Source organism: Rhinichthys klamathensis, unplaced genomic scaffold, assembly GCF_029890125.1.
Source record: "Rhinichthys klamathensis goyatoka isolate OS25496 unplaced genomic scaffold, OSU_Roscu_1.1 h1tg000069l_1, whole genome shotgun sequence".
Lineage (NCBI taxonomy): Eukaryota > Metazoa > Chordata > Actinopteri > Cypriniformes > Leuciscidae > Rhinichthys > Rhinichthys klamathensis.
The window spans coordinates 296,745-357,692 of NW_026606612.1; the positions used below are offsets into that span (position 1 = coordinate 296,745).

At 38.8% G+C, this 60,948-nt stretch overlaps 1 protein-coding gene and 1 long non-coding RNA gene across 3 annotated transcripts; one reads left to right on the forward strand and one right to left on the reverse strand.

Annotated features, from left to right (window-relative positions):
• Positions 1–25,303: 25,303 nt before the first annotated feature.
• On the reverse strand, positions 25,304–60,576 carry arhgef7b (Rho guanine nucleotide exchange factor (GEF) 7b). 2 transcript variants are annotated; one of them, XM_056250454.1, is made up of 22 exons: positions 60,082–60,576; positions 58,473–58,553; positions 42,289–42,373; positions 41,875–42,008; positions 41,431–41,632; positions 37,953–38,041; positions 32,951–33,045; positions 32,783–32,878; positions 32,554–32,676; positions 32,223–32,361; positions 31,333–31,392; positions 31,037–31,183; positions 30,648–30,734; positions 30,089–30,167; positions 29,881–30,014; positions 29,073–29,294; positions 27,925–28,018; positions 27,464–27,553; positions 26,244–26,411; positions 25,766–25,865; positions 25,536–25,590; positions 25,304–25,434 (listed from the first exon to the last, which is right to left on the reverse strand). In XM_056250454.1, exons 1-22 carry the CDS (start codon positions 60,244–60,246, stop codon positions 25,312–25,314), a joined length of 2,568 nt encoding a protein of 855 aa, XP_056106429.1. In that variant the 5' UTR covers positions 60,247–60,576; the 3' UTR covers positions 25,304–25,311. The 2 variants fall into 2 exon arrangements, with proteins under 2 accessions (XP_056106429.1, XP_056106430.1); XM_056250455.1 differs by lacking the exon at positions 26,244–26,411 and having other exon boundaries at positions 60,082–60,573.
• LOC130084921 (uncharacterized) lies at positions 55,037–56,615 on the forward strand. Its single transcript, XR_008807075.1, has 3 exons — positions 55,037–55,173; positions 55,382–55,740; positions 56,492–56,615. It is a non-coding gene; the product is annotated as an uncharacterized LOC130084921 (long non-coding RNA).
• Positions 60,577–60,948: the final 372 nt, after the last annotated feature.

The window sequence follows — 60,948 nt, forward strand, 5'->3', positions numbered from 1 at the left end:
AGAGAGAGAGAGGCCTTCAAATGCTGATTATTTACCTCCTAATTGAAACGCTGATGGAGGGATGCCGATCTTCTCCTTCCCTGGAGCGTCTGCCCTAGTGATAGCTGGATAATTGATTTCAGCGAACGCAGGTTAAATGTGACACACGAGGGTTTTAATGAAAATCTGCAGACCGCAAGTCATTTATCATCTGCTTGTGAGGGGGGAAAAGAGTGGGGAAAAGGAGGTGGAGGCTGTTGACAGTTTGGAGAGGATGAATGAAACAGTTTTAGGTTCTAGGGAAGGAAAAGAAAAGAGGGAAGTAAACTGCACAATTTTCTTAAAGTTATACACATATGTACTTTGGTCCAAGACGTGACTATATTTATTTTTTCTATTAAAAAATATTACATTGACTATGATGAAAGTGTTTTTAATTTCTGAATTAAAATTCATTTTGATACTTTGCGGGGCTTAACAATGTTAATTAACAATATATTTAAATCATTCTAAAAAAAATTTTTTTAAATGAAATTTATATATATATAAAATTTTACTTTGGAATAAGTAGTTTGTTTTTATTTTATTTAAAAAAAAAACATGCAGTGAAGTGATTTATTAAAATATTATTACTATTTTGTCCGCCAAATCAAAGTTGGTGTAACCAACATGCATGCAACCATATTGTTGTTGAAAACCATGAGACAAAAAATGAACAGAAAATAAATGTTTTTTATTAATAATAATGATTATGATGATGATAATGGTTTAATAAAAATATAAAAAAATGCAAGGTCAAATGAAGTATCCCCAAAAAAACATGATATTCTTTTTTATGTGTTATATTTAACAAAAACGCTTTTTACTTAGAAAAATAATGTATGTTTGAAAACTTTTTTATTACTTGATGGTTACACCACCTGACATTTTTACAAGCATTAAATCAAAATATTTAAAAAATGTATGAAACTAGCAAAGATTAAATTTCTAGGAACTTTAGTGTATTTGTAACTATGCAATCATCATTAACATGTCAGCATCTTCTTGTGTTTATTAGAGGTTTAGAGCCAGTCACAGAAACTGCTTCACTCCCTTTAAAAACATGCAATTACTATGCATACATTTACACTCCTTTAAACTACATTGACAGAGATAACAATGGTGATAACCAATAAACGCATCTCTGTCCAGTCAATGTGTGATGGCGTCACATTTACACCAAACATGCACTGGCTCAGCTATCATGCTTTGCATGTGAAAAGCACACAAATAATCATTGCCTTTATCATGTGCATGCATTTTTCTGTTCATTGTTTCGAATGTGAAGAAAAGGCACACAGAAAAAATAATGTATTTAACAGTGTCCTTGTTACATGTAGTTACTGTAGTAATAACTAATTTATGCATAATAACATGCAACTAATCCTAAACCAAACGAAAATAGCTACCTGTTTATTACTCAGCACTTAAATGTATAATCACACTGTATAGGGCACCTTAAAATAAAGTGCAACTAAAAATAGACAAAATCTTGAAGACCTTGAATAAATAAAAAGGTCATTTACCTTTCCCTTCATTGTCCTATCCTCCTCTCTCTTTCCCAGTTTTATTTCGCAATATATAATGCTGTTTAAATTAAAACTTTAAGTCTAGGTTATTAATGCGCCAACAACATCAAAAATTCAGATTTGACCAGAGGAATTAATGTCTTTCACATTAAATTGTTTTTCATTCTTCTCCCCTCAATGTTGTAGGAAGAGAAATGGCGGTCCTTAAAAATGCATTGATGGGCAGTTACATATTTTCTGATTTTCATTAGGAAAATATGTAACCAGTGCTTTTTATCTCAACTCTTATATACTGAATATCTAATAGATCTGCTTGTTGAACTGTAAATGAATAAAACTCTTAAGCAGTATGGATATTAATCCAAATTTTTCTAAATTAGTCAACTGAATGTCAGTGCATTTAATGCAATGCAACAGGGTCCATGAAGAGACTGAAATTCGTGAACCATGCATTTTACAATCCTAGTGAAGAGATAAAAAGAGTGAGTGTGTGTGAGAGAGAGAGAGAGAGAGAGAGAGAGAGAGAGAGAGAGAGAGAGAGAGAGAGAGAGAGAGAGAGAGAGAGAGAGAGAGAGAGAGAGAGAGAGAGAGAGAGAGTCTCACAGATGGAAACTGGATTGCCTGTGAATCCATCAGGACACCTTAATTGGCGTGCAGCTTGCAGGGTTGCACTTGAAGTCTTTAAATTGTCCATTTTTTTCTATTGGGGTCATGTTAAAGTGCACCCCCAGGCAAATGGGCAGGATGTCAATAGCACAAGCCTGATGTCTCGTTGCCTCTTGATAGACTTGCAATTACACACTGCATCGCTCACTGTCATTTTCTGCCCTTTTACTCATTACTACTCCATCTTTCACCATATCATCATTAGTTAGTATGACTACTGAGTGTATTTCACCTCACTTCTCCAGTGACTGCTTCAGCAACCTGTGTGAGAGGCTGCTGTAACACTACTGTGAGAAACAGAAATCTTAAAGGTGGAACAAATTATATAAACACAACATTCTGTGTGTTCAAGTCATTACGTGGCCTTGTATGCGTGTTCTGAACAATGACCCCCCGGCCCAATGAATGACCACACAGCATTACCCATGATTCAGTTGCCTGCTGCCCCTGTGAAATCTGCATAATGTCTGGTCGTATGTCAAAGGAAGTGTTGACCCCTCTCCATGGTTGCCACCCCTTTTGACCAATGAATTTCCATGGCTTTTCCAGTTGCTTATTCAGTAAGAATATACAAAATATTTTTCTGACCAATAGATTAACAGAAATGTCTATGTGAATTCAGACTTTGTGACTTTTTCAGTAGTTTATTTAATAAGGATATAAAAAAAATATATTAAGTATATTTTATAGCTGAACATAACTAAAAGAATGTGTGAATTCCTATATAAAAATGTCATTATTTGTAAGATTTTAATTTCCATGATTTTTCAAATGACTTATTAAATAAAGATTAAATATTAAGGATTTCTAGTTGAGGGGAATTTTTTTTTAGAGCTGATACAAACTACAGACAAATTGGGTGTACTATAGTTTTCTAAAGAAAATTAAAAAGCTATTGTGTTAACATCTGAAAATCACAATTTAATAATATTTAATACAAAATTCACAGACATATCCAGGCTTTCCACCTCTTGCTCTCTAAAGCTATATGACATTTGCCAATATTTATATTCATATTTTTTTCATCGGCCTATTTCCCCGTTTCCTTCCTCATTTTTAAGCATTTTATAAAATGTTTCAACTTGATCAGCATTGATTAACAAATCATTAGATTATTTATAATTCTAAATGTTTGACTTTATGTGTGTGGCAGTCAGTGACCAGACCTGTCTTTATGGGAAATGAGTCGAAATTTTCTCCTATCAAACATCAGCAGGTGACAAACGCCGCCTTGCCGTATCCCTCTCCGTGATGCTGTGCGCAACAGTAATAAACACGGAATATTTAGCCAGTACTCAGTGTTTGTACAACTGCCCCAGGTTGCCAGATCCCCATTAGCATATTTGGGCTTTGGTCTTTGTTTTACTTTGACCTGTATAATAAATGTCACATCCACAACACAACAAATCAAACGTTTGTTAATTTCCCTGGCTTTCCTATGCAGCTGCGGGCTCCCATTGTGCCACCAGTTTTTAATTAATGTGATAAGTAATACTTGCAAGGCAGCAATGTGCTTTTTTTCTCCTCTTTTGCTTTTTAATTGGGTGGGCTGAGAGGAAGGAGGGGACACAAGGAGGGCTGAGGAGGGGGGCTACGAGCAGTTTTTAGAAAGTAAACGAGAGTAAATCTAAGCCATCGAATGTTGTCCTTTTACCTGAGGAGGTAGAGATATGCACACAATGAGGCTGACATGATTTCCTGTGGTATTGTGTAAACTGATACGCTCAGAATTATGTCTCATAATCTAGAGGCGTTTAAACAAGGGCTCAAAATGCTTACAAAGAGCACAGAAGCTCAGTCTCACACACACACACACACGCACTCACAGTCTTGAAGAGACAGCTGACATTTTCCCTCCCCTAAGAGCTTCTCTCCACAACACTCGTCCTCATTTGATTTTACACACGGCCAACCATATTTATTTATATATTGCACTCAGCTTTATGAAAATTTAAAGGTCCTACAATGATTCTCATGGGCCGAAAATGCATGTATATAACAATTCACCTACATTTGTCAGAGTAAAATAGAAATAATATCAATAAAATCCATCAAAAAACGAAAAGAGTTTAATGAATGTTTAAATAAAGGGTTCTCAACCTATAAGACTCGAAGGCCCCCCAGTTTCTAATATATAATATAATATCTAATATGTACATAAGGTAATGTATTTTTGACAAAGCTGCTTGTTTTCCAACTTTTTAACAGAAACTGGGAGTATTGATGTAATAACTAAAAACAATTCATTTTGTGATTTTTAGAAATTTCAAGAACTGCATGTTAAAAAAACAAAACACTATTAACCTTAGTTATTGAGGGAGAAAAAAATAAACATCTTGATTGTCTGTTTTAGAAATTTAAATAATTCTAAATCATCCAGCGGCCCTCTTAAAAGTTTGCTGAGGCCCCCTAGTGGGCCCCAGGTCCTTGTGGAGAACCAATGGTTAAATATGATGAAAATGGTGCCGCCCTCTGGATGCAAGTAAGAGAAGTTCACTCAGAAAAACCTCATGTTCTTTCAGACTAATAAAACCCAAAATAATAAAAAGAAAAGAAAAATAAGCTGTGCCCACATATTATATTATAGCCCACATATATTTGGTGGTAAGTTAAATAAACTGGTCTATTGGTTCAATCCTGTCGAGAGCTCCTCTGTAATAACAGAAAAATGCCTCACTAAGAGTCACTCTATGGTTGGAATCACCACTTCTGACTAACAACGGCAATTATCAAACTCTACACAAACTACCACCGATCTCTCTTCAGGTAGGGTTAGAAACAAGTATAACCCACTTATCAGGAGGGCTGTTGATCACAACCACAAATCATTGAAGAGGAAGAGGAGGACTCACCCAAACAACAGACCAGTGCTGCAGAACTACTGATGCTTTGGCAGGCCCTGACAATACTGAGGGGAAATCAGTGCAATGGATTTAAATGTGGTGATGTGTTAAATAGAGCCTGCACTCATAATGGAAGATAAAAACATAATCCAATTTGCCTAAATATTTAACAGATAAACATGCAAAAATAGGACAGGGAATGTGTAGACTTTTTGAATGACAGGTCTTTCGATTCTGCACAAACCAATTTCTGCCGACATTTTAACCAGCTAAAGGATATAGGCTACTATAGGAAAGAGACTATTTTGCCACTGTTCATCTGATTCAGTGGCCCAAGGTCTTCCAGCATTTTTCTGCTAGCAACCAGTCATTAAAAAAAGTCCTGTAACCCTTATAATATTAATAAATAAATGAGAATGATAATAATAATATGTGAACCCACTTTTCTAATCTCAACAACGAGTGAATATCAGTAGCCTCACTGAAATAAACATCAAAGATGGCGACGATCATAACTTAAACAAAGTAGGCCTTAAGACTGAACTGAACACACTTACAGACTGTTTCCAACGACTGCAGCAGATTTTAAACACCGACTGAACGCAACTGTCTCTGACTCATTGCGTTTGGCCATGGCATGATCAGTAGTAAGTATCAAATTACATTGATAATCGACCTTACAGTCGTTAAAGTCCGTTTACGCAAATTCATCCGTTGAAACTTAATTAACGGACAGCGACTTCAAAATTATTTTATTGTTACCTGAGTGTAGAGTGCCGTGTTTGGTGGAGCACCTGAGGCTGAAGACGGCGACTGTCTACAGGGACAAAATAATCTCCGTCTCTGGGTAATTTACCAGTGTTGAAGAAACGCCTGCCCTGCATATATGATACAGTTTACGCGTGCATGATACGCATTTTATGGCATGGCGTGTAATACGCACGCACTTCACACCCCTAATCCTACCCAAGGGGTTTACCGTGCGTATCATTTGCACGCAAAAAACTATTTTTGGTGTATAAATGGCACAAGAAATAAAATTCGTGGTATAGATAACTTTCATGAGATCGTGTTGGTCGTAGGGCTATAACGTGTATGTGCTCAGTATCAAACCTCAATATACATTTTTCTAGAATAGCAGAAAAATGTGAAATGTGCTGAGGGAAGACATGCTTAATTTGCTGCAAAATAAGTTGTACTTGATGTTTGTCTAGCCCTCTATCTGTCTGTCTATCTATCCATCCATCCATCCATCCATCTATCTATCTATCTATCTATCTATCTATCTATCTATCTATCTATCTATCTATCTATCTATCTATCTATCTATCTTTCATTCTATCTTCTGCCTTAGCCTGCATGATGTTTTATTTTTTTACTTTCATTGTGTTATTGTTTTTATTATTAGTATTATTAGGCCCATTTTTTTGTTAGTTTTTATTACTGCTTCTGTTTTGTGTATTAATACTTTGGCATTAAGAACTGTGATGCTGAAAATTGCTTGACATTACAACTATAGTTGTTCAATAGGCAGTCGAGTCCTGAAAATGTAATGGTGTCAGTTCTGTTATAAAAAGCGATTATGTGTGCAGAACAACCTCGTTTTGCACTCTAACACAGGACTGACAACCCATATTCTGCTGCTGTGTGAATGTGGCCTCAGAGCGATCTTATTGACGGCTCTCATGCGCAAAATGCCTCATTCGTACAATTACACCCGGCCCTGAAACACTATCACACAGCATCTTTCAGCAGTCAGCAGATTGTCCCGTCGACCCACCAATAATCAGCTCAGTCTATTCCATCTCTCCTCTTCAGACCCCATTGCCCAGGTTGGGCCACATCAATGGCAGGATCAGACTGCCATGCTAATCACCACTGTCAGGATGAAAGAGGCAGGGTTAATGTCCTCTGACAGAGGCATGTACACCAGCCATCTTGATAAGAAAGAGGCCAGTATTATTGCCCCAAGGCTGCCCATTTCCTAGTCACGGACGGGGTATTGTGGAAGGCAATCGATGTCACAGAGCCCTGATCATGTGTCTTGTCCGTAACATGTATATCTCGCCCTTCAGATCAGCCATTGAGGATACAGCGAGATATATGTGTTGGGTTTGGGTCAAAGAAAGACAGAAATAAAAGCGCTTTGTATCGCTGCCAAGGCCTCTTCAGATTTATGATGCCCAATTACAAAGGAGTGTGCGACCACCTTTTTTCCATTAGCCTATCAAAATCTTTAGTGCTTGTTTGTGAATAGGTTATCAAGCCTTTCAGAGGAGACAATGAATTTATAACCCCCTCACATTCCTCAAAGAGGGACGTTTAATACTGGGTCTTTGAACTACACATCTCTCTCTCTTTCTCTCTGCTATGTTGCACACAAATACACACTCACAGGTATATGTGCATTAGATGGCAATCGTTTTTGTTTTGTTTTTATATCTTTGCTTTTCAATTCTCACTACAGATTGGCTTTAGAGACACAATCAACAGTTATTGTGTATCAAATCTAAACCTTTTAAACAAAGACTATCGGCCACTTAATCTGTTTTTCATTTCCTCTACGCCGACTCAAGAGTAAGAATTGTCCATGGTGATTTCAGTAGCAGATCTAGTCCGTCCTGTTCAAAGAAGTCGAGCTGATCTTATTCTGTCATGTTTGCTGGCAAGTTGCCCTCGGTCTATGACAGCTAAATAACACGGCAGAGGAAAATAACCCAGAGAAGAGGCACCTGCTCCAGAGGGAGGAGAGCTTTACCAGACACATGCATAAAGCAGCATGAACACTATTTTTCAGGTTTCTTTGCATCATATGCCTTACTTTAAGATGTTCATTTTGCTTTTATGCAAAAAACAATATTAGCTTTCAAACGAGAAGTGTTTAAAAGACTTTAAAAGACTAATTTAATGGGGGTTTTTTCATAGATACACACATGTAATACAATACGGTGTCCACAAAAAATATTAATCTGCTTTCAACCTTGACAATAATAAGAAATGTTTCTTGAGCAGCAAATCAGCATATTAGAATGATTTCTGAAGGATCATGAGACACTGAAGACTGAAAATTCAGTTTTGCCATCACAAGTATAAATTACATTGTAAAATAGTTATTTAAATACAAAAAAAGCTATTTTAATTTTTAAACACATTTCATAGTATAACTAGTTTTACTTTACACTGTATAAATGTATATGATCAACAAGTTATGACAACATGTTTTTACATTGCTTTAACTCATATTTGTTAATTCAGGATAATGTAATTTGTTGAAATGACTTAATCATTCAAGCTGATTGTACTTCATTTAAGGCAGCGACTTTTTTTTATTTTTTAACAAATAAATGCAGCCTTGCTGAGCAGAAGAGACTTCTTTCACACAAAAAAACGTAATTATTCCAAACTTTTGACCGGTAGTGTAGACCTAAACTAAACTAAATAGATATAATATATTTTATTCACTGAATATTATTTAATATATTCAGTAGATGGAATTTTGGAGACCTTATAAAATCAGAGAAAACAAAAGGACATGTTGTGTTTGAATAACAGTGACGAGGCGTTTGGCATTTAGATAGCCTACCTGTTTCTCGCGCATTCACAAAAAAATTGGAGTGTGTAGCCTTTTTTTATTATTATTTTTTTTTATGGTGGTGGGGGTGAAAAGGCAGAGCGGGTGCCTGCGGCTGTCATGGCAACCGATGGCAGAGTTTTGGGCATGCTTTGTCACGGCCATTTCTCCGACATGGTTTAAGAGGCTCAGTGGTTGGTCACATCTCAGTTTTAGGAGTTTCTTTCATTCTCCTCCCCATTGTCCCTTTCTAACTGCCACGTGTTGTCAGGCAATCAAAACCCGAACAGGGAAAAGTGCCGAGACGGTGCAGGAATTCACAGGCAGCTCAGAGACGGCACTTAAACTTCAGTAGGCCTGTCCATTCCTGCCCGGTTTTTAACCCTTCCGGTGGAAAACCCACACGGATCAGCTAATTGTGCTAGATCTATAGATCAGGCAGGCGGCTGTCCGCGGGGATAATTGAGCTAAAAGTAGGCTACTGTGTTGTTTGCTCCCGCTGCGGTCCACTATGAAATCACCTTTTTTGCACATGCAATTCAAGCCAGAGAGTCTGTCGAAAACAAATGCGCTAGGCTAGGGTCACATTGTGTCAGGCATGGTGTTTCACCCGCAGAAATAAAAACGTCTGATTCTGCTGGACGGTACCGGTGGCATCAGACCAGTTGGAGACTTGTTTACAGTAATCTGTTTACAGCTCTTGCATTTGCGCACAATGTATAAAATAGTAGGTCGTCTGATGGCGGCCAATTCTGAGGCATTCAATGGAACGCTGCACGCGCTTCCCGCGCCTGTACTTTTCCTGTTCCAAGTCACAATAGACGTCATGTAGCGCGTGCTGCAGTAAGTCGTGGTATTATTAGCATGGCATTTGAAATCTGCGCAGTGAGGTTATATCTTATTTATTTCAGTTTAATGTCTGCATGAGCCCATAGTAGAGCCCATAGCCCATAGAGGTGTGTGCTGCCCAATAGATAATAATTGTATTATTGATGGTGTAGCGGTAGCCTACATGTTCTCCTTCAAACAGACAATGTCACCAAAAAAGGAATTATAGGCTACGAGTGACAACGAGGAGACCATGATCTCTATTTAAAGTTGCAGAATTAATGAAAAACCACACAGTTATGTCAGATTGTAGGCCAACCCGGAATTCTAATCTATATGAGTTCCCTCTGTAATTTTTAAAATAGTATTTTTTTTTATTGAAGTCTTAAGTCATTCCTTTGTAGACCCTTCCACGTTTGTTATAATTAGTCCAGCATTTAGACTGACATCCATGTGATAGTTTAGTCCTTATTTATCCATCTTGTTAGTGATTAAAAAAAAACTTTCAAAACATTCAAAATTCATATTTGAAGTTGATTAGGCCTATGTTGAACAGCAGTGTTCGACATAAAGACGTTGTTTTACTCAGAATAAACTGCCATTTTAAAAAAAATCCACAGGAAATTTGTGAGGTAACACATGCCTGAAAATGTTAATCCTCGACAGGTATGGGAGTAAGTGCAATGACTGCACAATTATCTTGCTTGGTACCTACATTTACAATGTAATGAAAAGTTCTGCGCTAACATCACCAAAGTAATATATAATCTCATCTGTTTAAAAAGGGATTGTTTGTTGTTTTAAATATTAGACATTGATGAGCGTTCAGAGACAGTTCTGCTGCCGGTGTTCTGACGATTTGTGCTGCCTTGTCGAAAAATGCTACCGTAGTGCGAATCGATCACAGAATGTCGATTAATATTATATGAAATACAATTATAATACAATTCTAAGTTATGAGTAGCTACTGTAGACTACTGTTTTTATTTTTTAAACGGTGTGAAAAGTAGAAATTATCATCAAATATTGACTTGTCAAAGCACACCTTTCCTTAGTAACTGAAACTTTCAATTATTCTTGTTCAGCTGGCTGACCGTACAAATATTCATATGGTAGTTATCATTTTTTAAAGGGAAATTACTTTATAACACATGAAAATTTACCTTTTGTTAAAAAAAAAACTGAGTCTGCACATGCGCATAACCAGTAAGTAGCAAATCTCGATGGGTAGCATGAATCGTCAGAACACCTGCTTTCAGCTGTAATATCTGACACAGAGCTATGGCGCCCTCTTCTGGTTCGGTGACATTATTGATTCACAACAGGACAAACATTTAGCCCTGGCTAGTGCTAGTGGTTAATGAAGTCAGCCATTGAACTTTTGAAACATTTTGGCAACATACCAAAACCTTAATATGACCGTACGTCTTAATATGACATGCAGTTCTGATATTTTAAGGTCATTCTTATTAGAGAATAGTCAGAAAGAGAGAAATTATCCAGGTCTGTGGGCGACAACGCCTTGTTGATGCCAGAGGTCAGGTGAGAATGGCCAGACTGATTCAAGCTGACAGAAAGGCAACAGAAACTTAAACAACCAGCCGTTACAACCAAGGTCTGCAGATGAGCATCTCTGAATGCACAACACGTTGAAACCTTGAAGCAGACGGACTAGCAGCAGAAGAACACACACACCTGTGACACTCCTGTCAGATAAGAACAGAAAACTGAGGCTACAATTCACACTGGCTCACTAAAATTGGACAATAGAAGATTGGAAAAACGTTGCCTGGTCTGATGAGTCTCAATATCTGCTGCGACATTCAGATGGTTGGGTCAGAATGTGGCATAAACAACATGAAAGCATGGATCCATCCTGCCTTGTATCAATGGTTCAGGCTGCTGCTGGTGCGGTGTGGCAGATATTTTCTTGGCAGACTTTGGGATCCTTAGTACCAAATGAGCATTGCCACAGCTTACCTCAGTATTGTTGCTGACCATGTCCTTCCCTTTATGACCACAGTGTTCCCATCTTCTGATGGCTAAGGATCATGCACCATGTCACAAGGTTCAAATCATCTCAAACATGACAATGAGTTCACTAAACTCAAATGGCCTCCGCAGTCACCAGATCTCAATCCAATAGAGCAGCTTTGGGATGTGGTGGAATGGGAGATTCGCATCATGGATGAGCAGCTGACAAATTTGCAGTGACTGCATGATGGAATCATGGACCAAAATCTCAGAGGAATGTTTCCAGCACCTTGTTGAATCTATCCCACTAACAATTAAGGCAGTTCTGCAGCCAAAAGGGGGTACTTGCAAGGTGTACCTAATATAGTGGTCAGTGAGTGTGTATATATATGTATATATATATATATATTTTTTTTTTGTTTGTTTGTTTGATTACCTTTTTTTTTTTTTTTTTTTTTTTTACATATTTAACATTTCCCCTTAAAATATAAAAAGAAGGACTCAAGTAGATCCAGTCTCTTTTAAAAATTTCTCCTAACTCCATCCTGACACTGGAGCAAGGCATGGAGGATACTGCCATCTTCTGGACTTTCACTTGAGTTAAATGCTTACAGTCCAAGAGGGTTTGAAACATTTCAACCTTATCTTTACATTTAATACATTAACAACAAATCTCACATCATTTTTTTTTTACTTGTCAAGCTCAATTTAGAAGCTAAATTAATTACTTTAAATTATATATATATAATTCTGGTGTGGTTGCATCATTTGATGCATCAAATCCACCTGATCTTCTGATATTTTAAATATTTTCATTATCTCAAATAAAAATGGATTTTTTTTTAAAGTAAGCATCAGTCAAATGTTTTAATGCCTCTTTCAGAGTTCACTTTTGAAAACTTGGCAAGTTCCATTTAGAAGTTTAAGTTAATGACATGAAATTAATTCTGGTGATTCTTCTCTATTAGTTTCGTCTTGATGTTTTGACATGACTAGAAACTACATTTCCTTGCATACTTAACATACTGTACAGAACTCCTAAAATAGTGCCATATTCCTTAACAATTTGTTCCCCACGAAGAGCAAGTGTCTGCATGACGAGCGCGAATGCTCTACGTTAAAGAGCACGACAGTGAATCTATTGAAAGATTAAACAACCCATCAACCATCTGATTACTTCCCTGGAATGCAGTAGGTGACATCAGATGAATGATTGATACAGTATCTTTCGTGTATAGGAGATCCACTGAAGAATGTGATGCTCTGTTTATTGCTAACATTACTCTAAAATACAAAAACAAATGTACATTTTCTTCTTACAGCCTGCACCCTCTCTCTAACAGTTTCACAAATGCATTTTCTCAGTTCTCTCTGGGACAAGTGAAAAGATTACTTCTCAAGTCACAGTCTAATTTCACACTTTATACTCTTTCATTCCGCACTCTCGCTGTTTCTCTTTCTCTCTCTCTAATTCTGTTTTCCTCAGGCAGTCATCCCTTCAACTTCCTGAGTCCTGACACTGATCCTATAATAAAAAGAAAACATATGATCAGACAGACCAGTCTAGAAACCAACACTTTTTTTTCTATTAGAAGAGTCTATTACCAAAGCTATGATGGAAACTCAGCTGCATATATTTCCATTGACAGAAGAAGCAATATTCATCATAAAGCAGATTGATGCATTGCCATTGGAGGGAGGAGAACGTCACACTTGTTTATAGGGGTGGTTTTCTCTCAATCTGACTCCCAAAACACTCACTTTGAGTCATTTACCCCCCAAAAAGAAAGCTGATTATTGCCATTATGTAAACAGGCCACTTACCTCTATATACAGACATGTGCCTTTGCTCATTGAGGACTGTTATGATGCAGAGGACTGTAGACAAGAAAGCTTATTTTAGAGATCAAGTGCAGGATTCTTTCCAACATTCAGGTGCGATATTTTACCATTTTTTGTCAGTGATGTGCAATCAGTCTAACCCAACTAAAAAAAAATTATTTTACAGATTAAAAAATATATATATATAATAATAAAACATTTAGATCTTAGCGTTAAAATTAAATCTGGGGAAAATTAAATAAGAAAAAAAAAACAGAAATAGAAAAAGGGAATGCTATTGAAACAGTCATTAATACAGCAATGACATCCAATCTGACAATATTAAGCCATCAATATCACCAGAGCATGTAATTAGAATCAGGCGTATCATTTCATACAAATAAGATATGCATGCAAAACTGATACTGCTAGGTGTCATACCTAAAATGCAAATAGAATATGAACGTGTAAGGACTTAAATGTAAATCACAGAGCTGTCCATGCAAGTATGTCAATGAGCCATCAGGAGGAACAGTGCAGGGAAGTGAATCAGACAGATTGAACTGCTAAACTAGCCACTGAACTTCCTCAGCATGACTTTTTCAAGCACAGGGTTAAGCCAAGAACAAGCCAAAGCAGTTTTAGACATTATATCACGGCAGCATAAAGAAAGATGCAATTGAAGTGAATTGCTTCCGCAGTGAATTTTGATTGTGTTGTCAGACAGAATTTCTCATAAAGTTTATAGACACGTGAACAGCTGTCAAAATCAGTTCCTACTCACCATTGATCTCAACAGAGATAAAACAGTAGAATATGTTTTCACATCTGAGAAGTAAAGTGTCCAGTTTGGAAACATTATCCCACAAAAATCCCCCTTCATTCCAGCGAAAAACATCCGATGTCCATATTCCCTCAAAAAGTCATCCTGTTTGTTTGTATGAAAACCACTTTCTTTTCAAGCTTCTGCTGCGAGTTGTGTGTCCAGTCCATCACTGAGCTCCTCTGCAGGTAATTCATCTGAAGCACCTGCTCCCCGTTCAACTCACTACTTCTGAAGACCCACTTCTCTGGTATTCCTGTCAAACACCACAAGCCAGTGACGAGGGAGTTATGGAGAGAAAGACTGTGACCGAGAGAAAATAACAGTGAGAGGCAGAACAAGAGAGAGAGGAAACGAGAGGTGACACAGAGTAACATCAGTTATTGCTCTGGCAGTTGAGACGCACAAGCCAAACCCCTGTAGCCCTTTATTCACTGCCACACTGCCTCTCGTTCTCTCTCTCTCTCTCATGTTCCCTTCCTTTCTCTGAGAGCATGAATATGTTATTATGCTCACAAAAGCCTTATGTATTGTTTATGAATTACCAGCTTTCCAGTCAACAAAGGCTATTTTCATAAGAAACCTCCATTTCATTTCAGCTTCAATTTGATTACCAGCTAAAGAATAGAAGCCCTTCGGCCAAACCCCCAGCGGCTCCCCTCTGTTCTCCCTGGTTTTATTCATACCCATTGAAAGACCTTTATTGCTTTCCTTTCATACTGACAGAGGGAAAAGCTTTTAGAGTAAACCATTGACAAAAAAAAATATTGCACAGCTATTTTGCACAATAACCATATGAAAGAGCAGCCGGTGTATGCGATGCGCCCTAGCTGCTCTTCTTTCTTTCTCTGTTTTATTTATATATTTCAATATTCTAAAGCACAAGTACAGAGAATGAATGGCAGTTTGTTCAGAGTGACGAGATAAGGTGTCTCGCAGTCCCACAGAACATGTCATTTTGAAATGATTGCTATCCAGGTCCGGGGCAGAGAGCAAGAGTTTGGCGTAGGGCAAAAGGTTTATAATGGAGCTGGTGAATTAAGCTGTCTGGATATGGAGAGTGTAGAAGGTCCACTGACAAATAAACCTTGGTGGTTTTGGAAAGACTGAACCAATGGCGTAGAAGAATCATGGGGGGTTCCCCGAATAACCATTTAGTGAACAGTTTTTTCAGTAAATAACGTTTTGTGCAATGGAAGGATTCCATGTTAAAGGTTCGATAACACTTTAGAATAAGATCCTATTACTTATAATTCGTTAATCCATTAAGGTAGGGTAGGTAATTTCGGAGAGGCTAGCAATAGCAAGCTAGCTTCGAAAGCATTAGATCCTACCCTCCCTTCAGTGTTTCCAAAGCCACGCCTCCTTCAAAACACTTGAACACAGGTCGTGCACAGCCTGAGCAGAGTCTGCAAAGCTTCCCTATAGATGGCGTTAAACTACTGGTGTCTCAAAGCACATAACATTACAATAATAATGAACATAAACAACTGACAGAGCTCTGACTTGTACCACTCTGCGTCCGAAATCGCGTATTGTAGGTTCTACATTTGAATTTGATTTTACTTTGCGATCGTTAAAAAAGTTTTCTATATATAGTATGAACATAGTATGAATGAAATTTGGACGTACTACTTCCGCCATGTTGTTACTGTCACATGACCTACTAGCGTCAGTTGCGTCGCTTCACTGCCATTCATAAATCCTCTCCTGTGGCCTCATGGGAGAGTAAAGTGTCCATCGAATGCACACTTAAGAATCTCGGCGGAGGTCAATCGGGGACTTTTCGCCATAGGCGTCGATTTCGGTGGGGACGGTGGGTACGCGTCCCCACCAGATTTCGCCATGAGTCATTTTGTACCCACTACTCTTGGAAACATTGAGGATGTACCTAATACAAATAAAACATCTCCAGTTAACTAGCAGAGCATTCATTTAGTTCGCTCTTAAATAAGAGATATAGCGCTAAAATGTTTTGTTTTTTAACTCAAGCTGAGCGCTCGTGTCTGCTGCTATCAGTGTCGTGGATACAGTGTTCTCTGTGGCTCGCACACAGTCTTCACTCGGACGCGCGCTTCAATCGCCGTTGCGGACTCTGTGCAGTTGCATATGGGGTGTTTTATGGAGCGCTGCATTTAAAAATCTGTTCTTCCAAAGCGAGGTGTGTATTGATTGTTCATTGATGGTATGAAGTTAAGCCCCCTTAACAATTTCACATGCCCCCTCAGTCATTTCATCCTGCAGCCGGGCCTGGGAGAGACTCTCTATATATTCATTCCGGTGAAATTACAAAATAAAATGCACACAAACGTGTCTCTGGCTGCTTGATATAGACTGTAACCACTGATGAACATATTCAGTTTTGAGAGAAAAAAAAAACTATACCGAGGGCGGATTAGTATCCGTAAACTCTGACACGCTTGGCCAACGATCTACCACTGGACCATTTAAAGGTGCTCTATGTAACTTTTCTACTAAAATGAATCCTTTTTTTATTGCCTGTGTGCATAGGCGTCATTTACGGGGGGGACGGGTGGGACATGTCCCCACCACTTTTTGCCAGGGTCGATATTGTCCCCACCACTTTTGAAACATCTCGCGTCACGGATGTACCAATACAAATAAAACATCTCCAGTTAACTAGCAGCATTCGTTTCATTCATTTGTTAAATAAGACGCGATCTAGCGCTGAAATGTGTTGTCTTCACTCGGACGCGCGCTTCAATCCGTTGCAGAGATTCTATTCGTTCCAGAGAAATCACAATTCAAAATGCACACAAACGTGTCCCTGCTTCTATGGGTTCTAATCCGCACTCGTATAGTTTTTTTTTCCTTCATCAAAACCGATAATGTTTATCAGTGATAAAGTATATCAAGATTCTTGATATACAACCACTGATAAACATTATCGGTTTTGATGAGGGAAAAAAACTATACCGAGTGCGGACTAGAACCCTCAACCTCCGACACGCTTGGCAAAAATTCTGCCACTGGACTATCACAATACATATGCAACGCAAGCGGATCTATGGATACTAACAACATTATATTAGATCTCATTTTACGACCAATTAAACCCAAAGTACCATCACATTTTTGGTCGGACATCATACATTTTTATTTATTTCAATCAGTAAGCTACAGGACATCGTCTTTCAAACCATGACCTGCGCGAAAGAGAAAAAAGAATGAATGCGTCATTGTACCCAGCACTTTTGAAAATGCCCTTCCGAATGCGTCTCTGTCCCCACCACATTTCAAACCAAACTGACGCCCATGCCTGTGTGTGAAGGGGATGTAATCACACATTAAAATGATCCACTTGTCGAGTTTTGCTATTACCTCTGAAGGCCAGTATTCCTATTTCTATGTGAAGTCTCCGGGTCAGATTTACCGCGAAATCCAACGGATGTGACGTGCATGCGCGCTCCCAAGCCTCTCTCCTTATATACAGTCTATTGTAGACGGTCAGGGAGTTACGTCCGGTTAAAGGCACACGTTTTTCGGCTTATATCTCAGTCAATCTTTGATCAATATTCCCAAGACTCTAATCGTTCGTAGTGCTGGATGGGGCCTTTCGAACGAGCCCTCCCCCGAGGTCCAACTTGCCCGGCTCCCACGAGTTATAGCCATTCGAAATCGGGGGTCCCAGCGAACGGCGATCCGGTAGGGGGCATCCCCGAGGCCCGCCACTCTAGCGTTCGGGCAAGGGTTCCCCTGGTACCTCCTCCCCCAAATTGGAGCTCTCTGGGTCTTTGCGTTCCAGAGATACGAGCGATTTTCTTCCGAGATCGTGACGTCACCGGCGTCCGCAATTTTGCAGCGCGCCCGATGGTTTTCTGCTAATATCTCTGCGAAAACACCACCAAAAACTATGGAACTTATATGGTTCTTTTCAGCTCGACTAGATGGTCCCAACGAGCTCGGTGCTCGCCGAATCCGTCTAGTATTCGCCGAGATATTTGCGTAATAGACGGTATTGTCTGTGAGTTCGAGCACGAGCACTCTTGTAAAATTTGGTTGCAATCTGAAACATCACCACTAGAGGCCGCTAAAAGCACCTTTAAGAACTCAAAAAAAAATTTGCGGATCGATGCATGTATTTACGGGTTAAACAGGCTGCAGAGTTTGTACCCAGCACTTTTGAAAATGCACTTCCGAATGCGTCTCTGTCCCCACCACATTTCAAACCAAACTGACGCCCGTGCTTTTCGCCCACTGTTTTTCGAAAACTATGTATTCGGACATACTACTCCTTTGATGTAGGGTAACATGGGGTAAAATTCCCCCTTAAGATCATTGTGCATTTACCTGTAAATTGTAACACATTTAGATATAAGTTTGGCGTGTGCAGGATGATAATACATCAGCCAATGTGTTATTATAAGGAAATAAATAGAAACATTTGCTAATTTATTTGTTATAGGACAAAATATAAAATTATTCAGAGGCCATCTTACCCCAGTATTGGGGTAAGTTAGCCCCCTACTTGGGGTTTTTGGTCATATTTTGTAGATTGACTACATCTACATCCATTCACTTTTATTGCAGAAAAAGAGTAGCGTGAATATTCCATAGCATTTTGTATTCCATGAAAATTTTGCAACTCATTTGACTTTCCATCCAGAAAGTCAAATGGGTTTGGAACAACATGAGGCTGACCAAATTTAAAATCTCCTTAAAATCACAGAGGTCTTTACCCCAAACCCCATGTGTGCGCATATATCGGACTCTCTTTAGCCTTTCGCTTCTGTGGAAGGGTTAACAAAAACCAGGCGAAACACGAAAGACAGCAGTTTGGGGTAAATCAGACTTTTGTTCCAGACACAAGAGATAGTAGCGAGCACAAAGGTGTTCTTCATTCACCTGTCTGTCGTTAAGAAAAGCGGACTCTGTGCTGAGTTATCACAGCGTTTGATCTGGGAGTTAAAAGATGAATTAGATGCTCTTTTATGCGTTTTATGAGTCTTTGTATTTATGTAAGAATATTCAGCAGTAGACAAAGGTGACTGATCCATTATTCATCCCTGGGCTAAGGCAGGTCTGGCAGTTTGAAAAGAGGCTGACATTTGAGCTTTTTCACCAACATCTGCAAAATTATATCCTTTCCATTGTGAGTCAATGAGGGGCAGTCAGCGTCCATAAAAGAATGAAATTTGGCCTGTCACTTGCATAAGGTTGAAAGTACAACCTTAACCCTTTTGTGGGATAAATGGAAAGGAGACCGAGCTTTTGTCTTTCATCTAGCGTTGCTCAGTCTAATAGGGTTTAGGATCTGAACTTAAGAATTGCTTAAACGCAGCGTTCTTAGTCAAGCAGAAATACAAAGTAGGCCACCATGGGATATAATCAACTTTTTAACCTGTGCATGATGTATTTAAACATGACTGAGATCAAATGATGGACTTAAATTGTTTTAATATAAGAACTAAGCTACTTTAACTCTCGGTGAATGTACATCTTTGTTGATCATGCAACATGCCATTCAACCAGTTGGATTTGAGGGACAAGTTTACAGTTTATGTCAAGTTTTAGCTTACAACCTTAGGTGCTTCTACATCAGTCTTATTTCCCTCTGATTTTAGGGAGATGTTTTGGGAAGGGTTAGGTTTAGGGGTAGGGATAGGGATAGGACTAAAAAAATTTAGACAGGAATGTTGTTCCAGAATCAACAAATTGTGTTGATACAGGAACATGTCTTACTTGGTAAAATCATAGTCATGACCTATAATTCACAATGCCAGGAGTGGGTGGGTGGTTGCCAAGGCATTGCTATGCAGTTGCTAAGGTGTTCTGACTGGCTTATGGGGTGTTGCTAAGTTGTTGCTATGGTGCTCTGGGTGGTTGCTTACTATCCCAAGTCTATACTGATACCTATGGCTTAGAGCTGCGTGATTAATCGCTAAAAGATCTCAATCTCGATTCATGTAATCACGCAATCTCACTCCTAAATGACCACGATTTTTTCAAATAATTAATTCAAATTAATTAAACATTTTAAATAGACTGCAGCAGTTAACATTTTGTCAGAACCTCTAGTAAATTGTTATTTTGTTAAGTTGTCTCTTGTCTGTTCAGAATCATGGGAGTATCGTGATCTTTATTTGAAACAAGAAAATCGTGATTCTCAATTTATCCAAAATCGTGCAGCTCTACTGGTACGCATCCACATGTACCAGATGTGGCCCGGATCTGGGCCGACACTATGTTGCTGTCTGGGACAGTCTTAACAGCTTCGGTCAGGCCTAAGTTTTACAGACAAAGGGCCAGATTTACTAAACAGGGGAAATTAGCATGAGAGCTAAATTCCAAAACAGCGCTGATGGGAGTGGAAAGTTCTGCACGTGATCCACTGACGACACACAAATTAAAGAACACAGACGCAGCCGGATCATTTCCATAATGACCAACACAATCTACCAAGAGCAGCGCAAATTAGCGTCTGGTTTAAGACATGATTTTTGGGGCGGTAAATAATGGTGCAAATACCAGTAAATTGACTTGTGCAAACCTTAGTAAATCACCTTGCGTGATTCATTTAAATACTCTCCATAGCCTACATTTTGCGTCTGGAAAGGGAAACTCCTACAAATACATATGCAATAAGGTCAGCCACAAAAATAACGGTGTCCAAGCCTTTTCAGCGCTCATTTTTCACTGCGTGTCTTTAGTGAATCCTGACAGTAGTTTTTTAACGCCAAAAGAGGATTTGCGCTGGCGCAAGCTACTAGTAAATCTGGCCCACAATCATTTAGACAGACACATTTTCAATGTTCTGAAACAATGCAATCAAATATTTTTGTAATGTCCATTTATAATATTTTATTAACCATGCAGAATAGCTGAACATACTTTTTAAGTTTAAAAATACCACAGTAAGACAAAATACACTTTACGTTTTAAAGATACATTTCAAACAAGTCTCAATATCTTATGCAGTGTTTTAAAGATTTTTTTTATATTTGTAGATAATTATTAAGCAGCACAACTGTTTTCAACATTGATAATAATAAAAGTTTTTGAGCAGGAAATCTGCATATTACAATGATTTCTGAAGGATCATGTGACACTGAAGACTGCAGTAGCTAATGATGCTGAACGTCGGCTTTGCCATCACAGGAATAAATTAAATTTTAAAGTGTATTAAAACAGTTTAATATTTAATTTACAATATTACTATTAAATACAGCCCCAATAACCTAGTAAGAAACTTCATTTAAAAAACATAAAAAACTTTGTGTACATCCCACAAAGCTTTGTATTCATTCACACAAAATTAAATCAATGTTGTCTATCTATCCTGACTAAGGCCGTGACTAGCATAATTTTGAATAGCATAATGTGAATAGAAATGGAAGTGACACTTGCCCTTGTGTAAAGACATTATATATGTGGAATATTTTTTCTGCCATTCATCACAGTCTGACAGTCCATGTACAGTCAGTGTAGCAGGGAATTTGATTTGGTTAACACAATTAAAACTTTTGAAACACACAGAGCGGCTCAATTAAGTGACATTTAACATTTTCTGTCTATCTCTGTACCATTCTCTTCCGTTCTCTGGGCTTTGTCCTTATGTAAATGTGTCCTAAACGTCAGTCTTTCTCAAAATGTCAAAGTTGCCTCAGTTCTGACACAAAAGAACAACCTGCCTCCTTCTGCATAAGCCTCAGCCAGTGATTAAATCTCCCACAATGCCTTGCTGTCCCTGAGGATTGTGAGTCTTTGGAAGCGTTTGGTGCGAGTCATTGTTTGCCATAATAGGGTGGAGGTGGAGGTAGCGATGTTGGAAAAACAGATATGAGACAGACAGACACACACACACAAGAGTTTTTCCACACCTGCACCGCAGCCCTGTGGGTTGAAATATTGATGTGCCAACATCTCAAACAATGCTAAAGCCATGAACAAACCAGTGACATTTTCATCATAATCCAGATATTCTTTCTTACAATACACAGAAATGAAAGAAACAGCACAGGAGACGTCAAGCCAGGAATTTAGATTGCAAATGAATATTGAGTTTGGTCGGAGCGACGGCACAGAAATAACTTGATGTGGAGAGAAAGAAAGAGAAACATTTGAACATCCATCACATTACCGGTGTACACAAAAAGAGAATCCAAAATCCACAAACTTCTTTTGAGTTTCAGCCTTTTCTGTTCGGCGGCTTCCATGTGCATCTGTTGCCATCTCAGCCCTGGATTATCATAGACAATGGGAATGAAACAAAAGAGGAAATAACAGAAAGAAGGTTTGTGCCATGTCTGTACTGTGAGCAGTGCATATGTGCTAGGGCTATATTTAATAAATGAACAACTGAAGTTTGTCATGGCAATTGACTGGCTAGCTAACAGGGAACGTTCTCAGAACTTTGGCTGACATTCTAGCAAGTTATGAACAAACATTTGTTCAACGTTTTGTTAACATGTTCAAATGCAGATTAAAATCCTCATTGTAAAATAACATTGTCTGAAAATACACACTACCGTAAGTAAGATAAGATTCAGTAAGACAAGATTCATACAATAAAAGGGGTCATGACATGGATTTTTTATTATTATTTGAATGTTCCTTGAGGTTCACTTATGTTAAAGGGATAGTTCACCCCAAAATGAAAATTCTGTCAGTAATTACTCACCCTCATGTTCCAACCCCGTAAGACTTTCGTTCATCTTCGGAACACAAATTAAGATATTTTTTTGGATTAAATCTGAGAGCTGGATCACTAGGCTTCTAAGGGATTGAAACTTGCTGGCCGAGAAAAGTTAAAGACATCGTTCAAATAGTCCAAGTGACTACAGTGGCTCAATCTTAAGTTTAAGCGACGAGAATACTTTTTGTGCGCAAAAAACAAACAAAAATAACGACTTTATTCAACTATTCATTTACTTCTGTGGGCCTTGAGATTTCACGTAGTGAAACTGCGCAGCGCTTCTGTGTTGGACGTCACACACATCACACACATGACCAGTGTCGGCCAATAGTGAGCCTACGTGTGACGTACAACACAGAAGCTTTGCGCAGTTACACTATGTGAAATCTCAAGGCCTATGGACATCACTGGTCACACAATATCAAAACTAGCTCTTTTTGGAGCTTGATTATAGCTGCAGTCCGTAGGTTTTTTGGGTTAAAAATTATCCAAAATAAAATTGAGCAAATACATAACCAGCCAGTGTTCAAAACTCTCTGCTTGCCTTAGCTCAATTCAAAACGCTAAGCTTGTAATAATGTTTTTAACTACAGTGGCACTGGTGGATATCCACGGGAAATTCAAGCATGTCTTTGCGTCATTACGTCACATCTGTACACATAAAGAAGGAGTCTCGGCTAGTAGGCTATATTGCGTGTGAGAATGTTGGAGATGTATAACCTTTTCTCACAGCACTTGTTATAATTAAACTTATCAATTTGATGGCGGATCCAGAAAGGTTCAAACGACAATCACCAGTAACAACAGATTCACCCGTTGTAAAATGCAAAAGACTTCGGAGTGGCTACAGAAAAAAAGAGACTGCAACCAGGCCCATGCGAAAACAAGGATACTTATCGGAAGGGCTTTAAATGTAGTCACGCAATGCTGATGTTGAACATTAACAATTTAAGAACAAAGTATAATTTGCACTGATTTACGTGATATAAGTGATTGTTAGATTTAATCAGCGCGATTTACTGCAATGATTTTTTTTCCCTTAGTTGGTCAGAACCAGAACAAAAGTGGATGTTACTTACTTGTTCAGATGACATTTTCCGGTGAAAATTATTATGTTGGTCATACTTCCAAAAAGAATAATCTGGGATTCTGACAGTATCCACACCTGCGCGGTGACTGACAGCCGCACACTCCACATTGGATTCATCCGCGCTGTGCCGTGCCGAGGCACAACTCACGTAAAGTTGATAATTCCGTGAGTAACTGCAATTGCAGATGGCAGAGATGGCGACAAAGAGGAAAAACTGCGGACTGCAGCTTTAAATAAATGCTTTATTTATAATGAGGCCATTTTAAGCTATGAAACTTCCAGGAAGTTATGCTATGAAACCTCTTAGTACATGTCAAAAAATCAAGGCATATCTGATTTCTCATGTTATGACTAATAGTGCAAGAAAGGAATGAGACAAGCACAAATACCTTTTAAAGAGTCACAGTAAGAATTTGTATTTATTAATTAAATCAGCAAGAAATATAGAGTAAGACAGCGAGAGTGCTTTGGGAAGAGAAAGTAGTCGAGGTTATCTGGAAATTTCACAATACACAGTCATTTTGCAGTAGACAATATTTCATTTAAATACATAAATTAGACAGACAACATAGAAGACTCTTAATCTGTCAGTTCCTACCCACAGATTCAGTGTTCATTTAAAATAAATCTTGCATACGGTTTTCTTACAAAGGTTCTTTGCAATGCTGACAGAGCTAGAAATGCTGACAAAATTCTGGAAATCTCTTTTTCCAAAAAAGGCACATTTCTGAGCATTAAATACAATAAAGGATTATTTCTGTACAAAACAAAAATCTGTGAATGCACAAGTAGGGTTAAAGGGCCATAATAAAAGTAAAAAAAGAAAAGAAAAAGAAGATACAAGCTGCAAGGTGCAAAAGATCGACCGGACGAAATTAAAACTGAGGTTATTGTAAAAGCAACTTTGAAATGTAACCATTTAAGACTAGTTCCCTCAGATTTGTCTCCAGTATTGCATTGCAAGGTTTTCCATTGGAAAAATTCTACTGAATGTCATCACTTATTGAACATATTGGCTTATGATTCTAAAAGTCAGAGGACGCAGGCAGTGATGCAGGCCTGGCAACATTTGTAGGTACAGTGTGTCTATCATCCCTGAGACTCCCAGTTTTAAACTAGGAACCAATGACATCTGTGACGGTGAACTAAGTGATCGAACTGCAAGAAGTATTTTTTGGCAGCTTTGCCAGACCACACCTGATCCGGTAGAGACGAGAAGTATGTTTCTGCTAGATGATGTCTAGCCTCAATACATTTCCTTATATCATTAGCATATCTGAAAATGGGTTCAACTAGATACTTGGCACTGGCAAAAAAACAAAAAAAAAGGCTTAAAAAGGATCAGGTTTAAAAAAGGCATACTACTGTGACTGAAGGGATCAAGTCCAATTTTGTCACAATATTTACAAGCATTTTTGGTCAGGACTTACACAGAATACACAGAACACACAATTATCAGATGCGGTTTTCATTTCTAAATGCACAGATGGGATCACAAATTAGTCTCGTCCCAGGACGGGTCGTTCATACTCTTTAACACTTTCCTGACAATCTTCTCCAGCTCTTTCCGTGCCTTTTGTTCTTCTTCAAGAGTTCGCTTCATTCTCTTGTTATCCTGGTGATGTAAAAAAAATCAGAGCATCCGGGTCACGGCACCAGATTTAGACTTTCAACATTCAGCATAAAGGAACGTTTGCGTGTGGCATGTGGACTGACCTGCTTAAGTTCTTGAACCTCATCCCTTAAGGCATAAACTGTATCCACCAGACTCCTGGAATGAATATCCAGATGAAAAAATCATGAACAACTACAAGACAATTAACTTTTTTTTATGTGCAACATTATTGTAAGATTAATCCTGATAAATGATTGCATTAAACTGAGAGCCCTAATGACAATATAGCAATATTTTAATGCAAATTAACTGCATAAAGCAGTGATCGAACCTTTCTTCGAGTACGGTTTGACCATTGCTCTTTGTCTCTTCCACAATGATCTTCTCCTCCTCAGGAAAAAGCATATGTGGGCCTGGATCCTTCCTTGATCCTGAAAGAAGTTAAATAATGTAAGGTTAACAACTGAACTGTAACTGGTTAACAGACTCATTGACAGACTGTGTCAATTGTACATATATCTTTATAGATTTTTTTTAGTTTTAGTTAACTATAGTAACTGAATCGTACAGAATTTTTGAATGGGGCACTATTAAATGCGAATGCTTCTGTCCTATGAAAGCCATGGAGCAAAAGCAGTGAAAATATCTTTCTTGCTCTTTCATGTCAACCATCTCTTCAATATGTTCCCAACTACAACAACTAACTTATATTCAAGCCCTCAAAAAGAGCTCGTCACTTTCAATGCAAACAAAAGAAAAGAAAAAAAGTGTTTTAATTTTGATGTGTATATACGAGCAGCAGCTCTTACGGGACATAGAACCAATTCTGTTAGTGTGAGTTATCCATATAGTGTCATAGTCCGAGTCTTCGGATTGGTCAGAGGGAAATCCGCTGCTACGACAACCCACAGCATCCACATACGATTGGCCAACATCAGCCAGCACATGATTATGCATCAAATCAGTGCCCTGCCATGCTAATCAGGGATGGGGAATCAAACCAATCATATTGGAGAGGATGGGTGGGTTGAGAGGATGGACCAAACCAAGATGAGTAAAGTGAGGGACGCCCAATAAATTATATATAAGTGACAAAATGAAATAAAAAAATATAATAAAAAGCAATAATAATGGCAGGACAACATAAGAGAGAAATGGGTGAAAAAGAAAGGAATGAAGGAAGGGAGAGGAAAAGAGACAAATATGCATGTTAAAAGAGCAGAAAATATTAGATTGAGCAACATGGTAAAGAGTTAAGTCAACACACATTTAAATAGAGAATGCCATAAGAATTTAAAAAATAATCAAAAGATGTTGCAGTATTTTACAGACATATCGAAGAATGTTTATCAGAGACTTCAGTAGGACTTCAAATATGGGCCTTCTAGCCCAAATACACTACCGTTCAGAAGTTAGGGATTGGTACGATTAAAAAAAAAAAATTTTTTGAAAGAAGTCTCTTATGCGCACCAAGGCTCTATTTCATCAAAAATACAGTAAAACAGTACTGTTGTGAAATATTATTACACATTATTTAAAACAACTGTTTCTGTTTTAATACATTTTAAAATGTAATTTATTCCGGTGATGACAATGTTATTTTTGACAAAAAAAATTTCAACATCATTAATCCAGTCTTCAGTGTCACATGATCCTTCAGAAATCATTCTGATATGCTGATTTGCTGCTCAATCAATGTTGAGAACAGTTGTGTTGCTTACTATTTTTATCAAAACTGAATTTTCTCTGCATTCTTTGATCACTGTCAATTTTGATCAATTTAATGCATTCTTACTGAATAAGGAATTCATTTCTTAAAAAAAGAAAAATAATACTGACCCCAAACTTTTGAACGGTAATGTATATTTGAACCTTTAAACTGGGACAAAAAAAATGACGGTATTATGTGGGATTCACAGTTATATTTCCTTCACTCATTACACTCGTGTCACACAGTCTGGGACTGAAGTGAGATTTCAAAGAATATGAAAATCACAAGAGAATACATGACACACGTAAGAGTACATACTTGAGTTGAGTGTTTGCCGTGTTTTAGCGCTTGTGCAGTATGCTTCGATCACTTTCAGGATCTGAGCATCCTCCTCCAGAGCTACAGTGCCTTATGGGAAACAAGAAGAACAGAAAAGATGTAATTGATCAGGTAACACTGTGAGATGATTGTAAAGGGACTGTTTTCTTGCAAACAGTAAACACAGAAAGCAATGCATGTGACGTGTTAGTATAATAAATACATCACATGCATATGTGAAAACTAAGAGCCTGTTTACATCTGGTCATTTCATGCGTTTTCTCTCTCCGATTAAGAAATGACTAGGTTGAAAAGACTAGGTTGACACATTTATGTGGCCAAGTGTAAATGGAACCGTTTTAACAAATGAGATGGCTATCCGATCAGTAAAAAACCCGAAGTGACCAGGTGTAAACAGGCCCTAAAGGAACTTTAATTAAATAGAGTTACGAGTGTCATACTTTTTCTCACAGCAAATTCCTCATCAGATGGCTTCCTCTCAGATTTTCTTTTGGGCAGAAGCTTCTTCATGCTTTTGGGACTTTTACTGAGATCCTGAAGACATACGGAAGTTAGATGCAAATTAAAAAAATACCTCCACACAAAATAAGTGTATTTAATAAACAATGTTTCGCTAGTACATCATTTGTTTCATTCACAAATCCAGAGTGTATCATATGTAAATCACTGTACACATTGGTTTATAGCTAGTCTTCTGTTAGAGATGCTGTTAGTGTGTTAACATCAGTGGTGGAATGTAACGAAGTACGAATACTTCATTTCTTTACTTAAGTACATTTTTCACATTACTTTACTTAAGTAGAATCAATAGTGTATACTTATTACTTTTACTTCGTTACATTTTGCAGCAATTATTATACTTCCTACTCCACTACATTTCTACAACGTTCTGTTACATTTTCTGATCAGTTTTCCCCTGCCAAAACGTCATCCTGACCGTCCGTTCGTCGTACGTTTGTCTCACCAGTGAAGTTTGGTTGCCATATCAACCCGGTCACACTAAATGCGTCTCTATAGCACGCAGTGTGTTTATCGTGCAATTTATACGCGGAAATTTATTTTTAAGTGCATAGGATACGCATGGGTAGATTTAGTAGTGGTGTGGGGTGCGTGTGTAGCCTATTATACGTTTGGTTAGGATTAGTATGGCAAGCCAAGAGGTTCAGAATTACGCCATAAATTAATCGCGTTTACAGCCAAACCCCGTCAAATTAAGCTTGATGTGATTTATATTGCCTAATTGCAAGCTTGTTCAGAAATGGTGACAAAAACTTAAAAAATAACAGCTTTTCCATCATTATTGAACATCATAATAGGAGTATTAGGTTGAATGAGTTAGGATTAACTGTTTTATTAATCATTAGAATATAGACATTAAGAGAATAAAGTGTTATGCAAGTACTTTTACTTTTAATACTTAGAGTACATTTAAAATCAGGTACTTTTTTACTTTTTACTTAAGTAGGGTTGTCATTGTGGTACTTCTACTTTCACTAAAGTAAATATGTCTCTTGTTATTTGTACTTTTACTTAAGTACTGAGATTCAGTACTTCCTCCACCACTGGTTAACATACAAATAACATCTACCTCTTTGTAACACAATGCGGCTGAGGGTTTTAGGGGTGGTGCAGGTCGGAGGCAGCTGAGACTCCAGGGCTTCTGGGTTTTGGGGGGTTCAAGGGGCCCCCACATCATCCCACTGTGAGGAGTTCCAAGTGAAGAGAGATGAGGAAGAGTGTGGTAGACTGGAGATCCGCTTGTACTGCGAATCTCTGAGTGTCTGGACGGGGTGAGAGGGTGAGACGGCAGCTGAAAGGGAAAGAGAAGATCAGATGAGTGACTGAATATCACTGCATTTCTGTCGTTTTCAATATAGGTAAGGCTTCGAATTTTTTGAAAGAAATTAATACTTTTATTCCACAAGGACGCATTAAATTGATCAAAAGTGACAGTAAAGACATTTATAATTTCCCAAAAGATTTCTATTTCAATGTTGCTTTTTTATTTTTTATTTTCTCAGAAAGAAAGAAATGTATCACCGTTTCCACAAAAGTGTTAAGCAGCACAGCTGTTTTTAACACTGATAATATTAAGAAATGTATCTTGAGCAGCAAATCAGCATATTAGAATGGTTTCTGAAGGATCATGTGACACTGAAGACTGGAGTAATGATGCTGAACGTCGGGAGCATCATAGGAATAAATTACATTTCATAATATATATTAAAATAGAAAACAGTTATTCTACATTGTAATAATACTGTACTGTATTTTTGATCAAATAAATGCAGTCTTGGTGAGCATAAATATATTCTTTCAAAAACTTTAAAAGATTTTACTCACCCCAAACTTTTGACCGGTAGTGTATGTGTTTGTGGAAAGTGCCTGTTTCTCACCGTATGGCAGGGGACATTCTGTGGTTTCAAGTTGCTGGTTGAAGTGCGTTTGGTCTGCCGGTGTAGATGATCCACCCAGTCCTGAAGATCTTGCTGGTTATTACAGATTACCTGGATCCGCTCGATCATACTTCCTGCATGCAAAAACATCATCAACTAGCAATATTAACATGTATAAACCATGAGGACAACTGTCTGGGAAACTTACCAGATATTTCAAAAGCATTTTTTGTGGTGTCACTGTCCTCTATTTTATTAACAGCCATTCCAGTCAGAGGAAGCTTCCCCTGTGTAAGTCAATCAACCAATAAACTGTCAACATTTTAGAGCATACATGACCAACTAAACAGCCGATATTCATTCTGATGGAGTAATATGAGACAACAGCGTAATAATAGAATAATATGGAGTCTGAGATCCGGTCCCTCCAGGATTTTGCAATCTTGTGATGAAATGTGAATTTATTAAATTCATTACATTATTTAACTGGATATGAAAGTTTTACATTTTTATGAACGCCATCATGTAAGCTGTGAAAATTGCAAAAACAATATTACAGCAATAGACAATATTATAACTATTAAATTGTCAAAATATGAAATAATCATTTAAAATATACAGTGTGTACAATTTGGTATTATCTGAAAAGCAGTATCAGGAATATTTCTAGTGTCACCATTTGACTTATGCATGGGAGTGCCAGGACCACAAGTGATTTCAGTAATTATGCAAAAATATATTATATCTATGACAGCAAAATCATTTACCTGGTAAATGAAACCACTCATTCGAGGACTGGCAGACAACATGAGAAGAATGTGAGGAAACAGCAGGAGGTATCGCTCGTTTTTCTCCTGAGAAGCAGAATATTACAATAAAGATTTCATTTTGACTGTACCATTTTCATTTTACTGAATTCAAAAATCAGTAAATTAAAATCTTTTATAATACTCTTATTAATATGGATGATATTTGGCTCCTCTTAAACCAAGTTTTTAGAGGTCCATAAAGAAGATATAAAACATTTTGAATACGTTTCTAACTATTAACTAACCAATGATTTGTTAATTACTTTAAATGTAAATATAGCTTGTTACACTGGGTGTCCCTGATGGTTGTTTGAATGCTTAAAGATAGATTATTTGATGACATTCACCTCAGCGCCGTGGTTCTGGATGAGGACTTGAGACATGTAGAGAACCGAGCCCAGGGTCTTAATGCCCTCCCCTTCCCAGCCCCGAATAGACTCCATCAGAATCTGCAGCTCAAGCTCCTTCCTCTTCCTCACTTCCTGACACTGGGCCTGAAGACACAACAATAAACACACAAATAAGCACAGCATCCCATTCTGAAAGATAACAAACAGCTCATCGTCATTCTCACACATCTTTCATGCTTTAATACTGGTGAAAAATCAAAGACAATCCATGATGTTGACCTTATAATACTCACCGAGAGATTTTTAAACACTGTCATGCTCTTCTGAATGTCTGGATAATCAGGATGAAGCGCCTGGGCAGAACAAAGGAAGAATATGAGCGAGTTAAACTGGTTTAGTCTATATTTATTCACACTACCAATACAAAATTTGGGGTCAGTGAGATTTCTCTTAAGAAATAAATTATTTTATTTAGCAAGGACACAATTAAATTGATCAAAAGTGACAGTAAAGGCATTTATAATGTTGCAAAATATATCTTTATATTGCTGTTCTTTTTCCTTTTCTATTCATCAAAGAATCCTCTAAAATGTTAATTACAGATATGTCAGAGTTTGAGTCTAAAAAAAAATTTAAATTAATACTTTTATTCAGCAAGGACACAATAAATTGACTGGTTATATATTGGTTTCACAGACAAGGCTTAGATTAAGCCAGGATTAGGCCTCTGGAGACAAAACAGTCAAATGGCAGTGATATATTTTAAGATACGTCAGTGCAAATTGCTTTCAGTTAAAACGGTTTAAACATACATTTTAGTCTGGGACTAGGCTTAAGCCTTGTCTGTGAAACCGGGGGATAATGTTATGAAAGATGCTGTAAATGCTGATCTTTTGAACTTTCTATTCATCAAAGAATCCTGAAGAAATGTATCAATGGCTGCTGGAAATGCAGCTGTCATCACAGGAATGAACTACATTTTAAAAGATATTAAAATAGAAATCAGTTACTTTAAATGGCAATAATATTTCACAATATTACTGTTTTTACTGTATTTTTGATCAAATAAATGCAGCCTCTGTGAGCATAAGAGACTTCTTTCAAAAACTTGTTTGAAAAAATCTAACCAACCCCAAGCTTTTGAACGGTAATGTACATACAGACAGTGAGAGCGGTCCAGTACCTCCATGTGCCGCTCCATCTCTTTCAGTAGAGTGGGGTATTTCTCCAGTCTCAGGAAGGGTTTGCTCAGGCCTGTGGTGAGTGTGAGGATTCCAGGGGTGTTCGCACCTTTACTTTCCATAAACTCTCCTAGTTCCTCACTGAAACATACATAGATGCAAGAAGCCACTGAAGTCATTAGAAATGTTGCATAGACTGTATTTTTGACACACACACACACACACACAAAAAAACGTTGCCATGTTAATCATCAATGCACCGGGTTTCTGTGAGTGTGCCTGTGTTGTTTGTAGACATTACTAGCATTATGTGCATTGTGTTGTGTTACGCACCTGTGTTGTGTAAGAACGTTAACCGCAGATGGATGGTTGGAGCAGTAAGTCACGTACAGACCCTTCATCTGAGGAATGAGGGACAGGAAGAAGCCTCCTATTCTCTGCTGACTATCTGGAACTCTGCACACAACACACACCTCATTTAGAAATAAAGAAAGAACAGAGCTGAATTCATAACTACCACTAGATGTCGCTGTTGACTGGTTGAATGAAGGAGAACTCTTACTTGACGCTTTCCTCCAGTGAGTGCACCAGTGTCTGCTGGAAAGAGCTGATCTCCTCTAGATTTCCCATGATGTGACTGATATCTGACACGCTGAGCCTAGAGAGAGAGAGAGAGAGAGTCACCTACTGTCATCTCTGTTTATGTTGGACTCTTGGTTTGTGTTCTTACCTGTCGGTGGGCTGCAATGCTCTCAGATATGTGGAGAGGAGAGTCTGCAGCTCTTTACAGTATTCGGTCTCGGTTTGTAGAATATTCTGAACCACCTGTGCATTTGACAAAAACCAACAACAGTTACGCATGTACGACAGCTAAAATTTATATTTTAGAATTTTTTAACTATTATATCGCAACAGTGTAATGAGATAAGACAAGTACAAATATCATACAAACTTTCTGCATCTATAAGTATACACTGATGGATATTAACAGATGTGCAAGAAATGTGGGACACAATATTAAATGCCTAAAGTACCTAATGAAAGCTAATGACACCGTGAAGTATACATACATGCATTATATAAATCTATAATAAATATTTACATGTAAATTGACATGGCTACTGCTGATCCTGAGGGTTAAAAACATCAGCCTCCAGGAAAAAAAAGGGCTAAGTACATATGATTTGATTCTTATTCTCATCCTAATGCTCAACATTCAGACAACGATGTGGGAGAATGAATATTATGCTGGTAAACCCTTAAAAAAGGAGAAACACCTCACAGACAAAAGGCACACTGAGAACAAGATGACAGAACTGGGCCAATCCTTGCATGTCATGATAAAGTCTGATTTCAGACTAACTTAAGATTTAAAGACATCTCTGGTTGTGCGGAGCTATTTGACTTCACTGAATACATCCTGTCAGTTAAAACCTCACAATGTCACAATAGAGCTTAAATCTGTCCTCAAACAGAGAGGATGAACCTTGAAATGCAGCCAATAACTGGCACAGCGAAAAAGCATAATCCACACAAGCTGAAACAAATCAAACATTGAAACTTTTTTTAATTGTTAAAGTTTTGGGTGATATATTCTGCAGGTTATCTAAGAATGGTACAAAAAATATATATATTAAAAGGAGTTGAGAGGCTCAAAATTAGTTTTTTTTTTTTTTTTTTATCCTGGACCAGTCCATTAAATACATTCAAATGTATTTGTTTCATTTATTATTATTATTTTATTTATATATATTTATTTATTTTTTGACAAATATATATTTTTTTAATTCAATTCAAATTACAATATTAATCCAAAGTGATATTTTAGAAAATATATCCATGCTGATTTTTTCATCCACTTAATATTACCCACTTGATCAAATTAATAATAAATTTTCAATAAGCAGAATTACTTTAAAACATGTTTAAGGCAGAAAAACATTTACAAGATCAACCAATGTAAGATTTAGTTACAATGCAGCCATGAACTAGCTAAAATATTTAATAAATAAAGATGTAAGGGATGAGAAAGGCGTAGAACTTTTAACATCGAAAAATCTTTCATAGGAGATCTGCTTCCACACAGTGTGTGTGGGCTTGATCAGTAACTTTCAAAATGTTCATTTTTACCATCTGTACCTCAAGAATTAACCAAGACCAAGTCAAAGTTTGTGTGTAAACACACACACACACACACGGAACAACCACTGGCATAAACACTGGACACCTGGAGATGACAGCCTGACAGTTACAACCATTACAAACCGTCTTTAACATGAATCTCCTTCCCTAACGCTGCTGTAAAACACTGAACTCTGCCTGACCTCAATCTCTCGTCCAGCCTAAAACACACAGACATACACTCTTCATTTTCAGCCAGCCTGCCTTACGCAGTCTTTAGAAGAGTAGGGTCCGTTAAACATGACACGTAACCAACACAGACACACAGACACAGACAGCGCAGGGCCTCAGGCACAGCTGTTCCCCTGGTCAATGAGATGGAAAAGATGACCTATATTACAGCACGACAGAGAGACAAACACACACACACACACACACACCAGTGAGAACTGATAACCAAATACAGACATTCATAACAACACATTTACATATGAATATGCAAACACAGACCCAAACACACAGGTTTTCTATATCAACACCTCCAAAACACACTAATGTGTTCACATATCTGTTTTTCTATCATAGTGGAGACTTTCCATTGACTTCCATTGTTTAAATACTGACCTATGATTTCTCTCTCCAAGTATCCCCTTAAAGCTATCCCTCACACAAACCTTTCCACATTTTCAAATCAGATTGTTTGTTTACTAAAGGCTGGAATACACTTCACAACTTTTAAAAATCGGAACAGATCGCATCACACACTTGCCGATTTTGTAAATGGTTTAAGAGAAAAACTGGTAATCTTAGACTAAACGACAGAGGATCACACACTTGCAGACTTTCAAGTAGTCCCAAACACAGCAAACTCACACAGAAACACATCCCCATTGCTATGAAAAGCATGACAGATGAGAAAAAACGAGCCAGGCGCATTATGGATGCAGTCTTGTGTGGGTAGACTCGGTCAGTACGGACTCCAGCTGCCCAAGATCTGCCAACTATTGTCGACTCATCTCGACTGCAAAAATCAGAGCAAAAGTCGTGTAGTGTATTCCAGCCTTAAGTCATTTTCTTCATGCAGATTGTGGACTGATCCTCACATTTAAATGTTGGATGTATAGTTTATCCTACTTTATCTGCATATCTAGAATACACTCACATAAAGCAATATATACTATACCAAACCTAAACTGTTGTTTTTTGTTTTGTTGCAAAATATAACTATTTTATTGCCCAGCTCTTTATATAAAGCTTACATAAGTTATATAATTTTTTTATATAAAATATACAGTAGTGGCCAAAAGTGATTTTTGGTTTTTAAATGGCCCTACAAGTTTGATTAAACCTTCAGAATATGAGAAATATTTGAACGATTTTCCAATACTACGGAAAAACAAAACAATAAACCAAGTTACGGTATTTATCTGGAAAAATTATTTGGTTAAAAAAAAAAACGCAATCTACAGCTATGGTTTTATTTACCATGCAAAAAATGGTAACACTTTACAATAAGGTTTAATTTGTTAACAATTAACATCAGTTAACACGACCTAACATTTCTGAAGCATTTATTCTCAACATTTACTAATACATTATTAAAATCAAAAGTATCTGTTAACATTAGTTAATGAACATGAACTAACAAAGAACGGTTTTATTTTAACAACTAAAGTTAACAAAGATGAATAAGTACTGTAACTAATATCTTGCTTATTGTTAGGTAATATTAGTTAGTGAATTAACTAACCTTAACTAATTGTAAAGCGTTACCAAAAAAATGTATATAAAACCAAAAAATTGACTACAACATAATTAGTTATTCATATTTTGTTGGTTCTCTCTCTCTTTTTTTGCACGTGCTCATCATTTCTTTTGTATGGCAGTCCGGCCAAAGATTATGTCTGCACAATTTGGCTTTTGGCATGCATCACTTTTGGCCATTACTGTAAGTATGTCTAACTTTATCCGCATACATGTAGTTTCCTTGAGTAGGGTGATATATACTACTGTATATAACATTTCTCAACTCCTTGATTGCTTGTATCTTCGCAAAATGTAAACTATATGATCGCCCATGTCTAATCTGATGAATGCGACTATTAAGGCATGAAAATAATAAAATATTATAAACATTGTCATCACGATTTTCTGTAAAGCTATACAATACTTGTGGTAACATTTGGTCCGCACAATTTAGGCAAAGTCTGACCAACACACACAAGTTAACGGCTCATTGGGTTTGCAGAGGCTCAAGAGGGAGGCTGCTGGGACAAGTCGCAGGAGGAAATGGAGGACAAGAAAGGAAACAACGCACACGCACACACATAAATGACCTGAAATTACATTCATTAGCAGAATTGTCATTGTCAGGATATTGAACTTGTGTCTCTCTCTTAGTTAATGACATAAATCAAGACTAAACCCGGAGTAGCATCTGCTGGTGGGTGTTTAAACTTGGATTATTAACTAAGTAACTCTGGTTTGGCAAGGCTTTTAAACCCAGATAAAAGCCTTATGACTATAAATTCAAGGATTAGTCAAGTCTGGGAAAACCGAAAACGCTGCTTCAAAATAACCCGTACACAAATCGAATATCCTCGCAACACACTGTTTTATGCACAACGTTACTCAAAAAATTCAACACCATTCAAAAGTTTGCGGTCAGTAAGATTTTTTTAAAACAGTAATATTGTGAAATATTATTATACTTTAAAAGAACTGTTTTCTATATTAATATATATATATAAAATGTCATTTATTCCTGTGAAGGGAAGGCTGTATTTTCAGCATCATTACTCTTCAGTGTCACATGATCCTTCAGAAATCAGACTAATTTTCTGATTTGAGGCTCAAGGAAACATTTCTTCTTATTATCAATGTTGAAAACAATTATGCTGCATAATATTTTCTGGAAACAGTGATAGAAAGAATAGACATTATTTGAAATAGAAATCTTTTGTAACATTATAAATGTCTTTACTGCCACTTTTGATCCATTTACTGCATCCTTGCTGAATCAAAGAATTAATTTCTTTAAAAAATAAAATAAAATAAAAAATATATATATATATATATATATATATATATATATATATCTTACTAACCCCAAATGTTTGAATGGTAGCATATACATTAAATTTATTATAGGCATATTGATGTAAATGTCAATAAGAATGGAAAGAGAAGGATTAGCCAATAGTATTTACTTAAGTCGATTCCACTCCAGTTTAAGTCTAAAATAATTAATTTCATATTACCCTGTTCTAACATTTTGGGTGTGCAGTGCAATGGGGAAGTCCAGTTAAACAGACATAGGGATCTTTTATAAAAGTATTAGATGCTAAAATTGTCTGTTACAACCTCCAAAAACCTGAACCTTTAAAAATGACTCAATGCAGCTATAACAATCGCATTGTGATAGCCTCCATAATTTCTAATATCTTTCATCTTTAAACCTTAGTCTTATCTGTCAGGTATAGTCAGGGTTGGTGGTGTACTTGCCTATTTGGTTAGGGAAATACTGGTGCAATACAATATTCTGCTCACAAATAATCAACTGGTTCCACATGGGAGGCGTTACATGCAACACTACAGCACATCTCTCTTACCACATTATAGTAAGTCTTGCAAAAGTTAGTGGTCTCAAGGCCCTTGGGCGGACTCTTCAGTGTTCCAGACTTGGGAGACACAGGTTTGTCTGTTTAAGAGAGCAAAAACAGAACAAAAGGTAAGAAGGTCACCTTAGACCAACAGCTGGAAGCATCTTGTTTCTGTTATTGAATATTAAAGTACATCTCTCCTGCAGTGAGCAGTCAGAGCAGCAATATTAGATTTAGATATCTAGAGGGGGAGATCTGGGTTTACAGGAAAACATTATACCTCTTACGTCAGTCTGAACATTTCAATCCATATGGTTAATTTACACTAATATCAATACCATAATGTGTGAACTTCCAGGAATCATCAAAAATATCAGCTTGAACATTCCTCATCATGCGTTTGCTAATGCGAACAATCAGATCATTAGCGACGTTTTCATCCAAACTTGTGCGCAAAATTGAAATATCGCATAAAACATTTGCGAATAAAGCAGCGTTTCCATTCCATGTGTTCAAGAGAATAAAATCGCCACTTCCTGGGAAATTGATGGAAAATATCTGCAATAAAAATGGCAGTTTCTGCAATTAGGTAAGCATCACATTTTCAACTGCTCATACTTAGAGTTAGAGATTTGAGCAAATCTAGTTTTAAAGGAATAATTCACCCAAAATTACAATTTTGTCAGCATCCATTCATTTACTCTAAAGTCGTTCCTAGCCTGCAGCCATTTATGAGATTACATATGAAATCAATACACTATTAATGTCTACTACAAGTGATGTATTCACCACAAGTAAATCATATAAAAGAGTCTGGATCGCTAAGTGCTCAGAGAGTGGAGTAAACTGGAGTGTGAAGCCATATTCAGAGGAAAAGGGAAATGGTGTCTTCTGGCCGCTGCACTTCCTGTCTTTGTTGTTAGATTGTGTTTCCTTCCTGTTCAGCTCTGGATGTTCAAACTCTGATGTCATCCGAAACTATTTCCATTCAAGCTGGACTGAATACACATTATGGCCATTTCCCCATACATGCGAGGGAAGCATCTGTTTGGCATCATGATGTGTATATGCTATTTATGTTTAAACTGGAGAGCGAGGGTCAGAGGTTCTGTTTATACTACAACATGCATACACTGAGATAAGGCTTCGTAAGAGCTGGTTATTTAAAATATACAGTACCTACAGACATTAATACTTTTATTCAGCATTAAATTGATCAGTGAAGACAGTGAAGTATTTATTTCATTTTTAAAGATTTCTATTTCAAATAAATGTTGTTCTTTTTATCTTTCTATTCATCAAAGAATCCTGGAAGAAAAAGTATTAGTTTCCACAAAAATGTTAAAAGTCCCCACGAAAACAAAATGGAAGTTTTTTGGCTTTTAGTATGAATATGTTAGGCTTACTGTTATCTATCAGCTAGTGTGCTCTAAAACACTGACAACATTTGCATTTAGAAGATATAAGCATTCAAAACACTTCCGCCAATATGGATCAGTGATTTTGATGACATCACTCTGCACTTCAGCTTCTCATCAGATTTTCTGTCCAATCAAATGCTCTCTAGAATCTAAAGCCCCGCCCCCTGCATTATAAATAGACGCTGAAGCTGCAGTTAAAATCGTTCACTTGTTCACACATTTAATATTTTCTACATGGTGAATGGCACATAGTGCACTATATAGGGGATATTTTATTTTCAGACAGTGTAAATATGCTTTCCATCGGGGTGAATGAAGTCTGGTTTCACGTTAGTGTCACGCAGACCGCCGCTGCGCGCACACAGACTGCTCCGAGACACGATAGCACAGTGGATCATATGCGCGAGTCTCGTAGACCAGAAAAAGTATATCGGACCTATTTAAATGACTTCAATTGGTTTTGATTGAAGTCATTCGCTATAATCCTGAATAAAAGTTTTGTCATCAGGAAGACATTACAGCAACAGTGCAAATGGCAGTGTATAAATTTTGAACTTTATCAAAAAGGATGAACTGTGAATATAAGAACGACAGTGTTAGCCTGGTTAAAACCAGACCATTCTCAGTTGTAACCGAGTTATGGTCTGGCAAAGCGTCATAGAAAAATCATTTCCAGAGGGGCGTCACCAACGGACGTCACGGATAGACCAAAAACCAATCCGAGCGATGAAGGAGATGACGTCTGCAGAGCGGCGGAGAAACATCTCCGAGTGTTGTTCTTTGCTCGGTTTTTAACAAAAAGGAAACGTTCAAATCGCTTAAAACAGACGCGATAGCTGATTCAAACGAGTGATGTTCAACGGCGGCATCCATCTTTGTAATGTAGGCTACAAAATCTGCTTCAAAATCCCAGCACTGTCGTCATCGTGTAAAGCCCGCCCCAACGTTTCTGATTGGTGCCTCGATTTCGACGGATTGGAAATGGGCTTGAATGAGCTCTTTGCCAGACTAACTTTCAGAGCAAATCTAAATTTGCCGGAAGTTGTCTGGGTTTTCCCAGGCTATGACAGTGTGACAATCAATGGTACATTTCATTCCTAATTCCGTTTACACGAAACACTGCACGTTATCATTTTTCAACTATAACTGTGGTAACTAAGTATTAAATGCTAATATATTAAATGCTAAAATATATTAAAATTGAAAACAGTTTGTAAAAAATGTCACAATATTACTTTTACTGTAGTTTATATTTGATTTTGATCAAATAAATGCCTTGGTGAGCATAAGAGATGTCTTTCAAATCTATTTTGGGGGGGGGGGGGTGAAAATGTTCGCAGGGAAAGGTCAAATCTAAAGTACTGGCACAACTAGATCAGCAGAATTTTGTAGAATTTGAGTAATTTTGGAACAATCGGGTCTTCAGATGAAGTGTCCTACTCTTTTTATTCTTAGATTGCTGCATTGTATCCAGCACCTGTACATGGAATGGATGAGCACACATTTTCCCCAAGTAAGCCTGTAATGGTCACATAATCTCACAGTTTTGGCTTTTGCAGAGCGCAGCCATTCAGTTCTCTTTTGGCACATTTTCATTAAGCCTGTAAGTCCTCCTTTAATCGCCCTTTTAATGGCATGGACCTGAACAGATTTTACATTCTCAACTCGTAGTGCCTCGTAGAGTGAGTCTTCAAATAAAAAAAAAATATATATCACTCAAATATTTTAAGCTGGCTAAAATGTTGACAGCCCAAATGCAGCTGCCCATTGCAATTTTCTGATCTATACACATACTCAGCAGGTCTTTTATGAAAATATTATGCTAACACTAGGACACAGAAAAAAGATAAATGGGTTCAACAAAAGTCTCTGAAAGTTCCCTTATCATCTCTTCTGCTTTTCTTGGCAGTCTGTGAGAAGAGTATGAGTAAGACAAATCCCTCTAGTTCACTTTGCTTGTCTGGTCTTGCAAGAGCCTATATCTGTTGTCTTCCTCTACAAGAATTTGTCAGGGTTCAACTTCTGCAACTAAAACTTTTAAAGGTTTAAAAGTGGCAAATACTAACCAGAGCCTTTGATCTCTTTGACATAGTTACTAGGAAACCAGCCGCTCTTGCCATTGAAAGACCCCTCCCACCAGCCGCCATCTTCCTGCCGCATCACCTGGATGATGTCACCCTTACTGAAGGACAACTCATCCTCATTGGTCTGCTGGAAGTTGAACTTAGCTTTCACCAGCACCTGAGGGACACTGTTTTCAGACATGTCCTAGAGAGAAAGAGAGGAGAAAACACAGAGAGCATTTTTAACAGTTTCTCATTCAGCGTATTTGTGTGAGGTTTCAATTTGGTGGTGTACAATGTGTTTTTTTCCAATCAAAAACTTGTTGCACGCAGAGAATTGACCAGTACCTTTGACAATCATTCTTAAAATAATTTCAGTCTGTTTTCCAGGAGCTTAGAAAAGGCATTTTATTCTTCATAAGGGTGTGGAGTGGTTGCGATTCTCACCAGACTGCGGTACTGGTTGTTCTTGTGTCTGGATGATCTCCTGTTATTGGACGAACAGTTGAACGAGTCAAAGGACTTGATCCGCAGAGAGGACGAGTGACGAGAACACACAGAATTACTCCCACCACCGGACTCTACAACCAGAGAATAAATGATCAACAAAACACACACACACACACACACACACACACATTTAAATAGGGATATTCCAAAGAAATTTATTGTATAACCAAGCTCTAACCGTAACAGAAAGAATTATCGGTTATCACAGTATCGGCCAACATTTTCATATCAGTGCCTTCCTAGTACCTTCTCAAAAGGAGGTTTTGTCAGATTTAGCTCACTTCTGGGTACAAATTTGTCCCCAAAATATGGTTAAGCACACACACACACACACACACACACACACCTCACCTGAAGTTGCTTTGTTGAGTGCAACCAAACAATTCAAGACCTTGGAGAAGTTCTGGCCCTGAAACAAGTCATTGGCCTCAAACACCTGCAGAGGGGAAAATGCCACGATTACATATGGTAAAAACAAAAACACATCAGCTCAAATATGAAGTGAATAAAGTACAGAATCTGCTACTCTTAGGTCATGCTGATAATCTTATCCTAAAGGAAATTAAATTATTTAAGCAGATGATGGATTGCAATGCATGTAATTTAATGCTACATATGGAAATCCGGAGGCCATATGCAAAACAGCAGAACAGTAACAATCATTCATAAAAGTATGTGCATATTCTGCAGAATTTAATTTCCTTTCCCAAATAAAACACAAGTCAGCACGTTACAGAAACTTACAAACAATTATGATGAACAAAGATTCTCTATCACATTTGTCTGCTTCACTGAGGGAATATGAGAAGGGAAGGTGATTTTGCTAAGCTCAATGTTTGTGTGTGGGTTTCTGGCTCTCAGACTACCTGCTGCTCTTTGGGCCATCTGGACACATAAGCTCATCCCAAGCAAAATTAACTGCCCCAAAACTGCCCTGATCCGACACCAGCTTGACTTTAACTCTTCAAAAGATACAAGGTAATAAGATGGAGATGGAATGGGGTCCTTGATCTATGTCCACACACAGAATGTTTCCTGTTTGATCAGGTTGTTTGCATTTCTCATTCAAATTTAGGGAACCATACATTTTGGTAAAATCAAATGGTTTACTTCACTGCCCAGCTAGGATATTTTGATATTAAAAATGTTTATTTTTTTATGCTGTTTGCAAACCATTTTACTTCCATATTACCATGTAAAACAACAATGAAACCATTTTTTTTGCATGTATTAAGAATGTAATTTGGGTTAATTTGTCTTAAAAGTAACCTGTAACTTTATCAAAACATTTTTTCTGCTATGTTGATTGGAGAGATTTTGTTTATTTTCATAAAACGAATACACTTTAAAAGTTCAAAAGTTTGGGGTCAGTAAGGCTGTTTAAATAATAATAATAATAATAATATTTTTTTTCTGCAAGGACACATTAAATGACCAAAAGTGACAAAGACAAAAAAAAAAGTTCAATTTTAAAATGTTAAAGATTTCTATTTCAAATAAATAATGTTATTTTGAACTTTCTATTTATAAAAGAATCCTGAAAAAATAAATATTAAGCAGCACAACTGTTTTCAACATTGATAATAATAAGAAATGTTTCTCGAGCATCAAATCATCATATCAGAATGATTTCTGAAGGATCATGTGACACTGAAGACTGGAGTAATAATGCTGAAAATTCAGCTTTGATCATAGGAGGTCTGAATTACAATTTAAAATATATTGTAATAATATTTCACATTATTATCTTTTTTTTTTATCTCACCAACCTCAAACTTTTGAATGGTAGTGTACATTAATTAAATGCTTGCAGAACTAAATTTGACACTTTTGCACCATGGGAATGTAGCAATCTAAAAACAGTTTACAGTTATTTAAAATAAGGATGAATTTATCAGGATAAAGTTTCTTTCATCAGTTCGTATCACTTAATTGAGAAATGTGTTTATTTGCTCAAATTAATTGGGTGAACCCTTTCAAAAAAAAGGACACAAAGACATTTCATTAATATTCAGTACTTGATACAAGCCTAAAGTCCAATCCCCAACACTCAATCTCCATTAACAATCACACACATCTGAGTCTACATTACATCATCTGCCATCACTGTAGTGGAATTAAATCCCCTCCTGCTCTTTCTTCTTAAACCAGCCACACCATTTGAAAAAGTAGTTTTAGTGGAGTGCTTCTCTTCATTTCGCCCTGTGCCAAACCCCACAACACCATTAATGAGCTGGCAGCTCTGCCCATTCAAACACACAACTCCATTCACCACAATAGAGGGCTTGTCTGAACCTCTCACAGCTGGCTAGAAGAACCGAAGACACTGGCACAGTTACACACACACAGAGCCATAACTGTCCCACACAACAACACTCATATAGAGAAACAAATGGCACACATAGCAACATACGCAGTATGCGCAATATGTTTGCTGAAAAATCTCAGTTACACGATCACGCTGCCAAACATGAAAGGCCGATAATAACTATAAAGATAGTTCTAAAACTCGTTCTAAATATAAAACAATAGTAGAGTCCACAACACACAACTATAACGATAAAGGTACAGAGAAACGATATCACTTTCAGAACAATTTTTTCCAGCCAATGAATGATAAACAACGACAGCATATCAGAATCCAACAGACTTCAAAGGGCCCCTATTATAGATTTTTGTAGTGAGTAACATGGCTCTAAGTCAGGGGTAGGCAAGTTCGGTCCTAGAGAGCCGCTGTCCTGCAGAATTTAGTTCCAACCCTAATCAAACACACCTGAACAAGCTAATCAATGTCTTCAGGATTACTAAAGCTATAGGCAGGAGAGGTTTTTTTCAGTGTTGGAGCCAAACTCTGAGTCTGCAGGATAGCGGCTCTCTAGGACCGAACTTGCCTACCCCTGCTCTAAATGAATGAAAACATCCCGCAAAGTTTTTAATCTGAAAGTGCACCGTATATAAAGTTATTGTCTTTCAAAAGTAAGAGTCGACTGAGTCAATGAAATGAATCGTTTTTCAAACGAGTCATAAGCCGTTTCGTTCTGACGTCAAGACGAAACATTAGCATATTGCCCGCCCACTTATTGCGCGCACAGACTCCAGAGAAAACTTGAACCTCAAACACTGCAGCTGATTCCTGTGGACACTGGACAGCATCATGTCGAGAGGACGGCGCTGTGCTCTACAATGTGACGGTAACGGGGGTTTTTTCCACCAACCAAGGACGAGCATGTGAAGAATCAGTGGTTAAAAATTCATCTTTACCAAGATATCACAGCAGTATAATCCTAAACTTTTGCTGTGTTTCCTTTAGTTTACTGACGACTGCTTCTTATAGGGGTGGAACGGTACATGTATTCGTATCGAACCGAAACGGTACGGGCGTCACGGTTCGGTGCACGAATTTGCACGGAGAATACACGGTACAAAAAAAACCTCTTAAATAGCGATAAATTTCGCTTTATTCGCTTTTGGTGTGACTGTGAACGCAGCAATGAACAGGCTGCGATCAAGACTGCAATGCTGGAGTGTGTGTGTGTGCGAGAGAGAGAGAGAGAGAGAGAGAGAGAGAGAGAGAGAGAGAGAGAGAGAGAGAGAGAGAGAGAGAGAGAGAGAGAGAGGCGCGATTAACAGTATGTGTGTGTGTGTGTGTGTGTGCGAGAGAGAGAGAGAGAGAGAGAGAGAGAGAGAGAGAGAGGCGCGATTAACAGTATGTGTGTGTGTGTGTGTGTGTGTGTGTGTGTGTGTGTGTGTGTGTGTGTGTGTGCGAGAGAGAGAGAGAGGCGCGGGCGCGAATCGCGCGATCGAACAGTGTGTGTGTGTGTGTGCGTGTGTGCGCGCGCGTGCGAGAGAGAGAATGATCTCTCCTGCGCGATCGAACAGTGGAAACATAAAAACATACTCCGTCATTTTTTTTATACAGGACATCATTAAAACTGCAAATTGTTACTTATTTTTGTGTACACTCGCAATAAAACACTACATTGTGCTTTTGTCAGACTCTAAACTCTTGTCGAACTGTAACCTACAACTGTTAACAAAAGTTTTGAATGGTAGTATTATTTTATACGGAAATCAACTATTTATAATTCAGATGAGAATAAAGTTAGGGTTAACTAAAATGAAGGAAAACAAATATATTGATCTGAAATAGCTAATTAATTTTAAATTCATTCAGGTACAATTACCAAACATATCTCAAAGTCTTTTCATCTTTTTAATAATTTAATTAATAAACTAATTATATAAAACTATTGTCAGTGCACTACAAATAAACTGGTTCTATGCCTTTATTAATAAAACTTATTTAAAAAATACAAGGCTTAAGACATTTATAAAAATGCCTTCTGCATTTTTGTTTTGCTTTTCACTCCATTGTACCGAAATCATACCGAACCGTGACGTCTGAACCGAGGTATGAACCGAACCGTAACTTCTGTGTACCGTTCCACCCCTAGCTTCTTATTAGCCTGGCTGCCAGCCCGAACCCCGCCCACAACAATTTTTGCTGGGGAAGTTCGGTCTGGTCTATTATGATCAGTCAAAAAATGTTCGGACCAATCAAATTGCCAGGGCGGGCTTTATACGATGATTGACAGATGAGGTGCAGTTACGCAATCCTCACGTCACCAAAGAGCGCTTGGGATGAATTCGTTTACAACAAAGTTCTGCCGCTGGAGAATTGAGATTTCACGAGTTCACACTTACAAATAAGTCAGATAGAATAAATGCGTATATGACGTGCTGTCCGAGGAGAGGGCTCCGTGATCGGTATTCGGCCCGAACCCAGAGTAGGCCTACTCCCCCGTATTCCTGGCTGTGAAAGAACAAGCCAAGAGTGAGGAGTCGGGGCGGTGGAGGGATGCAGAAAAACTGTCGAGGAGTGTTAGAGTGAATATGCTTCCTCTCATGCTGATAGGGTAACGTTAGACATGGTATTGTTTGATGACAAGTTGATTGGATTGATTATTTGAACGTGCTCCTCCCGAACTTTGTTTATGAAATAACAATAATCGTGTAGATTCCGCCATCGCGTCTGTTATAGAAGATATCGACAGCGCATTGCTTTTAAAAGAGGAACAGAGAACCGCGATCACGGCATTTGTCGGTCGGAAAGATGAATGAAGAACATGCGTCATATACTCCGTTGCTCTGATTGGTTGTAGGTCTATCCAATTGAATGCAGAGGCATTTTCTTTCCTGATTCGGTTGAAACACGTCCCATAATCACAGCCCAATGGAGCAGTATCAGACTCACATTCTTTCTAGAATATGAGTATGACGAAGTCAGGCTAGCTTCTTATAACAGTTATTAGGTAACTTCTAATGACTAGGTCTTCTTTAAATCTCGGAGTTCAATGCAGGATTCGTAAACCGCTTGCTCTTGAAAGATGGTGTTCAAAAACTTAGTTTTGATTTTATATTGTGTAGGTCTCCTGCTTCTGGCTTACTCGTGTAATCACTGTCTTACTGAAATACTTCTGCTAATCAGGTGTGGGCCACAGATTGTCTGTCGTTCTCTTCTCACTACTTTGAGTAAAGATTAAGCATGGAGCAAGATTTGTTTTACCAACGTTTATGTTAGATCAGTCATTCATGCTAGAGCTTGGCTAATGTATGCACTGTTATTGATACAGTTCCCAAATGTTCACCGCAATAAATTAGAAAATTATTCGGTAAATAAATAAGTATAAGTAAAATAATTGGTTTGTTGATGGACATGCACTTGTTAATGCTGATGGTGAGGAATTACAGGTGCAACATCTCATAATGTACCTCAAACTAAGTAGCGTGCGTATCACCGAGGAACGTCCTGCTCGAGTTGTCCTTGCGATGGAGGTTCGGGGTCGAATGACTGACTAGTTCTTCCAATGTTTCATCATCGGACTCACGCTAAGATTGATTTGGTAAAATCGACGTCATTGTTCGTTACTGTGTTTAGTTTACAGTGTAGGAAGCCTCAGGACAGCTGACACTGTTATGGCAATGGCCGTTTTTGTTTTTGACACGCGCGCTGTACGCGGTAAACCAATCACAACGGGCCGAGCTGTCTGGCCAATCAGAGCAGAGTAGCTCACGAAAGGAGGGATTTAGAGAGATTGATTCATCTGACGAGTCGTTTGAGAATCATTGAAAATGTGGTGATGTGCAAATGTATATTATGAGGAAATGAAAGGTTTTTTTTACCTTTGATGCATGTAAACGTCTCCGGTTACTATCGTAACCTCGGTTCCCTGAGAGGCGGGAACGAGACATTACGTCATACTGACGTATATGGGAACTCCTCCCCTTCTCCATTTTCACTGAAATCTTATAGATTAACGCCAGCTGGAGACAGCTGGCCAATTGACGCAAAACATGCAAATGCTGACCGGTCCGCGGGCAGTATAAAAAGCATGGGCGCGACAATTACGTCAGAATCAAGACTGAACGCTAGCACAGCTGATCAAACGGCGAGCACGGCGGTTGACGTAATGTCTCGTTCCCGCCTCTCAGGGAACCGAGGTTACGATAGTAACCGGAGACGTTCCCTTTCAAGGCGGTCACTTCGACATTACGTCATACTGACGTATATGGGAACTGTATAGAATTCCGCCGTGAGCGCAGTGAAGATAAGCCCTGAACGGGGTCAAGCTACACTCCCACAGGAACAACAGTTCTAAGCCAGCAGCGCCGCTAGGAGCACTCAAAACTGATAGGCGAAATTAGACCAACGTCTGCTCCGGCTTACCAAGTTGCGCATCCACTGCAATGAGGCGAAGGCTGCACTGGACAGGGCAGCACAACACCATAAGCACTCGAGCACAAGAGCTAACACAGTGTCGACGGCATAGTGGTGACAGCTGCATAACCTTAAGCCACACACAGAGTTAACAGTACGTTGGAACTACTGCGTAATGTGGAAACAGCTATGTAACCTTATAGTCATAACCCAGAGTTAGCAGCAATGGTAACTCTGCAACACAGACTACTGCACAGCTGGTGGTAAGTTTCATGAGTACATTGATAAAAACTCACCGAACCCACGACGCTAAGGTGGTGCATCAAACTTGGAACCCTGGCGAATGTGTTCTGAGAAGACAGCCAGCATACCAAGTCTCTGTATAAAACAGCACGTCCCTAGTACCATCCACCAAGCACACAAACAGCTGGTAGACTGCTGCCTAGTGATCCACGTACATCCACAAATCCCTTACAGGGCCAACATCACTCTGAGCATCGGCATCATGCGAGGCTGAAACTCAGCAGATAAGGCGGGCAGGGATCAACCTGTGCTCCGAACGGCGTAAGCGACTTCGGAACGTAGCTTGGCATCGGACTGAGAGTGACGCTGCAGTCATCAGGTCCGAGACAATGCGACAACATTCACTAGAATGAGCGTAAGTCTCCAAGTGCTTCGCTGGGGCGAGAGCCGGTGGTAAGGCCATCTCAAGGAGAGCTCGTCTCAGCACTTGTCAGTGTGAAGTGTCTTGCTCAACTAAGGACCCAGCAGCGGACACACAAGAAGGTTCCACAGCTTGGGGCTGGGGTGCCACCTTGTAGAACATAGCCGATGTTCCATAGCCAACGTACAGAAGTGCAATCAACACATAACTGAATGTACATAAACACAGTGTCAGTGGCCGTAGCGACGACAACTGTGAATATACGCAATTAGAAAATAGCCCCATAATAGCATAGCACCTCAGTAAGCAAACAAACACAGTCATAACTGTAGCTACAACTGTGAAAATATGAGTTTGCACAGAATAACTAGTTGCCCTGATAGGAACGGGGCAATATAACAGCGTAGCACATGCACGTACAGCATAGGTCGCTGTAGCGCCAACTTAATACACGCAGTTAGCTCCGTATTAGGCTGAAAGGCAACACCGCTGCATGAACACACCCATTTGTAAATAAATGCAGCGCATGTCGCCGTATCGACGGAGACTGTGAATATGCACAGTCTGACTGGGATAGCTAGTTGCACTGAAATACAGGGCAACATGGCAGCATAACACAAGTGAGTAAGGAATAGCGCATCCTTGCATGTACATAACGCAGCGTAAGTCGCTGTAGCAACAGAGACTGTGTAGAGACAGAAACTAAGATGCATAGTTAGATTAGGATGGCTAGCAGCACTGAAGGAAACAGGGCAGCATTACAGCATAACACATCCGATTACGTACATACATCCAGAACTGTGAATATGCACGGTTAGATTAGGATAGCTAGTTTTGCACTGAAGGAAACAGGGCAACAAAATAGCAAAAACACGTCCTTGTACGTGCCGTGTAGTCGCCATAGCGACAGAACTGAATATGCAGTTAGATAGGATAGCTGGATGTTGCACTGAGGATAGAGGGCAACATAACAGCATTACCCATCAGTGTGCACATATCAAGCATCTGAGTGTATAATGCGGTGCAAGTCGACGAAGCGACCGAGACTGCATGAATATGCACAGTTCACATAATGGTCAGTTACGTTCGCAACATAACTGCATAACGCTTCAGTGTGGACACAGATGCAGCGCAAGTCGCCGTAGCGACAAACTGTGACTATGCACAGTTAGATAGGATAGCTAGGTGCACTGAAGGATACAGGGCAACGCGTTAGCATAGTCACATTAGTGTGTACAAAAACACAGCGTCAGAGGCATCGCGACATCGACTGTGAATACATAGTAAGTCAGAATAGCCGGTTGCACTGATGATACAGGGCAATATTTAGCGGCGTAAACATAGCACATCAGTGCGTAGCGTGTACACAGCGTCAGTTGCCCCGCACAACAACTGTGTACGTAATCAGAATAGCCATTTGCACTGAAGGATACAGGGCAATGTACGACGGCATAAATCATAACACATACAGTGTGTAGAGTGTACATAGACACGGCGTCAGTTGCATCACACGACAACTGTGAATATGCACTGCGTAGTAATCAGAATAGCCATTTGCACTGAAGGACACAGGGCAATATACAATGGCATAAATCATTACACATAACAGTGGGTTGTATGTACGTAACAGTGTCAGTTGCATCGCACCACACTGTGAATACGTAGTAATCAGAATAGTTATTTGCACTGAAGGACACAGGGCAAAATACAAAGGCAAAACTCATAACACATAGTGTGTAGTGTGTACATAACACAGCGTCAGTTGCATCGCACGACAACTGTGAATACGTACTGCATAGTAATCAGAATAGCCATTTGCACTGAAAATTACAGGGCAATATATAATGGCATAAATCCCAACACGTAACGCTGTGTAGTGAGTACGTAACACAGCGTCAGTCGCTTGCACAACAACTGTGAATACGTAGTAATCAGAATAGCCATTTGCACTGAAGGATACAGGGCAACAACGGTAAAATTCATAACGCAGTGTACAGTGTGTACGTAACACAGCGTCAGTTGCATCGCAAGACTGTGAATACGTAGTAATCGGAATAGCCATTTGCACTGAAGGATAAGGAACAGGGCAATATGTAATGGCATAAATCATACACATAACAGTGCGTAGTGTGTACGTAACACAGCGTCCGTTGCAACGCAACAACTGTGAATACGTAGTAATCAGAATAGCCAGTTGCACTGAAGGGTACAGGGCAATATCGTGGCATAAGCATAACACACACATATCAGTGTACATAAACACAGCGTCAGTGGCATCGCACAACTGTGAATCAGAATAGCCATTTGCACTGAAGGATACAGGGCAATTTATAGCGGCATGAATCATGAACACATATCAGTGTGTAGAGTGCACGTAAACGCAGCGTCATTTTATCGCACAACAACTGTGAATACGTGGTAATCAGAATAGCCATTTGCACTGAAGAAACAGGGCAGCATATAACGGCGCAAATCTTAGCACATATAGTGTGCAGTGTGAACATAAACACAGCGTCAGTGGCTTAGCGACAACACTGTGAAAACGTGGTTAAATCAGAATGGCCAGTTGCACTTAGGGATACAGGGCAATATATAAGGGCATAACAGTTAAATCATAGCACAAATCAGTGTGCAGTGTGTACATAAACACAGCGTCAGTGGCGTAGCGACAACAACTGCGATTATGTGGTTAAATCAGAATGGCCAGATGCACTGAGGGATACAGGGCAATATATAAGGGCATAACAGTTAAATCATAGCACAAATCAGTGTGCAGTGTGTACATAAACACAGCGCCAGTGGCAAAGCGACAACAACTGCGATTATGTGGTTAAATCAGAATGGCCAGATGCACTGAGGGATACAGGGCAATATATAAGGGCATAACAGTTAAATCATAGCACATATCAATGTGCAGTGTGTACATAAACACAGCGTCAGTGGCAAAGCGACAACAACTGTGGATACGTGGTAATCAGAATAGCCATTCGCACTGAGAGAAACAGGGCAATATATGACGGCACAAATCATATCACATACCAGTGTGTAGTCTGAACATAAACACAGCGTCAGTGGCGTAGCGACAACAACTGTGGATACGTGGTTAAATCAGAATGGCCAGTTGCACTGAAGGATACAGGGCAGCCTGACGACATAAGCTGTAAGCTGTGCACCTCCATTACCAGAGCGGGGCGTCCTGACGCGGCGCTCTCCGTGGCCTGTGTCGCCACATTCCCGGTCCCGCCCTCTGCCAACGGTGAAGATCCGGTTCGTTTCGGGTTCGAACCGTTTTGGCGGCTGTAGCCGAATTAGGCGGGACGAGGTGCCGACGAAGAGAGACATCGAGGAAGGCTGGACCGTATAGAGATCAAAAGTTTCGGTTTAATGTCTGGCCGCGGCGAGACTAAATTTCATGCTGTGAGAGCTGGGATCGAACACGGGTCTCCCGTGCGACGGCTTTGGGTTTCGCCACTGAACCACAGGGGGAAATGACCACTTTCGCGCCTTTAGACACAGAGCCATCGCCTTGCCTCGTCTCTCTGGATGCGTCTTCGCATGACTTACCATAGGACGTCGTGAAGACGGAATCTTTTTGAAGTAGCTTGGCTGATAGATACCGAGCTAAGTAAAATAATAAAAGTATCCTTTCCGACGAAGCCTATCGCGTCGAGTCCTTCTAGCGAGCCCGCGAAAAGGACCGGAGAGGCGACGGGCAGGTTAAAATGCATCTGCTGCGAGAGCCGGGATCGAACACGGGTCTCTCGCGCGAAGGCTTCGGGTTCCGCCACTGGGCCACAGGGGGGAACGACTGTTAACTCTTCTTTGGGCGTGAGAGGGCCCACCAGCAGCCGCTGGCGGCAGTGGGCCTCATCCCTGCTGATGCCCGGGTTTATGAGGGCGCGTACCGGTAGACCAGCACGTATGCCTGTCGTCCGTGAGTGCGGCCTCGGTAGATCCTTGTTTGGGTAGAGCGAGTCGATACCGCACATATCTGGCATGTAGCAGCCATCGGATGCGGGGAGGAAACGTGGTGAGTAACCTCCATTGCAACTTCCACGATGACTTCAGATAAGACTTCTAGCGTGAAGAAAGAGATTCTGACGTAATTGTCGCGCCCATGCTTTTTATACTGCCCGCGGACCGGTCAGCATTTGCATGTTTTGCGTCAATTGGCCAGCTGTCTCCAGCTGGCGTTAATCTATAAGATTTCAGTGAAAATGGAGAAGGGGAGGAGTTCCCATATACGTCAGTATGACGTAATGTCGAAGTGACCGCCTTGAAAGGGAACCTGTTGTAGGAGACTCCAAAACAACATTAGGAAACTTTAAAATAGCATAATAGGGAAACTTTAAGATGCATTTTGATCGATCGGATCACAAGTGGACGACGCTAAATACAGGTGTAAAGGGGGTCTAAAATGTTTTGACCTTGTCCACTTTCGACCACTTCCAAAGGTAGTCGAAAAACGCTTTCTTAGTGTTACAAACGTTCATGTGGTCGAATGCGTTCGAACAGCAACAAAATACCGCCTTCTCTCCGCCTACTGAGTCTGACCTAACGTGTAAACGAAAGGTGTGTTTGACTTGAAGCGGCGCTGCGCAGACTGATCAGTGTATGACATCACAGTACCGCAAACAGACCCGTATGCTTTCGCGGTACTTTGACGTCATACATCGATCGGTCTGTGCAGTGCCGCATCAAGCCAAACACACCTATTATCAAGTGCCATTCACTGCAGAGCTAAATGACATCCAGCTCTACCTCTCTGGATGGCATTAGTTGAGCTTAACCTCGTCCAGCTTCACCTCTGTGGATCTAATGGGTGGAGGGATTTGGGTTATTGTTAGGGTGTGGTTGGACCTTCTAGCTCCACCCATTACGCCCAAATTACATCAGGAGAGGGGAGCTGGACTTCACACTCCACCCATGGCTCTGCAGTGAGCAGCCTCTCAACATAATGATATGCGCGTTAGTCAGACGAGAACCAGTTTGGTTTAAAGACGAAAAACGCACCAAGCACAATGTTCTCTCACCATTCCTGATTTCTAACACACACTCACAGCGTTCAGAGTGGTCTTGCGGATAAGAGCAGAAACAAAAGCTAATGCTCTACGTATATTTTTCCACCGTCTCCAGTCGTGTTTGTAGCCAATGTAAAGCTTTTTCAGATCTTTCGATCTAATGGATATCTCCGCTGGTGTGTGGACACTAATATAGTTATCGTTCTTGGTGTGAACGAGACTTAAAGACAGAAGAGTTTTTGAAGAAAAATTACTGTCGGCTTTCCTAAAAACACTCTCAAGAGTGTAAGATTCAAATATTCAAAACAGCTTTTACTGACAGAACAGCAGTCGTTGAGAAAAGCGTCATGGAACGAACATGCTACCATATTATATCTGAAAGAAATGCATTACATAGCCAGTGCAAGACTTCAGGCATTGCAATAAATCAAAGGTCATGTGATTGCACTGTAATGTGAATAATTTATGGCTGCATACTGTGCTCTGTATGGCACGCTTTTTCAAGAAAAGACGTGCAGCCGCCTGTACAGACAGAGAGAGCTGCAGGAAAAATGGGCAGAGCTGGATCTGAATCCAACATTCAGCAATAAAAATAGGTTCAGCAACAGCACTGCTTCAAAATCCAATAAAATAACAGTGTGTGGGTGAGGGATCTGATCCAATCTCACACCAACACCTAGTGGATTAACATGAATTATAAAACGGTTAGTTACAATCCTTGATTCTGATTGGTCAATAGCTGTGCTTTATTCACGATAAAACACGGCTATGACCGCTTCACCCAACGGTTCTATTTATCACTGCGCCCTTAGCAACACCCTTAGCAACCACACGTATCAACATAAACAGACAAAAAACGTAAGAATTAAAAAGGCTAAAATGTTTAAAGTAAATTTCGATTTATTAGGTGGCATGACGATGGATAAGTGGTTTGAGGAACAATTTGTAGAGACTTCTACAAATATGAACCGTCATGCTGAAGTGCTGAAATGTAACATTGATACATTCAAGAAGACTCGTAATGAAAAAAATACCGTGCAGCAAACCCAATGGGCAGTGAAATGCTTCGGTGACTGGTGTAGTGAAAAGGGTTGCAGCATTGATTTTAAACAAATCACCAAGACGGAACTCAACGCACTTCTCCGTGACTTCTACGGAACTGTCAGAAGCTCCAAAGGCGAAAAATATGGGATCAGTAGCTATGTAGCGTTACGTGCGGGTGTGAACAGATTCCTGAATGATCCACCTTTGAGTTTGTCCTGGTGTCTGATGAGAGACAGCGAATTCACCTCATCCAATAATGTTTTCGTTGGAGTCGTAAAGACAATGAGAAGAGAGGGTCGTGATAAAACGGAGCATCACACATCGATTTCTACGAAAGATTTCAGCACCATAAAACTGTCCGATGCGCTTAATCCTAACACACCTGAAGGACTCGTTAACAAAGTCTGGTTTGACGTGCAGTTACACTTCGGACGTAGAGGAAAAGAGGGGAACCGAGAACTCATTCCAGACTCATTCCGCATTTTAACAAACGAAAATGGTGTAAAGTATGTCACAATGAGCTTCAATGAAGACACAAAAAACCATAAGGACCCACATGACAGAAATAAGGAGAGCAGGCGTGGCTTCATGTTCCAACAAACTGGGAACCCGCTTTGTCCCGTTGCCTCTCTAGAGAAGTACGTTTCTCTTCTGCCATCTAACCCCCCTGCTTTTTACCTTCACCCCAAAAAGCAAAACCTCTCTAAATGTGTTTGGTACGTAGATCACGCAGCGGCACATAAATCATATTAGCTATTTATAATTTGTGTTAAATCTTGTTGTGTTAAAGTTTTTTCTCGTTTTTGACTGTTGCAGGTACACAAGAGAGCCTATGGCTGTGAACTACCTCGCAACAATGTTGCAGAGAATTTGTAAAGCAGCATGCACCTCAAAGGTTTACACAAATCACTGCCTTCGCAGCACCATGGTGCAGAGATTGTCCGATGCTGGTCTCGAATCGAGGGAAATTATGTCTGTGAGTGGACATAAGTGTGAAAGTTCACTACAGAGCTACTGGAGGCCAAACTTAAAACAAAGAAAGCACTGGAGCGACATTCTTGCTGCAACAGAAAACACTGCTGACAGTGCTGAGCCCCAACTAAAGAGAACCGCGTTAAATATCACCACAGTGGAGCCGATTGAAATGAGACAAATATTTAATGCGTGCACAATTAACGGAGATGTTCAAATAAATTTAAATAAACAACAATAAAAAAGAATCTCTTGTTAGGCAGCATTTTAATAACTGAATTGATAACATTAATAAAATAGATTAAAGACCTAACTGTTATCTATCAAAATATGTGCCCTTGTGTTTTTATTTATAGGCTATGTAAATATTTAGTTTAGTGCAGAGAGAAAATAACGGAATAAACAAAAAAGTAAACGTTTTCTCATGCTGAGAGATAAGCTATGCCTATTTGTGTGAGGAAATTTCACAAATATTGTGTTGTAAAAAATAAAAAGAATGAGACAAGTTTGAGAACGGTTTGTTGTTTTTATTTGAGCTTTCATGCATATTACACATTGGAACGTTGTTGTTCACGGTCAGGGACTATTTTTTTTCTAGCGGAAGGAATGCTTTTAATGCTTTTATTGATTTAACTTCCATGAAATTTCCACTAATCATTTTTTTTTTCTTTAATATTGTGTGGTAACCGTTTTATAAAAGCAATAAGGTACTCGAGGCAAGTGCTGTATCGTGAATAAGTAACGGCTGAAGGGGTTGCAGGCACTCCGCTTCGCGTCGTGCCTAACAACGCCCTTCAGCCGTTACTTATTCACGATACAGCACAGCCTCTCGTACCTTATTGCTTACGAATGAGCTGCCAGAATGCCATGTTTACAAACATATGAACTGTTATAGTATATCAACACTGATATTTTTGTTACAATACACCGCAATTTTCAGCAAAGCCCTTATCTTGATAAACAAGTCTGGACAACTCTGGTTAAATTTTTACCTGGCATTGAGAATTGTCAGAAGCAACACCCATTAACAATTGGCTACACCCTGTAAATTACTGAAGGGAAAATGTTCATTATGAAATTTTAAAAACAGATAAAAATTTGACATTTACGAATGTAATTCGTTTCCGTTGCAAAATGTAAAGTATATTATTGCACAGCTCTACAAATAAATTGGATATATATCCAACTGGATCTGCATAAATACAGTAAAATCAAGTAAAGCTACAGCTTGATTGTTTATTTGGTTGCAACATTTAAACTATATTATCGGACAGCAATATGTTGGACATATAGTACATCCAACTTTATCCACAAACATACAGCATACTAACGTAAAGCGATATTTACTCTAAAGAAAATCTCAACTCCTTGATTGTTTGTATTGTTACAAAATGTAAACTCAGCCAGCTCTTATCTGTTAAATCTGACTATAAGGTATGAAGATATTATAAATATTAACATCATGATATTCTGTAAAGCTGCTCTGAAACAATGTGTATGGAGAAAAGCGCTATACAAATCAAAGTGACTTGATTTATAAGCACATCATTTTCAGATTAAGGTCCACATTCTGCTTTATTCTGAAAAAAGACTGAAAATTTGTGTGTAATTTCAACTCAATTAATTCTCATTCACGTCCTTAAGAATAAAACGTGAGTACTTGCAACTGCCGGTCACTCTGCACTTATTGCTGATGATTTTTATTTCAGTGTTTATTTATTTATTTTTAATTAAATCTGTCTTCAACAGCTCGACTGTTCACAGCTGTCTGTAAACACTAAAGCACAGCAAGCTACCTGGACATCTGCAAATGAGACATTGCTCTGCAGAAAGAACATTATGCGATGTTGCATAAATCATTTAAGGAATTGTCATGGTAACAAATAAGTCAAGATACCACAATAACACTAAATACCCCTGTAACCGATGTAGTAGTAACTCTAAAACCAAAACACACGGGATTAGTCTGTTCTCAACTACAGCTGAGACTCAGTCTGGCTGGCGACCTGATTTACTTCAAACCACACAAAGTCACTGAAATCAATAACAGAAATATACATGAGAGCATGCAAATGAAATGACTAAAACAGAAGCGCAAACATCATGCAACACTCACCTCTACTTGATATAATGCACAGCCTTTCACAAACTCTCTGATATTACTCAAACACTCGTCCTTCCTCGGGTCCTGATAGATCTGAAAATGAAGCGAACAGATCAATCCTCTCACGAGCCGTACTTTTAAAAAGCTTTGTCAAGAAGTAAACAAAACCGTATGCGATTACGCCATTTGTTTATATCACAGATCATCGCCCCGTTCCAGCAAAAAGCCACTTATTCTCCACAGGGAAGTTGGCGGAGGAATAGCGGAAATGACGTGCTCTAATAGCTTGTGGTTGTTGGGTTCAGTGAGAGGGGCATGTTGGCACAGGCAAACATTACTTGACCTGTCAGAGCAAAGTCTATCTTCTTCTCCATGATGGGCTGCCTGTAACTATGCGACATATTGTTTATACAACAGAACGTTTTCAACAATAGAACTGAACATTTTAGTGCAATATTACATATTCCCAGAGTTTATCAGTATGTCATACGATTACTGCAATGTCAGCATCGACGATTGTATTGCTTATAAATCAGAATACATTTACCTCACTGTCTGTCAAGGCTGTGGTTGATATATAATTCACAAAACGTTTGTGAATTATTAATTTAAATAAAACCACTTAATCATTTATATCATATGTGAAAAAAATAACCTGCAAAAATAAGGATGCTCAACGAGAATTTATTATTGTTGAAATGTGCTCAAATGAAATCCAATTATCTGCTTCCTTAGCAGATTTCTATTTATAGTTAAAAATGTCTAGTTATAAATAGTGTTCTACCACCGACACGTGTTAATGAAAAAATAGGAATAATTAGAAATAATATTTTAGACATATTTGCATGTATTATTTGTTCACTCATCAGTTCTTGGACATCTCCGAATTATAAGGTTCGATTCAAAGAATCAGATTCGTGAACGATTCGCTGAAAAGATCCAACCCAAAAGAATTATTTCACAAACCGGACATCGTCGTTTCCTCTCTCTCTCTCTCTCTCTCTCTCTCTCTCTCTCTCTCTCTCTCTCTCTCTCTCTCTCTCTCTCTCTCTCTCTCTCTCTCTCTCTCTCTCTCTCTCTCTCTCTCTCAATTCAATTCAGCCTTACTGGCATGACAAAAAAAATACATTTTGTATTGTCAAAGCATTAAAACAACTTAGAAATGGTTTAGAACATCTGAACATTTAGTAAATATATAGAGAAAATAATAATAAGATAACAATAGTCTCTCTCTCTCTCTCTCTCTCTCTCTGACAGAGTCAATGGCGGACGACTCGTATGGACGAATCCCAAGGTTAATTTCCGTTGATATATTTTCTGCCACACATCACGTGCGTTCATTATTCCTGTAATCTCTTGTCACCGCAGATAACACGGGGGCTTCTTTGCATATTTTCTATTGATCCCCTTTCTCTCATAGTTGATATAAATAATAATAGAAACAGTAGTATTTTATTGTACAAATTTACACTGGTTCAGCATTGCACGTACAGTGAACACAAAACGCGCGCGCGAAGACAAATACAAAGGTCTGTGTGTCACATCTGTGTTTTTGTGTAACTGTGTAATATTTACTCGAATATGAAACTGCATGGACTTCATGAGCACATTAACAGCTTACCGTATAAACTGTACCGGGTCGCAGTCGTTCCAGTAGTTTACACAAAACCACTCCATCTCTGAGAGATGCTTGTAAAAAGCCTTCAGGATCCGATAGTGTCTTTTTGGGTGATTCCAGGACACCCAGCGTTATTAACCATGTGATGGTCTGTTCAGCCGAATTCATGACCTCATGCGTCCAAAGCTCAAACGCGATAATCCACAAGCAATCGAATATGAAAGCTGTATGAAATGACAGCAGAAATCCTGTGTAGTCCACAGCAGCAGCAGGACATTAGGAGCCAGGGCTCTGGTCCCTCCTTTTCCCTGGATGTGTTGGGGATGACGATTTGTTTAGGGTTATCTGGCAGGTCCGGTTTCCCTCGCCTCTTCTTTTCATCTGGCAGGATGTCAGCTAGTGTTAAACCAAAATCAACAACCCACAATTGTTTTCCGCCACATGACACCCAGTTCAAGCAGCCTGGGTCACCGAATACATGAAAGACTTCAGAAACAAACACACTGACATATTAGGCTTTCAGGAGCACTATACTGAATATATGAAAGACTATGTTTTTTCCATCACACGCCCACAGGTGGAGAAAAACACAAACTATTAACACAATCTTGAGCAGAAGCCATCTTGTATTGTCTACAGACCACTTGCTTCCATAAAAGTCAGCCCTTTGTTATAAAAGACGGATCAATGCGTCTAAATTTATTCAAAAAAGGCGCTGATGCCAAGTATTAATCCATTAAAATCCAAATGTAGCTCTAGCGCCCCCTGCCGGATTCCCAAACCTTTTTTTTTATTTTATTATTTATTTACTTTATTTATGGTACGAAACTTGGTAAAGGTTTTGGCACTTGCTGTATGAACACACACAAA

Coding starts and splice junctions, on each gene's coding strand:
- arhgef7b (XM_056250454.1), bottom strand. CDS start 60,246: ATGAATTCGGCTGAACAGACCATCACATGGTTAATAACGCTGGGTGTC. Junction 42,374..58,472: donor GTGCATTATATCAAGTAGAG/GTGAGTGTTGCA, acceptor TCCCCTCTGCAG/GTGTTTGAGGCCAATGACTT. Junction 32,677..32,782: donor TCACTGGAGGAAAGCGTCAA/GTAAGAGTTCTC, acceptor TGTTGTGTGCAG/AGTTCCAGATAGTCAGCAGA.